General features: G+C 42.6%; 1 pseudogene; it reads right to left on the bottom strand.

Moving 5' to 3' along the window:
- Nucleotides 1-37,096: 37,096 nt before the first annotated feature.
- LOC148148116 (cyclic AMP-responsive element-binding protein 1 pseudogene) lies at nucleotides 37,097-38,043 on the bottom strand (annotated as a pseudogene).
- Between the last annotated feature and the right edge of the window lie 34,046 nt (nucleotides 38,044-72,089).

The raw sequence follows: 72,089 nt of genomic DNA, 5'->3' as shown, positions 1-72,089 counted from the left end.
CCTGAACCAAGGAAGACTTAATGGGTTTCTTTCAGGTTATGAAATGTTTAGACCGAGTAAATAGGTGGAAAATTCCCTCTTTCAAGTAAGTAAACATCTAGATGTCAGGCATTCAATACCTTTGATAAAACCTTTGAAGGACAAAGTAATGATGAGAACAGAATCGCAGTCATTCCGAGAATCTGTTTTTCAAAATATTTGGAAAGTCACATTTGGTGACATACAAGGAATAAATTTCACAAGGAGAGCGACAGCGTGTGGCTAGGTAAAGGTGTAGAGGTGGGGTGAAGTCGGTCGGAAGTTGCAGGGAAACAATGTCTAAGTTGTTTGACTTTAAATGTAAAGAAATTTATTTAATGTGTGCAGCTGAATAAGATTCTGTTCCAAAACTCTGCATTTTGAAAGATTTGGCATACTTTTCCACCTAAAGCATTGTAAATTGAACTGAGTGGATTTTTATTTATTGTGAAGGGAAGATATTACATAATTAATAGGAAGTGACCAGTTGCTTGGAGATCGACTTCCTGCTTTCATCACATGCGTTAAGGATGTGAGAACAAACACCATGATGTTTGGTCCATTTAATACTCAGTGAAATCTGCCAAAGCAACGAGCAACAAAATTGGTGGGTTTTCTTTTGCACTTTAACCCTCTGTTTTTCTAAGCAGTATTTTCCTGAAGCTGAAATAAAGTCGGAGCAAATTTGAATACAACATTAATCGTTCCAATGAGATATATCTAATTCACTTCTGATTATTACAATTAACATTGTTTGGTTTCAGCAAAATTAAAATGAAACAAACAAATCAGCATTTCTTGCGATTTAATCCAATTCAGGTTCAGCCATATGAGAAAGGCCATTGAGTGACAACATCGCCTTTATTTCACTCACCATGGCTGCTTTTTCACGTGAGAGAGAAAGTGACTGAAAGAAGTTATGAGTCAAATGTAGGTGTAAATATGACGGAAAATTCTTGTCCTGTTTCATTCTGACTTAGTTCTGACTCAGAATGTATTACTAACAGCTATTCATTCGGACCAGCATGGCTATTTATTGGAATTTGCTGTTATTATAATTCTAGTGAAAGCAGAAACACAATGGTGTGGATTCGATTCCGCTCTGGAACTTTCTCATCCATGACTTTCACCACATGTAACCTGATGAGGTCACATGTCACCCTACTGCAAAATGTGCTGAAGAGACCGAGCGATTATGGTGGTGGGTTATTATACCGCTGTGCTCCACATTCACGGGTTCGAGTCACACTCTGGTTGCTAACTTTACCCACCACTATAGCAGTTTTTCTGTGCACATCACACTCTGGTATACACTGGATCGAGAATCTTGTTCTTGCCCTTTACTGCACGGGAGATTCACAAATAATCGACACCACATTAAAGTTGAAATGAAGAATGAGAGCAGTCATTCTATTCAATTGTAGATTAAATTGGTGTAATGAGAAAGAACGCATTTTTCTTTCCGCCTTACATTCAATCTTGTCTTTCTATAAATTTACATCGAAAGAAAGAGAAAAAAATAACAAGCGATCGGAAACACAGGTTTATCCAGTGGGGTTGTTCATGAGTATTTTAACCTAATACTTCACACAATGATCTGATTAGTATTTCAAACAGTCATTCGGAATTGGAACAGAAAACCTCTCCAATGAGACGAACCTTTCATTCTTTCACAAATTTCTGCTGTGTGAGAATTATACAACGATCCATCATCCAGCGTGTTCACTGACTTGCCAACTGTATAAGTTCGAGCAACTTCCTTCAGCAACCACAGCTTCTGTACACAGCCACCTGTGCTGAGCTCAGTGTCATTTGTTGCTCCCAGGTCACAGCACATTTCTTCTTGCTGAGTTTATGAGCCTTGTTCCTGATCTGTCTGATCTGTTTAATAAACTTTTTCTGTCACTTCATCCCAGCCCCTCACAATTCTGAACTTATGAATAAAATAAGGCGTTAGACCAAAAGTTAAACCAAGTGGAAGTATGCTATTCAGCTCAAGGAGTCTGCTCAACCATTCAACAAACTCATGGATGATCTAATTTGGAAATGCCAGTTTTGGACTAGGGTGTACAAAGTTAAAAATCACAGAAAACCAGGTTATAGTCCAACAGGTTTAATTGGAAGCGCACTAGCTTTTGGAGCGATGTTCTTTCATCAGGTGATATTCACCTGACTATCACTTGATGAACAAGCGTCGCTCCGAAAGCTAGTGCGCTTCCAATTAAACCTGTTGGACTATAACCTGGTGTTGTGTGATTTTTAACATAGTTAATCTGATAATCTTGAATTCCTTTCTGCTCACTTAGCTCGACAACGTTTCATCATCTTTCTGATTAACTTTCTGGCACAGTTTGAATATACCCAACCACACAGTCTCAACAGCGGTTACTGGAAAATGCCACAGATTCTTTGACCCCTGAGCAAAGAAATTACTCCTCATTTCTGAATTAAATGGGCAATATCTAATTCTGAGATTATGTCATTTGGTGCTCTCCTCAGAGCATAGGGCAAGCCACCTGCCCGTATCTACCCTGTCAAGATCCCACGAATATTGAACGTTTATAATTGTTATTATGTGATTATAATGTTCCCCTCCTCCTCCTTTGTTTCTAGGATAATAATCCCAGCCTAAACAATCATTCCACGAAGTTCTACTGTATACAGAATTAGCAACATGTTTGTACGCCTGCACTGTCCCTTACATGTAATGAAGGCAGGTGGAGAGGCGAGGAAACGGGGTGAAATTTCAGGCGCAGATGGGAATTGGAACTTGAAATCAGAAAGCGATTAGAATCGTATTGACCCACAGAAGAACCAAATACAGCGAAGATAACTCTGACAAATGAGAATCTAATCATATTCTATTGACATTCAATGGCTTCAATGTAACTAAATTACTCCGTGTAATCATCCTGGGAGCTAGTATTTAGGAGAAATTGAACCTGACCACCCATATAAATAAGTTGACGACAAAAACCTGTCCGCGGGTCGACTTTGATTATTAACTCAACTCTTGTCTCCGTGAAGCCTACATCGTCCGCAACTCACAAATTTGATGTGTAACAAATTTGCCTAGGTGGGTGCAGCTTCAATACCACTGAAGGAACTGGGCAGCCTCCACGACAATGCAGTCACTTTACGGTATATTTTTCAACACCTGAATATTTATTCCTTTAACTGCTAAGGCACAATTGCAGCAGAGAGCACCACATAGAAGATTCACTGGAGTAAGTCATCCAGGCTTTGTTGACAGAACGTTCAAAGCTCAAAAACTGTACAGACTATAAGGACAAGGTTGAAGATGCACTGAACCTTCACCATTTGCAAATTACCCTCCAAGACACATACCAGCATGACCTGGAGGGGAATCAGTGATAAATTCATTGAGTGGTGAAGTCGGTTGATGGGCAAAGATTTATACTTCAGCCCTCTATCTTTCATCTTTCAATTTTTAAAAATGTAGATTATTGCATGGACCAGACTTGTGCTCATTCCTTTAGTTGTTTCCTAAACTGGCGGTTGCTAAAGATCGAATATCATCCACAGTCTGTGTTCAACAATAGAAAATACCCAAAAACCTCTCGAACAACTGATCTCCCTGTCCAACAATCTTCAGGGATCTGTGAATGTACACTCCAAGATCTCTTTGTTCCTATACACCACTCAGAATGCTCACTGTTATTGTTACAACACCCCAAATTCACTACCACTCATTGGTCTGGATTCAATTCCATTCACCATTTTTCCTTTCCACCTGATGGATACATCCCTGCGGTCCCTGACATTATTCATTATACTCAACTACACAACTATGTATCGTTAGTAAACTTCTAAATCATGACTCCTAATAAAAAAGTTTAATTTATTGATCTACATCAGCAAACAGTGGTACATCACTGGGACAAATCTTCCAAACATGGTTCCTTGCTGCATGGGATGAACAACTGCCATGTTCCAATCTCCAAGGGTTGCTAGCCCAGTATCTCGCCACTACATTTGCAGATGACACAAAGATTGGTGGAGAAGCCAGAAATCATAGGGGACTGTCAAAGAATGAAGGGGAATATAGATAGACAGAAGGGTTGAGCGGAGAATTGGCAAATGGTGTTCCATTCAAGAAAATGTGAGGTGATGATTTTGGGAAGTCTAATTCCAGAGCCAAGTATACAGTAAACGGAACAGCCTTGGGTAAACTTGATGAGAAGAGAGATCTTGGAGTTCAGGTTCTTTGTACCCTCAAGGTGACTGCACAGGTGGATAGAGTGGCCAAGAAGGCATATGGCATGCTTGTCTTCACCGGATAGGGCATTGAGTATAAGAGCAGGCAAATCCTGCTAAAATTGTACAGGAGTTTGGTTCGGCCGCGTTTAGAATACTCTGTACAGTTCTGGTATCCAAATTACCAAAATTATGTGAACGTTTAGGAGAGAATGCGGAGAAGGTTTACACAGATGTTGCCTGGTATGGAAGATGCAAGCTCTGAAGAGAGGTTGAGTAGGTTACTTCTGCTTTCATTAGAAAAATCGAGATTGCTGGGACCTGATTGAGGTCAACAATATAATGAAGGGTACAGACAGGGTGGCTAAAGATAAGCTTTTTTCCAAGATGAGTAATTCAGTAATGAGAGGTCACGCGTTCAATGAGAGAGATAGACATGGAAGGTATTTTACACAGAGGTTGGCAGGTGCTGGAATGCGTTGCCAGCAGATTAGTAGAGGCAGGCATGGTAGAATCATTTCAGGTGCGCCTGGACAGATGCATGAGTAAGTGAGGAGCAGAGGGATACGGATGCTGAGAAATTGGGCGACATGTTTAGATAGTTGATTTGGACCGGCTGAGGGTTGGCCGTCCAAAGGGCCTGTTCCTGGGCTGCACATTTTCTGTATTCTTTGTTCTTCTTTGTTCACTACACTACCAACTGTGGGTTACAGGTGAAGTAGTGTTACTTCTGCAATCATAATTACTTATGCAAGGTAAATGAACTCACACCTGTGCACAATTATTTCAAGCAAGAGCTGAATCAACAAGAATGAAACCTATGTGAAGGAAATATATAATTATTTTCATATTAGCTAAAATGTGCATAAAGAATGAAAGGTGCCTGCAAACAATGATAGATGGTACAGACAAATAGATAAGGCGCTGTGAGGGTGTAGTTTAAGCCAGATATGCTTGTACAAGCAGTAGTTAAAAGCATTTGTTACCCATTTCTGCAAAAAACAAACAAAAAAGAAACCCAATTAAAAGGTCTCAAGGTTCAATATGGTTGGGTAAAGGAGGAAATGTCACAAGTGGGGGAAATAGCTCGCAGTGAAGGAGGATATACCTAACAGTTGACCACAGCCAGGATATGGTGACAAGGCCAAGTAAAAGCTATACTTTGTTATGCACAAGGCCGGATAAGGCAAGAGATAAACAATAGTAATGGGCAGCGGGTTTGGAGTAGTGAATCCTATGTACTTGCTAAACTATGCGAGTCTATTTCAGGCACTACGCTTGCAAGCATACAATAAACATACTGATTGCTTCATATCTTGTCTCGCATGAAATTATTGAAGTTTGTGGGTTTAGTTTCTCACAATTGCGGGATGGTCCGCGATATTCTTCCATCGCCGGGGGGAGTGTTTGGCCCTGGACACTGGGAAGAGGCCTCCCATTCACAATTGAGGAGCGGTTTCTTGTCCCAGTTTTGTCCGCTCCCTTGGGCGGCTGGTACGAATCCCACAGGAGAGACATCTGAATCAGACAGTGAAAGAAGGTCGATAAAAAATATGGAAAAAAAGGGGCAGGCAACTCTGTGCACAGACCACCGTCAGAAAACTGACTTTTAAGTATTAACTTGGTGGCCGGGAAAAGGGGTATTTAATCGCTAAGGGACTGGTGAGGGGCCCGAGAAATGGGGGGTAGGCAGAGTAAGTCGAACTGTCACGGAGTAAAGGAAGAAAAAGTCCCTGGTAACATTCCTCCTGAAAGTCCGTTGGGGAGGATGTTGAGGGAATGGACAAGTAACACCTGTACAAGGGGAAAAGAAAAAAAGAAAATGATTAAATATTGTTGTTTAGTATGGACCAAAGAACCAATCCTTCATCCAGCTGTCTTCTGGCCAAAGTATGATTCGGATGAGGATTGGGTATGTCAGTATTTAGATTTGTATGTGAATAAAAAAACAAACTTCTAGTCAAGAAGAGGCGGACTATGCGTCCTGCTGGAAGGGCAGTTTGGGAATGATGGTAGTAAAGACAAAGGATTCCCCCTCTGCCCCACCCAGTCCCTGGGATCCTTTTGCCTGTTTGCACTCCCGCCTCCGTGCCATAAAATCAGATTAGGTGAAAGTGGGGGAGGAGGAGAGACAGACAGACAGGGACAGGTAACGGATGACCCACAAGAGGAGAACGAAGGGGCGGTGGACGGGGATGTTATTGTTCCCGACCATCAATCTGCAACAAAAGGAAGGGAAGGTAAAGTAGATGTAGAGGAGGCCTCTGGAGTATCTAAACGAAAGCCTAATGGGGAAAAATAAAAACAAAAAAGGGGAAGAATATAACGACTTATCCCCTCCGGGAGGTACCAATAGGGGACAAAGAGATTGGGTTTGTAAGTGCCCCCTTCACCAGTGGGGGGGGCCAGAACATTTAAAAAAGAGATGAAGATCCTGGTTGAGGATCCGGTGGGGCTGTCTGAACAAATTGATCAATTCTTGGGGCCCAGTTTATATACGTGGAATGTGTTAATGTCTATTTTGAACGTACTATTTACTGGGGAAGAAAGGGGACTTATACCAGGAGCAGCCATTAAAATATGGGACAGGGAACTTCCCTGTCTGGTTGGGTTGTATCTATGTGCTCTAATATTGTTTTAGACACCACACTCGCAGTGGCGATAGCTAGGGGGTACGCCTCAACCCAACCAGACAGATACAACGCATCATCCTCCGCCATTTCCAGCACCTACAATCAGATCCCACCAGATATATCCCACCAGGTGGGCGGCACGGTGGCACAGTGGTTAGCACTGCTGCCTCGCAGCGCCAGAGACCCGGGTTCAATTCCCGACTCAGGCGACTGACTGTGTGGAGTTTGCACGTTCTCCCCGTGTCTGCGTGGGTTTCCTCCGGGTGCTCCGGTTTCCTCCCACAGTCCAAAGATGTGCAGGTTAGGTGAATTGGCCATACTAAATTGCCCGTAGTGTTAGGTAAGGGGTAAATATGGGTGGGTTTCGCTTCGGCGGGTCGGTGTGGACTTGTTGGGCCGAAGGGCCTGTTTCCACACTGTAATCTAATCTAATCTAATCTAATCTAATATTGCCCTCTCCATTCCTTTCAGCATTCCACAGAGAACATTCCCTGTGAATTCCTAGTCAGATCCATCCACCCTCCACTCCCAGCAACTTCACTTGCCAATGCAAGAGGTGTAAAACCTGTGCCCACACCTCCCCCTCACCTCCAAAGGACCCTTCCATATCCAGCAGAGAATTTCCAGCACATCCAAACACCTCACCTATTATGGCCTTTGATTTCGATGTGGTCTCCTCTCCACTGGGGAGTCAGGACACCAACTTGCAGAATGTTTCAGGGAACATTTCTGGGACACATGCACCAACCAACCCCACCATCCTGTGGCCGACCACTTCACCTTCCCCACCCACTCCGCCAAGGACATGCAAGTCCTGGGCCACCGCCACCACCAAATCCCAGCCACCCGACGCCTGGAGGAAGAAAACCTCATCTTCCACATTGGGACCCTTTAACCACAGAATCAAGGCTTCCTCATCTCCCCTCCCCTGCCTTATCCCAGATCTAACCCTCCAACTCGACACCACCCTCTTGAGCTGTCCCACCTGTTCATCTCCCTTTCCAATTATCCACTCCACCCTCTCTCCATTACCCTCCACCTACATTTACCTGTTGCCTTCCTAGCTCCCTTCCCATCAACCCTACATATCCCTCTTATTTATCTCTCAGCCCTCTTACAACTCCCCCCTCCAATCCTGGCATTCCTGATGAAAGACATATGACCAGAACGACGATTCTCTTGCTCCTGGGATGCTACCTGACCTGCTGTGCTTTTCCAGCGCCACACATTAACGCAAGCTGGAAGAACAACACCTCATATTCTACTTGGGGACCCTGCACACCTCTAGCCCCAGTATCAAATTCAATAATTTTAGGTCCTAAACTCTCCAATGTCCTAGCGCCCTAGCCTCTTAACCCACACACCAGGCCTTGTTATCATATAGCCTGCCATTACACACTACATATGGTTAGCGACTAACAGTCCCCATAAACAGTTATTCACCCTCCCCCAGCCAGATCGTTATCCACTCCTTTGTCCAACTGCTCCCATCTCTTTCTTTGGACTTTATCAGCACCTATCATTTACTCCTTAACCCCAACCTTCTGCATATAAACCGACATTTCTTTTCAGTAACATCAGTTCTGAGGAAGGGTCAGCAGATCCAAAATGTCAACTCAGATTTCTCTGCACAGATGCTGCCAGACCTGCTGAGCTTTACAAGTACATTTTGGTTGTTGTGTGAGATTTACAGCATTCGCAGCTCTTTTGGTTCTAATTTACCAGGAATTTCTAATTCAGGTCTAGCCGCCTAAAACCGTGTGTTTATAAACACTCCCAGTCCACACAAACTCCATTTCTCTCCCAGTCTCTGCTGTCTCTCTCACTCCCTTCATACTTACTGAGTACACCTCCACCGAGTACTGCATGAACTACACCTGCACAGTTCATCGTCACGTGTTGGCCCACTGGACCCACCCCTCATTCACTCCCATTGGCTGGAGGATCACAACAACTCTCCTATTGGTCTGAAGCTGCCATCAATCACCCGGGCCCCATTGTGACACGAGTTGTGCGCTCCTCCCAGGAGTATTGGAGGCTGAAGGGTGACCTCATCGAGGATTATAAAATCATGAGTGGCATGGATAGGATAAATAGACAAGGTCTTATCCCTGGAGTGGAGGAGTCCAGAACTAGAGGGCATAGGTTTAATGTGAGAGGGGAAAGATTTAAAAGGGATCAGAGGGTTAACTTTTTTCACAGCAGCTGGTGCGTGTATGGAATCTTCTGTCAGGGGAAGTGGTGGAGGTTGGTACAATTAGACCATTTGGCATCTGGATGGGTATATGTATTGCAAGGGTGTAGTGGGATGTGTGCCATGTGTTGGCAAATGGGACGAGATTAGGTTAGGATATCTGGTTAGCATGGACTAGTTTGACCAAAGGGGTTGTTTTCATGCTGTACATCTCTATGGCTCTGCATTGGAATGAGCTTCAACATTCAGTGAATGGGGGCAGTATCACAGAGTAGAGGGACTGGGGGCTATTCAGCCCATTGGGGCTGTACTCTCTCCCTCTGGAGATGGTGCCAATCTGTCCCAACTCATCTCTCATTTGCCTGTAGTCTTCCAAATCCTTCCTTAAAAGAAGCTAAATTGCATATTTTTTTGACAATAATTACTGAATCTGCATCCAGCTGTCGTTCAAACTGATCCAGATGCTTAGAACTTACGGAATAAAATAATGTTCACATTTTTAACTTGCATTATTTGTCAATTACTTGAAAGTAGTTACTAAAAATTGTGACGTTAATAATTTCTCCCTCTGTCTTTCTTTAAATTAAATATTCCGGAAAGAAACTGCTCCTGGTTGAAATCACTGCTTAACCTTCTGAGCTCCAAGGAGAATTATCTGACCTTCTGCTAACTCTCCACATGGAGAAACCCATCTTAATTTTAATGTTTCAGTGTTATCAGGATGTATAGCGCAGACACCAACCGTTAAGTACACTGGACCGGATGGGTTTTATCTATTTGCACACTCTGCAGGATTTCTAATACCTCTTCCTTAAGAACCTCAATCCCACCTAGGCATAGTAGCCTGTATCTCAGTAATCTCGACAACATTGTCGTTTTCTAAATTGAATACTGTTGAAAAATATTTATTTAGTGCTTCCCCTATCTCCTCTGACTCCACATACAACTTCCCACTCCTATCCTTGATTGGCCTAATCTTATTCGTCATTCTTTTATTCCTTAAGTACCTATAGAAAGCCTTAGGGTTTACTCTGATCCTATCCGCCAACGATTTCTCATGTCTCCTCCTGGCACTTCTGAGCTCTGTCTTTAGGACTTTCCTGGCTACCTTGTAACCCTCAAACGCCCTAACTGAACCTTCACATCTCATCCTAACATAAGCTGCCTTCTTCACTTTGAAGAGAGGTTCCATTTCCATTGTAAACCACAGCTCCCGCACTCTACAGCTTCTTCCCTGCCTGACAGGTATATACATATCTAGGACAAACAGGAGCTTTTCCTTGATCTGTGAGGGTCCCTATTCTCTGCCTGGTTACTCGTTTATCGTTAGTGTATTTCTGGAATCTCTGGATTTCCGGGAACCTATTTCCCAAAGCTCTCTCATGTCCCGTTTTCACTCTCCTGGTTTCTCTCGAGTATACTCCTACATCCCCTATACTCCTCCAGGAATTCACACAAACACAGATGTCTGCACCTGCCATATCCCTCCTTCATTTTCTTGACCAGACCCTCAATTTCTCTGGACAGGCAACATTCCCTACACTACCTGTTAAGGCCTTAACAGGATCATACTGTCTGTGTACTCTCGTTGTCGCAGGCCTATGGACGCAATGACAGATTAGGACAGAGAAGCAATTATTCTCAGTAAAGAGGTCGTGTTGGGAAAGATAACAGCCTAAAGATAGATGGGTCACCTGGTTGTGATGGAATGCATCCCAGGGGACGTTAACAGATGGCAGAGGGTAAATATCAAATGCACTCGTGACAATTCACTAAAGTTTGCTGGAGTCTGGGACAGTTCTGACAGATTGGCAAGCTGCAAATGTGATGCAAATATTTTAAAATGGACCTGCTAGCATAACTTCTTTAGTGGGAAAAATGCCCGGTTGGTTAAGGAAGAAATAGTGAGCTATGTGGATCGAAATTGTCTCATCGAGCAGACACAGCATCAATTCATGAAAGGTAGACTTCACTAAGATAAGTGGTAAAGCAATGTTTTCCGAGGCCACTGTAAGTCTGCAGAGGGATACAAGTAGGTTACGTGAGTGGGTAAGGATCTGGCAGATGGAGGACAATGTTGGGAAAGGTGAAGTCATCCATGTTGGTCAGAACAACAGCAAACTGATGATGAAATGGTGAAAACGTGCAGCATGCAGAGGGAGCTTGGTTTCCTTGTGCATGAATCACAGGAAGCTGGTTTTCAGGTGAAACAGGTAAATAAGACAGTGAAGGGAATATTGTCCTTCATTGCTAGAGGGATGGTTATGCTGCAGCTGTACAGGGTGCTGGTGAGGCCACACCTGGAGCACTATGTACAGGTTTGATCACCTTACTTCAGGAAGGATGTACTGACACTGGAGGGAGTGTAGAGGAGGCTCACTAGTTTCAGTCAGGATTTCAGAGGGTTGGCATATGCTGAGAGATTGAGGAAAGTGGTAGTCTGCTCATTGGAATTTCGAAGTATGGGAGGTTGGATATGAAAAAAATAAAATTATGAACGGAGTAGATAAGATAGAAGCAGGAAGGTGATTTCCGCTGGGGTTGGGTCAAACTAGGGAGCAGAGCATCAAAATAAGGGGGTATCAGATTTAGGACTGAGTTCAGGATGGACTTCTTCAGCTAACTCTGTGAATCTGTGGAATTTGCTGCTGAGTGCAGCAGTTTAGGTTATCGACTTGACTATCTTTAGGTCAAAAGGTAGATTTGTGAATAGGAAAGGAATTAAGGGTTATGGTGAGAGATCAAGAATGTGGACCTGAGGCCACGAAAAGATCAGCCATGACCTTATTGAATGACAGAGCAGGCTTGAGGGGCCAGATAGCCTACTCCTGCTCCTCTTTCTTAATTTCCCACTTTCCAGCCATCCCTCTCCCTGGGAATAGCAAAGGAATATTGAAATTTCTCGCCTTGTACTGTCAAAATTCGCCTTTGTCCAATTTAGAACACTGTTTAGATCTGGTCTATTATTTTCTGTAACTATTTTAAAACTAGTAGAATTTTCAGAGAATCCTGACAGCGTGGAAGTAGGCCATTCAGCCCATCACAACCACACTGACCGTCAGAGACTCCTACCTTACCACTGTAACGCTGCATTTCCGATGGCAAATCCACCTAGCGTGCACAACCCTGAAAACTATGGGCAATTCAGCCTGGAATATCCACACAACCTGCATATCTTTAGATAGTGGGAGGAAACCAGAGCAAACAGACGAAACCCACGCAGATAATAACAACAAGGTGATCATCCCTTTCTTATTTCCCAGTTCCACCAAACTAACTGCACTGGACGTACTCCCAGGAATATCCTCCCTAAGCACAACTGTAATGCTACCCCTAAACAAAAAGGCCACTCCGCCTCCTCTCATGTCCCCCTTTTTATCCTTCCTCTTGCATCGATACCCTGGAACATTAAGCTGCCAGTCCTACTCATCCCTGAGCAACGTTTCTGTAATACTCTTGATATCATAGTCCCATGTTCAATACCATACCCTGAGCCCATCTGCTTTCCCTGTCAGGCCTCTTGCATTGAAGTAAATGCAGTGTAACTTGTCAGTTCTACCTGGTTCAGTGTCTTGCCCTTGCCTTAACTGTTTGACTTCTGAACTGTACCAGCCTCAGACATACATCTTTTCTCACTATCTCTTTGGGTTTACCCTCACTGGATTAATGCCTCCTGAGTAACACTAGCAAATCTCCCTGCCTGGATATTAAACACTTTCCAATTCAGGTACAATCCATCCTTCTTATGCAGGTCAACTTTACTCCAGACGAGATTACAATGATCAAAAGATGTGAATCATTCTGCCCTACACCAGCTCCTTAGCCAATCATTCATCTCCTCCATCCCGCTATTCCTACTCTCACTCGTATGTAGCACCGGGAGTAATGCAGATATTATGACCGAGGACCTACTTTTTTATATTCCAGGCTAATTTGCTATATTCTCTCATCAGGACTTCATCTTTACGCCTTCCTATGTCATTGGTTCCAATGTACAATGACCTCCCACTGGTCATTCTTTCCTTTGAGAATATTCTGCTAACTGTCCGAAACATCCTTGACCCTGGCACCAGGGAGGTGCCATCCCATTCTGATGTCTCACTGTCAACTGCAGAAACAGCAGTCTGTGCCTGACTACAGAGTCCCTTATCATCATTGAGCGTTTGGAATCTGATATACCTCTCATTATAGTAGAGCCAGTCTCAGTACCAGTAACTTGGCTGTCAGTGCAAGATTCCCCCGAGAGTCTATGACCACCTACATTATCCAAAATAGTATACTTGTTTCAGATGGGGATAGCCACAGGAGACTCCTGCTCTACCTATCTCCCTCTCCCACCTTTCCGAGTGGTAACCCATCTACCTGACTGTATCTGCAGATTTCCGGCCTGAAACTGCCACCTATCACAAACCCTGACTCTTGTAAATTCTTCATTACCATTAAGCACCGCCCCATGTGATCCATGTGATCCAAGAGGTTTTGCATCACTTCCTGCAGACTATCATCAGGATCATTCAAACTCTCCCTTGTCTTCTCCATGAAGTGCACATCACTGAACGAGTGGCCATCTCTGCACCTTAATCTGTAGACCCAGAAAAAGGCAGAGTCTTACAGCTATACAAAAGACTACTCTCGAATACATTAGTCCCTGTATTTTATATTTAAAACATTCAACCAAAATATCACAACAGAGGCACTTAAACTAATAAAGCCTCACCCGAATGAATGTTGCAGATTTTACAAAGTAAAACAGAGTAAGATTTACCTTTTAAGAGACTGAAACCCACTGAGCTGATCCCCGGCTGTGGGTCACAGATATCAGCACGGAAACATACCCTTCGGTCAAACTCGTACATGCCGACCAGATATCAGAAACTAATCTCGTCCCATTTGCCAGCACTTGGTCGATATCCCTCTAATTCCTTGCTATTCATATACCCATCCAGGTGCCTAATAAATGTTGCAATTGTACCAGCCTTCACAACTCCCTTTCGCAACCCCTTCCATAAACGTACCACCGTCGCGTGAAAAAGTTGCCCCTTCGGTCCCTTTTATATCTTTCACCTCTCATGCTAAATCTATGCCCTCCAGTTCTGGACTCCCACACTCCAGTGAAAATACCTTGTCTATCTATCCGAAACATGCTCATGATTTTATAAACATCTGAGATCAGTTCTCAGCCTCTTTCGCTCCAGGAAAAACAGCTCGAGCCTATACAGCCTCTCCATATATCTCAAACCCTCCAACCCTGGCAATATCCTTATAAATCTTTTGTGAACCTTTCAAGTTACACAACATCTTTCTGATAGGTGGAGAACAGAATTGCACACAATATTGCAAGATGGCCAAACCAATGTCCTGAACAGCCGCAACATGACCTCCCAACTCTACTACTCAATACTCTGACCAATAAAGGAAATCATACCAAACACCTTGACTGTCCTATCTACCTGCACCTCTACTTTCAAGGAGCTATGAACCTGCACAGCAAGATTTCTTTGTTCATCAACACTCCCCAGGACCTGACCATGATGTGTATCAGTCCTGCTAAGCTTTGCTTTTCCAAAATGCCGCACCTTGCACTTATCTGAATCAAACTCCATCTGCCACTCCTCAGCCCATTTGCCCATCTGATCAAAATCCCATTGAAATCTGAGGTAACCTTCTTCAATGTCCACTACACCTCCAAGTTTGGTGCCATCTACAAACTTACTAACTATACCTCCTGTGTTCACATCCAATTCATTTATATAAATGATCAGAAGTAATGGACCCAGCACCAATCCTTGTGGCACTCCACTATTCACAGGCCTCCAGTCTGAAAAATAATCATCTATCACCACCACCCTCTGTCTTCTGCCTTTGAGCCAGATTTATATCCAAATGGCTAATTCCGTGAGATAGAACATAGAACATAGAAAAATACAGCGCAGTACAGGCCCTTTAAAACCTCGATGTTGCGCCGATCCAAGCCCACCTAACCTACACTAGCTCACTATCCTCCATATGCCTATCTAATGCCCGTTAAAATGCCCATAAAGAGGGAGAGTCCACCACTGCTACTGGCAGGGCATTCCATGAACTCACGACCCCCTGAGTAAAGAATCTATCCCTAACATCTGTCCTATAGCTACCACCCCTTAATTTAAAACTATGCCCCATCATAATAGCTGACTCCATATGTGGAAAAAGATTCTCATGGTCAACCCTATCTAAACCCCTAATCATCTTGTACACCTCTATCAAAGTCACCCCTAAACCTTCTTTTCTCCAATGAAAACAGCCCCAAGTGCCTCAGCCTTTCCTCATACGATCTTCCTACCATACCAGGCAACATCCTGGTGAACCTCCTCTGCACCCGTTCCAGTGCCTCCACATCCCTGCCATAGTATGGCGACCAAAACTGCACACAATACTCCAGATGCGGCCGCACCAGAGTCTTATACAAGATCCAACCTTGCTAACCAGTCTCCCATGGGGAACCTTGTCGAACGCCTTACTGAAGTCCATATAGATAGCATCGACTGCTCTGCTCTCATCAATCCTCTTTGTTACTTCTTAAAAATCAGATCAAGTACGTGACACATAATTTACCATGCAGAAAATTATGCTGACTATCCCTAATCAGTCCGTGCTTTTCCAAATACACGCAAATCCTGTCGTTCAGGGCTCCCTCCAATACCTAGTCTAGCACAGCGTCTGTAGTTCCTGGGCTTGTACAAATCGCCTTCGTTAAATAGTAGCACCATATTAACCAACCCGCAATCTTCTGGCACTTCAGCTGTGACTATTAATAATACAAAAATCTCAGCAAGGTGCCCAGAAATCACTTCCCTCACTTCTTACGGAATTTTAGGGTACACCTGATCAAAGCCTGGGGATTGATCCACATTTATGCGTTTCAAGACATCCAATACTCTGTAGTATGGACATTTTTCAAGATATCACTATTTTATTTCCCCACATTCTACATCTCCTGTGTCCTTCTCCACAGTAAATACTGATGCAAAATATTACATCTTGATAAAACAAACGAGGGTAGGACTTACACTAATTAAAAGTAAGGCTTTGAGTAGTGATATGGAACAAAGAGACCGAGGGGTTCAGATCTTCTTAGTCTGTGTTACATGTAGACAGGGTGGTTAAGAAGGTGGTTTGCACACTTACCTTCATTGCTCAGACCTCTGAGTACCAGAGTTGGGAATTTAGGTTGAGGCTGTACAGGATGTTGGGGAGGCCTCTTCTGGATTATTGTGCCCAGTTCTGGTTGTGTTGTTATAGGAAGGATATTATTAAGTTGGAGCGGATTCGGAAGAGACTAACCGGGATGTTGCCATGAATGGAGGGATTGTGTCACAGGAGAAGCTGGATCGGCTGGAATGATTTTTCACGACAGCGTAGGAGGTTGAGGGATGACCTTAGAGGTTTATAAAACCATGAAGTGTGTAGACAAGGTAATTGGCCGGGGGTAAGGTGGGATTCAAGACCTGGGTGCATACAATTTGAAAATAGATGAGAAAGGTTTAAAAAATAAATTGGGGATTTGTTTTTACCTTTACATGTGTGAAGTGAACTCCCAGAAAAAGAGGCAGCTGTGAATACAATTACAATGTTTAAAAGACATTTAGACAAGTACATAAATAGGAAATATTTGGATGAATGTGGACCAAGCGGAGGCAGGTGCGATTAGATTAGTTGGGAATTATGGTCGACACGGATTGGTTTAACCATAGGGTCTGTTACTGTGCTGTATAACATTATGACTAACTCTCGCTATCACTGAATTCCTCCATGCTCACAACTCCCCAGATCACTGTCACCTCATCCAGACTAAACTCTTCGTTATCTCTAGAAATCCTCTCTCACCTCAGAACCATCACTATCTCGGGTATCACAAACATCTCTGTAATATCCTTCAATCTCCTCCCATCTCATCATCCTCACGATCTCTAATCTTGACAACCTCTACAAATCCGTCCTTCTCCACAGTAAACACTGATGCCACTCGTTTAGTATCCCCCCCCAACAACCACATCTCCTGTGTCTCCACACATAGGCTGCCTTGCTGATCTTTAAGGTAGCCTATTCTCTCTCTAGTGACCCATTTGGTCTTAATGTATTTCTAAAAACCCTTTCCCTATTCCTTACCTTATTTGCCAAAGTGGTGTCCTGTCCCTTTTTTGCCTTACTTATTTTATTCTTAAGTATACTATTCTTGCCTTTATACTCGAAGGATGTTTGTGATTTTTTGGATTGGAATAAATGCAAAATATTACATCTTGGTAAAACAAACAAGGGCAGGACTTACACTGATTAAAGGTTGGGCCTCGGATAGTGATATGGAACAAAGAGACCGAGGGGTTCTGGTCTTTGAAGTATGTGTCACATGCAGACAGGGTGGTTCAGAAGGGGTTTAACACATTTGCCTTCTGGGACAACACTACTATCATAGGGCAAGCCAGACAGAGAACAGCCAGGGAATTCCTAGAGGCATGGCATTCATCCACAAACTCCATCAACAAACACATCGACCTGGACCCAATATACCAACCACTACAGCGGACAGCTGAAACTGACAACCGGAAGCGGCAGGGACAGACCACTATAAACACCAGAGGAAACATCAAAGAAGCGCTTCGCAGGAGGTTCCCAAGCACTGATGATGTCGCCTAGCCAGGGGACGAAACGTTTGTAACAAAAACTTCCAGCTCGGCGAACAGAACCACCACAACAGTTAATGGTAAAGGTTCATTTGGAGTGCAGTTACTAGCGGTGTTCGACAAGGATCTGTTTTGGGACCATTGCTGTTTGTCATTTTTATAAATGACCTGGAGGAGGGGCTAGAAGGTTGGGTGAGCAAGTTTGCGGATGATACGAAAGTCGGAGGAGTTGTTGACAGTGAGGAAGGATGTGGCAGGTTACAGCGGGATATAGATAAGCTGCAGAACTGGGCAGAAAGGTGGCAAATGGAGTTCAATGTAGGTAAGTGTGAGTTGATTCACTTTGGTAAGAGTAACAAAAAGATGGGGTACTGGGCTAATGGTCGGATACTTGGTAGTGTGGATGAGCAGAGGGATCTTGGTGTCCATGTACACAGATCTTTGAAAGTTGCCACCCAGGTAAATAGTGCGGTGAAGAAGGCATATGGCGTATTGGCTTTTATTGGTAGAGGAATTGAGTTCCGGGGTCCTGAGGTCATGTTGCAGTTGTATAAGACTCTGGTGCGGCCGGACCTGGAGTATTGTGTGCAGTTTTGGTCGCCATACTATAGGAAGGATGTGGAGGCACTGGAACGGGTGCAGAGGAGGTTTACCAGGATGTTGCCTGGTATGGTAGGAAGATCGTATGAGGAAAGGCTGAGGCACTTGGTTTTGTTTTCATTGGAGAAAAGAAGGTTTAGGGGTGACTTGATAGAGGTGTACAAGATGATTAGGGGTTTAGATAGGGTTGACCGTGAGAAACGTTTTCCACATATGGAGTCAGCTATTATGAGGGGGCATAGCTTTAAATTAAGTGGTGGTGGTATAGGACAGATGTTAGGGGTAGGTTCTTTACTCAGCGAGTCCTGAGTTCATGGAACGCCCTGCCAGTAGCAGTGGTGGACTCTCCCTCTTTATGGGCATTTAAGCTGGCATTGGATAGGCATATGGAGGATAGTGGGCTAGTGTAGGTTAGATGGGCTTGGATCGGCGCAACATCGCGGCCGAAGGGCCTGTACTGCGCTGTATTCTTCTATGTTCTATGTTCTATGTATATCGATAGTGAATGCTCGGATGGACTTGTACCAAGTGGAGGCAGATGCGATTAGTTCAGTTCGAATTTGTGGTCGACACGGACTGGTTGGACCACAGGGTCTGTGTCGATGCTGTATAACTTTATGACTCGTTACGTCTGTAAATTCCTCTATCCTTGGAACTCTCTCTATCAGTGCCACCTCATCCAGCCTTACAAATCCTCCTCATCTCTATAATTCCTCTCCAGCCTCATAATCCAAAAATCTCTATCACAAATATCTCTATCTCTGTAACATCCTCCATCCTCACAATCCTTTCCAACTTGCATCACCTCCAGTTTCATTATCCTCCCCATGTGTAATCCCCTCCAGTCTCTCAAAGCTCTGCTTTATTTTCTTCCTTCAGGATGACCAATGTTTATTTCTCACTTGATGATGGCCTTTTCCAATTCCTGCGCTGAGCTTCTGAATTTCCTCTTAAACCTCTGCGTCTCACTTTCCTCCCAAAAACATTGACCAATCACGTGTCATCTATTCTAGTATCACCTTTTCTGACCTGATGTCCAATGGAGCCTGTCATATTCGTATAATAAACATCTTAGCGGTCTACAGAACAGAAAGAGGCTTTGGTGGTCCATCGGGTCTGTGAGAAAAAAAACTACCACCGAACTATCCTCATCTATTTTCCAGTACTTGTGGAAAGGTGTCATATATAATGGCATCGCAAGTGCACACTAAATAAATTTCAAATGTTTTCGGGATTTGTGTCTCCTACCCTCACAGACAGTGAGGTTTAGTGCACCTGTTGCTCGATGACGACATCACCCACAGGAACACCGAGCAGCTGGGTCTGTGCAAACCAGAGGTCGCCTACACATTGGGAAGGATCACAGGGTCCCTGAGAGGGGGCACAGGAGAGTTACCAGGATGGTTCAAGGAATGGGGGATTTTAGTTGCAGGGACATGGGTGTTGTTAATACATATCAAGAATATCCATCTATACTCGATGGAGTCTCGTTCACAAACTCTCCCCTTGCCTGGGCTGTGGTAATCTTCAGGTTAAACCACCACCAGACAACTCTCCCTAATAAGAGAGCAGCCCTATGGTCTGGTAGGACAGTGCGGACTTTAACTTTTACACAGTGAGCCACTGTGCACCGGGGGTGGGGAGAGGGAATGCTGAAGGTGTTGGATGGGACACCACTGAGGTACAGTGCTTTGTCCTGAAGGATGTTCACTATCTTTAATATTGTTGAGGGCTGCACTGATGCAGGCAAGTGGAGAATGTTCCAACACAATCCTGATGTCTGCCTTATAGAGAGTAAACAGACATTGGGGAATCAGGGGTTTGGGAAAACTGAGATTGTTCTCCTTGTAGCAAAGGAAATTGAGGGGAGCTGAGAGACAAGTGTTTACAAAACATACATTAGAATGTTAAACCTTACACTCATCAATTCATCATAAAAGGGTTATTGGACACATACTGAAGATTTCGGGGAGATCTATTGACAGGGTGGTTTGATTCAAAGGAACATTTTCAAGGAGAAAATGGAATTGAGCTGGAACAAAATACTCACACATAGTGCAAATATCCAGGTCCTGATGAATGGAGTAATTCAATCAGAGTTTGGCTTTACAATTACTGAGATTCCCATCTGAATATCCACCTGTAGTATCCTGTAATACAAGTTTATATAATCTGTCACTGTCGGGTCAGGTTAGAAACTCACACCATTCCCTCCACTTGTCCCAGGAATACTGTACACATTACCCCTTGTGGAGACTAGCAGTTAGTTCAGGGGGAAATCTATGTGGGTTTCTATGAGTTTCCACCTTGGGACTTCATGTGACTGAACAGGGCAGATTTTTGACACATGGGACAGAATGTTCCAAGAGTCAGTGAGATGCGGAGAGTAGGATTTGCTTCCTTTTCTTTCCTTCCGTGCTGACGCTGTGCCTCATCAATAAGACATGGGGGGGGGGGGGGTGGTGAAAGGCTCATGCAGCTTGATGGGCAAGTTGTCTCCATTCTGACCAATGGGCAGCAAGATCCTCCCAGTCACTCCAAAGAGTCTCTCCAAAAAGACAGCAACTCAGCATGCTTCCCACTGCCAGGTGCTCCCTGGAAAGGTTTAGAAGAATGAGGGGGGAATCTCCTAGAAAATGCAGAACAGCAAACTTCCAAAAAGATTATAAACTGTTTACAGAGAGGGATTCGTTGGCGAAGTGGATAAGTTGGTAAATGGAGCATAAATTGGGATAATGTGAAGTTGTTCATTTTGGAGGAGGTAATAAAAGAACAGAGGACTATTTAAATGGTGGAAACTGTAGAAACCTGCAACACAAAAGGGACCAGGGTGTAACTGTGCAGAAAACACAGAAAGCTAGCACACAGTTACAACAGGTCATCAGGAAGGGAAATTGAATATTGTTCCTGATTTCAGGGGATTTGCAGTTTCAGAGTTTGGAGTATATACCTAAGAGACACTTTATATAGTGCGAGTGAGACCACATCTGGAGTAATGACAGAATGTTTGGTCCCTTTATTTAAGGAAATACATCATTTCATCGGAAGCATTCAGAGAAGATTGACTGGGATGATCCCTGGTTTGCAGGGGCTATCTTTTAAGAAAAGGCTAAAGAAGTTGGGATTCGAGTCATTGGATTTGGGGGAAAATGAGAGGGGATCTCATTGAAACATATAGGCTTATTAAGGGGTATGACAGGGTAAATACGGAGAGGATGTGTCCCATCATGAGGGAACCTAGAACCAGACTCTGGGTCAGTTGCAGAATCAAGGGTTCTGATTTAGATTTGTCAACTTTACTGCAACACCGACATGGGTAAGGGGTTTCAGTAGCAATGGTGCTGGGGTGAGGTGGAGAAAAGCAACATTTTAAGAGATTGGAATTCCTGGTGTTTGCGATTGTGTAGATGTCTGATCAGAAGATCACCTTGGGGTCAGAATATGAGAGCAATATTGTGAAGAGTGTAGTTCTGCCTCAGGCATTTCCCAGGGAGAGGGAGGGGCTCAGCAGTAAGGGAAAGGAATTTGTAATAGCAACTGAAGGCAATGGGTTTACCATTGCAGTGTTTCACTGGAGGAAATTGCAGCCAATCGAGTTGTAGGCGTGTGGTAAGCAGTTTGATGAATGAGTAACAGTGGAGGAATGGAGAGGGATGATAGGGAGAGAGAGCTGGGCATTGTTAGTGTACATGTGAAACCAATACAATGTCACCTCCTGGCAGTATGTAGGTGAGATACAGGAGGGAACAAAGATAGATCCTGGATGGACATCACATATGAGGAATTCAGAAAGGAAAGGGAGAGTGGAGATGGAGCAGGATTTTCCAACAACCTTGAGCTCAAATATTAGTTCTTAGCAGAATTGGAGAGAAGGACATAACCAGAAAAGACAGACAGAACAAGGAAGAATGTTTAGAATTGGTGAGGGGGAGTGATGAGGAGGAGCCAGACTCCAAAACTGCTATTTCTACATCAGTGACATCACCCAACTCCACCCTTGTCTCAGCTCATTTACTGAAATACTCATCCATCCTTGTGTTATCTCCAGACTTCGTTATCCAAACACAGTCCTGGCCATCCTCCCACATTCAATTTACATATAATCTCAAGAATATCTAAAACTCTACTGCCCAAGTGCTCACTTGTACCAAAACTTGTTGATTCATCAAAAGGCTCCTATTTCCAAGCAACAATTTAAAGTTCTTTCTCTTGATGTAATTCCTGGCTGTGAACATCCCTGTCTCCCTGCACCACACAACCTGTGAGACCCCGACAACTCATTTGCTTTCAGACTCCCAAAGATGCATTTATCCATTGCTTCACCGGTCTGGCTGTTTCGACACGGTCAAGGCAACACAGTCTGGAATTCGCACCCTGACCCTCTCAGACCTGCTTTCCTCCTTTATGGTATTCCTGAAAACCTGCTTATTTGGCAATACTTTTGATCACCTGACCTAATATCCCCATCTGTGGCCTTACGTCAGAAATTCTCAATTTCTGTGAAATTATAAAAAAGATTAAAATACAAACTGTTGTTGATTTGCACACACATTGTCAACTCTTCACTGTCGCTGAGTGAATAATCTGTAACATCTCTTACCCAACCACATTGTGGGAGCACCTTCACCACATGAACTGCAGCTGTACAGGGAAGTCAAACATCACCCTTTCCACAGGCAATGGGGCTTTGGCATTAATCACTGGTGTCTGTGGAGGGAAAAACACATCGTTGATATTTCAGGGAGTGCTAAATGCATTACAGGAAGTGAGAATGTTGCAGAATTTGATGGTCAGAAATGGAAGGAAAATGCACTCTTTTGTTGAAAAAAGAATTATTCACTGGCAAAAATACTGTGGAAATTTTAGTCCATTTAGAGAGCAGCACATTGCCAGGGGTTGGGCAGCACAGGAAAATTAACCTACAAAAAGTCTGTGAACGAACAGTAAAACACTAAACAAGCCAAACACCCTGTGTCCAAAGGCTTTAACTCCCCTTCCCGCTCCACCAAGAACATGCAGGTCCTGGGCCACCTCCACCGCCAAATCCCAGGCATCAGATGCCTGGACGAAGAACGCCTCATCTTCTGTGTTCTGATCCTTCAACCACGTGAGATCAATGTGGATTTCACCAGTTTCCTCATTTCCACTCCCCCCACCTTAACCCAGATCCAAACTTCCAACTCAGCACCGCCCTCTTGACCTGTCCTACATGTCCATCTCCCTTCCCACCGATCGGCTGCTGCCTGACCTGCTGTGCTTTTCCAGCATCACACTCTTTGACATTGAAAACATCCTGACTCTGACACTGTGTAAATCCTGCCCTATCACTCCCTGCCAGGGAAGGCTGCGCATGCGTCCCCCTGCAGCTTGCCCCTCACAAAGTCGACGGCCACACCCGTGTCCCGTGGATTACTGCCCCCAATAAAGATGGCGGTGATCACTCACGCCTTTCACCATTTTCCGGTTTGCCACAAAGACGGGCCTGGGATTTTTAAATTTTGTGTTTTCCGATGTGCACTAAGTTCTGTAAAACGTCTCAGCCCATTCCATTAAAATTTCCTTCCCTTCCTGGTCAATATATCTTTCCTTAACCGTGCCCTGCACCTTCACACATTTCCAATGGCTTGGTCCCAACAACACTGTGCTGCCAGTGAAGCTTATCACGTGGTCGAGTATAGCCACGCCTCTCATTCACTCAGATTGGTTGGAGGATCAACCGGCACTGCCTGGTCCTCCAGTTTCATCCCTATCATCTTATTGTTCCTGCTCTGAGATCAATCACTCGAGGCCCATTGTGGGCTGGAGCATGCTCAGTGTTTCCTGCTTTTGCTGCTGTTCATCAGGTATAAGAGAGAGGGTTCATTCCTGTTTCTCCTGATGTCAGACAATAACAACAACTACCTGCATTGTATGGAGCCCTTCACACTGACAAATCTCCTAAAGTGTTTCATGAATGCTTGAAACGTTGATTCAAGGGAACAACTTTAAGATACATCTTTGAGGAGTTCAGAGGGGGTTCGGAAGGATATTGAAGAGGTTTTTTTAAGATTATATTACTTAGACAAACCGTCTAAAGAGCAACACACCCAGACCCATTCCCCTACATCTAATACTACGGCAATTTAGCATGGCCAATGCACCTAACCCGCACATTTTTGGATTGTGGGAGGAAACCGGAGCAAACCCACGCAGATACGGGAAGAATGCGCAAACTCCACACAGACAGTTGCCTGAGGCAGGAATAGAACCCGGGTCTCTAGCGCTGTGCGGCACCAGTACTAACCACTGTGCCACCACGCCGCCAATCTGCCGCGCTGTCCTCTGCAGCTCCAATCATAGAGTGATGTCTTTGGGGAACAGCTTACAACAGAGACAGTTAGTGACTAACCATAGTTTAGCAACCCCATGTCCTAGCCCACGACCCCACACAGCAGGCCTTGTTCTTACAGCCTGTCATTACACACTATCTAAGGTTAGCCACTAACAGTCTCCATTAACAGCTAGTCGCCCTCCCCCAGCCAGATTGTTATCGACTCCTTCATCCAACCCTTCTTCTCGCTCTATCCCCACCTATCCTTTACTCCTTACATCCTCCCCTCAACCCTACCTTCTGCATATAACCCAACATTTTTTCTCTCAGTATCAGTTCTGAGGAAGGGACACTGGGTCTGAAACTTTAACTCTGATTTCTCTTCACAGATGCTGCCAGAGCTGCTGAGCCTTTCCAGAACCTCCTGGTTGTTGTTTCTGATTTACAGCATCTGCAGTTCTTTTGGTTTCAATTTACAGGGAGTTTGTAATTCAGGTCCAACAGCCTCTGTCCCAGTCTCTGCTGTCTCTCCCAGCCCCACCCAGTGACACTGCACCTGCACAGCTCATGGATAGGTGTTGTCGTGCTGGCCACACCCCTCATTCACTTCCATTGGCTGCGGGACCACACAGACTCTCCTCCCATTGGTCTGGATCTGCCGTCAATCAGCCGGGCCCCATTGTGATGAGAGTGGAGGGCTCATCCCTCTCTCTGCCCTGGGATGAGCTTCATCATTCAGAGTGAATGGGGCAGTGTCACAGAGCACAGGGTCTGTACTCTCTCCCTCTGGAGATGCTGCAAATCTGTCCCAATTCCCCTCCTATTTGCCCACAGCCCCCCAAATCTTTCCTTAAAATTTAAAATTCCAAGTCTGTTTCAGAATACCTGCTGAAACTGTGTCTTTCAGACTGTTCCAGATGCTCAGAACTGACTGAGTTCAATAATGTTCACATTTTCACTTTGTATTATTTGCCAATTACTTGAATGTAGTTATTAAAAGTTGTGACAGTGTTAACAATTCCTCTCTCTCCGCAAATTCAATATTTTGGAACCAAATCTGCACCAGGTCAAAATCACTGCTTCACCTTCTCAGCTCCAAGGACAATTATCTGTGCTTCGGCTTGCTCTCCACAAAAGAGGAACGCATCTTAGTTAATTAACGTCATAGACATGTGCAGGACAGAAACAGAACTTCGGTCCAATTCATCCATGCCAACTAGGAATCCTAAACTACTGGAGTCTCATTTGCAAGCTATTGGCCTGTATCCATCAAAACCCTTCGTGTTCACGTACCCAATCGGATGCCTTTTAAATGTTGTGATTTTATCAGCCTCCACTACTTCATCTGGCATCTCATCCCATACACACGCCACACTCAGCTTGAAAACATTGCCCTTAGATTCCTTTTAAATCGTTGCCCTCTCAACCATGTGCTCTAGTTTTGGACCCATCTAACCTCAGGAAAAAGAACCCCGGCTGCTCACCTTATCCATGCCCCTCGCGATTTTATAAATCTCCATGAAGTCACCTCTCAGTCTTGGACTCTCCAGACAAATTAACCTCAGCCTATTAAGCCTCTCCCTGTCGCCCAAATCCTCCAATCCTGGCAACGTTTTTGTAAACCTTGTCCGAACCTTTTCACATTTCACAACATCCTTCCCAGAACAGGGAAATTCAAACTGAAAACATAATTCCAGAAGTGGCTTAATCAATGTCTTTTAAATGTTGTAATTGTACTAGCCTCCACCCCTTCCCTTGGCAGCTCACTCCAAACATGCACTGTCCTCAAACTGTCCAACTCTGGCAAAGTCCTTGCAAACATTTTCTGAAACGTTTCAAGTTTCACAACATCATTCCTGGAAGAGGGAGATTGGAACTGAAAACAGAATTCCAGAAGAGCCTTAATCAATGTCCTGTACAGCCACAATGTGACGGGGAGCATAACAAACGCTGCATTCACTCTCTTGCCTACCTGTGACTCTACTTTCAAGGAACTATGAACCTGCACTCCAAGGTCTCTTTGTTCAGCAACACTCCCCAGGACATTACCAGTTAAGTGTATAAGTCCTGCCCTGATTTGCCTTTCCAAAATCCAACAGCTAACATTTATCTAAATTGAACTCTATCTGCCATTCCATGCTCCACTGGCCCATCTGATCAAGATCCTGTTGTATTCTGAACTAACCTTCTTCGCTGTCCACTACACCTCCAATTTTGGTGTCTTGTGTAAAGCTACTAACCATACCTCATATATTCACTTCCAATCATTTATTTAAGGACCCAATAATCGATCCTTGTAGCACACTGCTGCTCACAGTCCTCCAGTCCACAAAGCAAACCTCCATTATCACCCTCTGTCTCCTACCATCAAGCCAGTCTTGTACCCAAATGGCTTGTTCTCCCTTCATTCCATGTTATGTAACCTTGCTAACCAGTCTGCTTTGTGGAACCTTGTTGAATGTCCATATAAACAACGTTCACAGCCTAGCTTAATCAATTTTCTTTGTCACTTCAAAATATTCAGTCAAGTTAGTGAGACACGATTGTGGACGTACAAAGTCACATTGACAACAGTCAATGAGTATTCCTTACTTTTCCAAATAGATGGATATCCTGTCCCTCAGAATCCCTTTCAACAACTTGCCTGCCACTGAATTCAGGCTCACTGTTCTCTTGTTCCATGGCCTCTCCTTACCACCTTTTTAAAATAATGGCACCTCACCTGTCGCTATCAATTATACAAATACCTCAGGAGAGGCCCAACAATCACTTTCCCCGATTTCCAGAAAGTTCCAGGATACATCTGATCAGGTCCCAGGGCTTTATCCACCTTGATGCGATTCAAGACATCCAGTAACACCTCCTCTGTAACATGGATACTTTTCAAGTCCTCTGTTTATTTCTCCAAACCCTCGAGCTTCCATATCTTTCTCCAGTAATAATGACGTGAAATATTCACATATCTTTCCCACCCCCGGTGGTTCCATAGACAGCCTCGTTAATCTTTAAGGGGTCCTATTCTCTGGTCCAGTCATCTTTTGTCTGTGATATATTTGGTTAATCTCTTTGAATTCTACTTTAAAAATTTCCTGAAGCTATTTCATGTCAAACAGCATCAGCAGCAAGCAAGAGAGCTAAATGATCCCGCAACCAATAGATCAGATCGGAGCTCTGCAGTTCTGCCACACCCAGTTGTGAACGGTGATGGACAATTCAACAACTCCCTGGAGGAAACATCACAGATATTCCCACCTTGACTGATGGAGGGGCCTCACACACCCATGCACCAAATAAGACAACAGCATTTGCAGCAATCTGCAGCCAGAAGAGCAAAGTGGGATGATCCATCTCAGCCTTCTCCAGTGGTTTCCAACATCACAGATGTGAGTTTTCAGCCAGTTTGATTCAGTTTGAATAACATCAAGAAATGGTTAAGTCGTGCAAAGGCTACGGGCCCTGCAAATATTTTGGCAATAATACTGATGGTTTGTGCTCCAGAACTTGCCACCCACCAAGTCTCGTACCGTTCCAGCACTGGCATCTACCGACAATGTGAAACATTGCCCAGGAATGTTCAACACATAAACACAGGGCAATCCAACCCAAGCAATTTCCCTCTATCAGTCCACACTCGATCAGCATAGCCCACAACTGCTCAATATTTCAAAAATCTATCTGCCCTCCTTTAAAATAATTTGAGATAGAATCATAGATTCCCTACTGTGTAGAAACAGGCCCTTCAGCCCAACAAGTCAGAACAACCCTCCGAAGAGTAACCCAACCATTCCCCTCCCACATTTAACTTTCACAATTGTTTGGGTGAGAAAATTCTAGCCATTCACTGAGAGAAAAATTCTTTACTTTTTTCTAAAATGAATGTTCCCGTATGTAATGTCCCCTGGTTTGAGACTTCACTGGTGCTAGAAGATCTAGTCAACATCTACTCTGTCAAGCTCCTCAGAATCTTGTTTCCATAAGATCACCCCTGCTTATCTATTCTTGATAGGTCAACCCTTTCGTCCTCGAAGCACCTAAGTGAATCTTTTTTGAATGGTCTCCGATGTTGGTTTACCCTTTATTAAATATGGGAGCTAACACTGTATACAGTACTGCAAGTGAGGACTCAGCAACAGCTAGTGTGGTTTCCCAATCCTCAATCCATGCTATTACATTACGCCGATACCATGAGCTACTAAATTGTGCAATTAACTTTTATGTAGCACCTTATCATTTGCATTTTTAAAATGCAAATACAGAACATCATTGGATTGCCCTGTATCAGCCCAGCTTGTTATCTCCTCAATGAACTGTCGCAAATTTGTCAAATATAGTTTCTCTTTCACAAAACCCAATCTACCATGTTTAATGATAAGCTTTTCTAAATGTCCTGCAATTTTTTACTTTAATATTCGACTCTGTAGATTTTTTCAGTAGATTTTCTAAGTATGATCCCCCTCTCTTAAATCCATGCGGACTCTGTCCAATCCTGTCACTGTTCAGTAAGAAACTGAACTGTACTCCAATGTAGATAGTAAATGTGTCTGTATTTATTTTTAAAGATCGATTACTTATCAATGCTCGACCCATGCAATATCAATAAATTAGTAACTCTGAATTTGGGTTATAATGTTTTTTCTGTTAATTCCTTTTCGTACTGTGTTATGCAGACAGCACCAAGTGATCACTCTTAATTGTGTGTAACTTTGAAAATTATATATTTTAAAAATGACATCCCAAAATGCTGCCTCATTATTGTGCAAGGAGGAATTTGAATTCATTAGTTTGCAGGTAAAAGTGAACAGATGTTTGCTGCAATTTGGCCAGACTGCAGGTTTCACCAAAGTGGCAACTCTGCTCTCAAATTCTGACTTGACACTGCCCAAGGCGATACTGATGGGACTTCACTTTGCCATTCTTGTTCACCAGCTTTATTTTCAGGATTAATCCTATGATCATTCTACAGCTTGTAATTTTAGACAACTTCTCTTTTCGGTACATATGTAAATATCATACTGAAATGTTTCACTGAATGGTACCAAAACTGAAATTAGTCTCTAATCTGATAGTAACATGCTCTGACCCTTCTACATACGTATTGGCATAAGTCTATGCCAGTTATTTTTCTGAAGCCTGTAATTCCTGATGAAGGGTTTATGCCCGAACCATCAACTCTTCTGCTTCTCGGATGCTGCCTGACTTGCTGTGCTTTTCCAGCATGACACTTTTCGACTCTGATGTCCAGCTTCTTTGGTCGTCACTCTCACCTTTGAGTAGATTAAACCAAGAATAATTTTGTTGATCAAAGTGCAATAGGAACCAATTCATGAAATTCAGATATCTCACATTTACCTTAACTATGTGAAGGCTAAGACATTCCTAAATTATTGTCAGTAATTGAAACTGTGCTGACAAACTTGTGCAGTATCGGTGCCTCACCTTTAGGTGTTCCCAGATATCGCGCAGCTGCATTATTTTGTTTCACACTCAGCTATATGTTGTTCTCACTTGTTTCTTTGTGAAAGATTACAAAATTAACTTCGATGAATGAAGTTATGATTTCTTTAATAAATGTTGGGAGAACAAATGTCAGTATTTCAAGTGCTGATAAAGTAAAATAAACTGATAATCAGTAAAAAGGGTTTAAGATGGATATGGAACAAATGCTGGCAAATGGGATTGGATTAATTTTGGATATCTGGTCAGCATGGGCAAGTTGGAATGAAGGGTCTGATTTTGTGTTGTACAACTGTGACTTCATTCTCTCAATTATTCCAGAAGTTAAATACTTCGAGGAGGAAAAGGAGAATTTATGCAGAGAATGCACTTGGAATGATGATTGAGGTATATCAAACTCACATTATTTCATGACCTTTTCCTCTGGGTTCTTCAATGAACAAACTTGTTTTGTTATCTGAATAACGATGTATCATGTGATTTGTTTTGCACAAAATATTTTGTTCGGATCTAGTGAACTATTAAGAAGTGATCATTTTTAAAATTTAGGCAGCTTGATTGTTATGCAAGAAAATGTTAGCGTTTTACTCTAACCGAATCAGTGCTCTATAAAAGATAACAAGCTTTTCATATTTTCTGGGCACTGAACATATGGAAATCAATTCTGAAGGAAAAAATCCTCATCGGTAATGGAGTAATTGCTTCTAGTCACTCTTCAGTTTATAGAGGCTCGGAAAGAAATGAGTTGGCCAAAGTTAACAACATCATTTGAATGGAGTATGCTCATTGGGGAAACTTGCAGGATCTGTAGAAGGAACACGTGTTTCAGAGTGGATGCGATAAACTTGAACATTGCTGTTTTTTCACAGAGCTTGGGACCCGACTGGAGCAGCAATGAAGCTCATATTGTTTTTTTTTTAAATTTCAGAGCTTGCCAAATTTTTTCTGGTAAATACAGGTGACTTTATCAAAGCACATTTCACACTCCCCAGCTAGGAATTTGGTCCCAATTCTGTCAGTCCATCCGTTCCTATGGATAACAGGTATTTTAAATGTGAGCACTCCATTTAACTGTTTTAATTGAATACTTCGTTGGTTAAGTCCTCTTGGATTCTTAATTTCAAATTACTCAAATGTGATTTTTTTGTCCCCCTTGAATTTGCCAAGCACTGGGCAGTTCTGGAATTTTCCAAATATTTACAATAGATGCATTTACACTATTGAAGGCAACCTGGCAGATTTGAATACCATTCGGGTAGTCAACAACAATACATAAGTAACTTTATGAATTGCTTACTGTACACCAACAACGCAAGCCAAGTATTAGTGAAACCACAGATTGTTTCCCAAGGATTCCCAAATCTAAACAGTGCATTCCAGATATGCTCACGATCACCATCTGGGAGCAGTCTCCAAAAGCGCTCCCAGAATTTAGAAAGCACATATACTGCCCTCCAAAGCTAAATCTGCTGTCACAGACTTCACTCGTATTGCATACAATGACTTTTATTGTCCAGTTCTTTAACGTGACAAATGATTTTACAAACAATTTATAAAATACTTTAAATCCTGAGGAAACGTGATGTCAGCCCTTTGTAGAATGAATGGAAAGTGTGATGTTTGCTTGGCCTTAGGCTCTATGTATCAGACTGAACTGAACCTTCAGCAAGATGTGGGATGTTTCCCACAAACTTTGTTTAAAAAAGCAAAGCTCATGCGCTGAGATTTAAATGTTCAATCAGGTTTAACAAAAACCCTTTGACTTCAGCTCCTTTAAAGAGACATGCTCTTGGCCTTCACTTTTGTGACGTGATCATTCTTTGATAAAGGTGGCTGTCTGCAACACTGCAGGATGTTGTGCTGAAGTGCCTCATTGGGTGGATGAGCTTTATTACTGGTGTAACTTGGCTAATTTTGAGATGGAATGTTACTTTGAGTTAAATCTTGTTTTTAAACTGAGGCGTGCTTGTGTAACTCAAGTGTGGAAACTATGCTCATGTTTGCAATGAACCTATCACTTTTGGAGATTACTATTTTTCCGATCTGTTTTGTCAATAAAGTTCACTATAGAAAGCACAGTGCTGGAGAACCGCAGGTCCAGCAGCATCTCTGAGGGGAATTAAACATTGTAAGTTCCAATTCCAGTGACATTTTGTCCGTTCAGGCGAAGAGTCAGTGAACTTGAAATGTAACATTTTTTTCTCTTCACGGATGCCCTCAGAACTGCTGAGTTTCTCCAGGACTTTGTTTCTGGGGTTCAGATCTCCAGCACCTGCAGTCTATTGGTTTGTTATCGATCCTATGGTTTGACTTGGGGAGCGAGAGGTAGCAACTATGATCAACGAGGATAAAACTCCCCAACCATGAAAAAACACATAGTTCTTTATACTTTGCCAAACACGACTGTAAATAAGAAATGCAATTAAGCTTAGTGCAAGATGGTATACCACCTGCCTTGTCTCAAATTTGCTGCTCATCTTTGAGGACTAATCTGTCAGAATTGTGTTTGCTCCCTTCCTTTGAGATCATAGTCCACAAATGTCCCAGTTCCAATTCCTGGGCCGGGCCCGGTAACCACATTGCAGTGGGGTGGGGAGCTTTGTGTCAGCCTGACGTTTTTGTTAAGAGCAATATTGCGGGTTGAAGCTGACGGTTTTGACTAATATTGTGTCAACAAACTTGGAGGATATCCTTCCGAACGTATTGATTAACTGGACTGAGCCTGTTTACATGCAGCCCTGTTGGGAGTGCTGTAATATTCTAAGTTAAGAATCACACAACACCAGGTTATAGTCCATCAGGTTTATTTGGAAGCAGACTAGCTTTCGGAGCGCCGCTCCTTCATCAGGTGATTGTGGAGGGCACAATTCTAAGGCACAGAATTTATAGCAAACTTTTGTAGTGTGATGTAACTGAAATTATCCAATGAAAAATACCTTGATTGTCTGTTCAGTCTTTCATCTGTTCGAATACCATGATAGTTTCACTTCTTTTATGTGTAAAAATTGCTTATTTCGCAAAGGTTTGGTCACCGGACATAATATTCTCCATCTGTAGTCTTATGTCAAAAGTTCTCAATATTTTGTGAAATTAAAAATGTGTTGATTTATACAGATATCTTCTACTCTTCACTATCTCTGAGTGAATAATCTGTAATGTCTCCTACCCAACCACGTTGTGGGAGCACCTTCACCATACGAACTACAGCAGTACAAGGAAGTCAAACATCACCTTCTCAATAGGGAACAGAGCTTTGGCCTTGATCACTGGTATCTGTAGAAGGAGAAATACACATCATGTTTCAGGGAGTGCAGTATGATTTATAGGGAATGAAAATGGTGCAGAATTTGACTGTTAAAAATGGAAGGAAAATCCACTAACTTATTGGAAAAAAGAACTCTTCACTGTCAAAGATATTGTGGAAAAAATAACCTGATAATGGAGCATATGGTCAGGAGCCAGGCAGCAGTGGACAATCCATTTACAAAGAGGTCTGTGAACGTAATAGTAAAATACTACACATAGCAAAAATACACACGAGAGACTGAAAAAGCTAAATAACAAACAAGTGGACATCAAGGAGCCCAGAGATGAATCAGAGCAATGTTCACTTTTATGATCCCACAGTCAGAGATGTCTAGCACAGAAACAGACTCTTCAGTCCAACCCATCTATGCCAACCAGATATTCTAACCTAATGTATTCCCATTTTCCAGCACTTGGCCAACATCCCTCTGAACCCTTCCTATTCAAATGCCTTTGAAATGTTACAATTTTAGTTGCCCCTTCGGCTCCTTTTGAATTCTCTCCCCACCCCTCACCCCCTTCCCCCGCCACCACCACCCTAAACCTATATCCTCTAGTTCTGGGCTCTAACAACCCTTGTCTATTTACGCTATCCATGTCCCTCACGATTTTTATAAGCCTCTTTAACATCACACCTCAGCCTATGACACTGCAAGGAAAATGGCCCCAGCCTGTTATGCCTCTCCCTGCAACTCAAATCCTCCAACGCTGGCAACATCCTTGAAAATCAATTCTCAAACCTTTCAAGTTTCAGTGCCTCCTTCTGATCGGAGGGAGACCAGAACTGCACACAATATTCCAAAAGTGACCGAACCAATGCCCTGTCCAGCTCCTTTACTCAATGCTCTGACCAAGAAAGGGAAGCATACGAAATGCCTTCTTCACTGTCCTATCGACCTGCGACTCTACTTTCAAGGAACTATGAACCTGCATTCCAAGGTCACTTTGTTCAGCAAGACTCTCCAAGACCTTACAATTCAGTGTGTGAGTCCTGCTCTGATTTTCTTTTCTAAAATGCAGCACCTCACATTTATCTAAATTAAACCCAATCTGCCACTCCCTATCCCATTGTTCCATCCGGTCAATATCCCATGGTACTCTGAGATAACCTTCATCACTGTGCACAATACCTCCAATTTTGGTGTCACCTGCAAACTTACTAACTGTACCGCCTCTATTCACATCCAAATCATTTAAATGAATGACCAAACAAATCCAGAAAAGAAATCCATTTCTCTGGGTGTGAATATGCTCTGTGTAAATCCTGCCCTTTGACTCTCTACCAGAGAAGGCTGAACCTTGCCCCCTACAAAGCTGGCGGCTGCACGTGTCCAGTGAATCGTAGCCCCGAATAAAGATGGTGGTGCTTACTCGAGTCAATCGCTGGATGAGGCATTTTCCCGTTTACTGCAAAAACGGGACTAAGTTTCAAATTTGCATTTTCCGATGTGCATCCAACGTCTATAAACCCTCTCAACCCATACCAACACCATTTCCCTCCCGCTTCCTGCTGTTTATTTCTATCTTTGCCAACAGCTCTCCGTCCACACATCCCGAACCGACTGCGAGGATGATCACGTGGTATAGTCTAGTCCCGCCCCTCATTCACCCTGATTGGTCAGAGGACCAACTGCCCCGCCAGGTCCTCCAGCACTGTCCCTGCCTTTCCATTGGTCCGCCGCTGACATGAATCACACGGGGCCCATTGTTGGCTGGAGCATACGGATTGCTTCGTGGCTTTTGTTGCTGTTCATGAGTTACAAGAGTTAAAAATGACACATCAGCATCTCAAAACCACATGATGAAGAAGCAGCAAACATAGTGCTTCCAAATAATCCTGTTGACCAATAGCCTGGTGTTCTCTGAATTTTACTTTTGTCCATCCCAATCCAACACCAACACCTCCAAGTCACGAATGAGGGAGGGATGTATAACATAAGAAATAGGAACAGGAGAAGGCCGTCCTGCCCTTCGAGCCTGCTCTGCCATTCAATAAGGTCATGGCTGATCATTTCATGGACACAACCATTTACCCACGTTCTCACCGTATTCCTTAATTAATTACGTTTTTAAAAAATCTAACCTAGCTTTAAAAACGTTTTCTGAACTAGCATCAACTACTTCCCTAGGCAATGAATTCCATAGAGGTCAAGAAGTTCATTCTCAATTCAGTCTTAAATTTGCTGCCTCTAGTCTTGCGGTGATGCCCTCTTGTCCTAGCTTCACCTGCCAGTGGAAACACCCTCTCTACTTATATTTTATCCATTCCATTCATTATTTTATATGTTTCCATTCTTCTGAATTCCAATAAACATAATCCCAATCTATTCAGTCTCTGTTAAGTGAACCCCCTCAACTCCGGAATCAACCTGGTTAACCTCCTCTCCACTCCCTCTCGTGCCAGTACATCCTTTCTCAACTAAGGAGATAAAAACTACATTCAGTACTCCAGGTGTGGCCTCACCAGCACCCAATACAGCTGGAACATAACCTCTGCTTTTAAATACAATCCCTTCAGCAATGCAGGACAAAATTCCATTTGCTTTCAGAACTGATTGTTGTACCTGGTGACCAACCTTCATGTAGAAGGATGCTCAGGTCCCTCTGCAGAGCAAATGATGCAACCTTTTAACATTCAAGTATATTTTTTTAAAATGTTACTATAACCAAAGAGTATAAACTTTATATTTACAAACATTCTATTTCATTTGACAAACCATTACCCACTCACTCAATGTATCTATGTTCCACTGCAAAGTTTCACAGTCCTACACTCACTTTGTTCCGCTAATCATCTTAGTGTCACATGCAAACTTTGACACACTACATTTGATTCCAACTCCAAATCATCTGTATCAATTGTAAATACTTGCAGTCCCAACACCGATCCCTGAGGCACACTACTTCTCAATAATACTTATTTATCCCCACACTTTGCTTCCTATTAGTCAACCAATCTTCTACTCCTTACACCATGCACTCTTATATTATGCAACAGCTTCTTACACAGCACCTTGTTGATGGTATTTTGGAAATCCAGCTACACCACATCCACTGAGTCCCCGTTGTCCATCTGGCTTGACATGTCATCATAGAATTCCAAAAAATTGGTCAAGCATGACCTGCCTTTCATGAACCCATGCTGTGTCTGTACAATGGGACAATTTTTATCGAGATTCCCTGCTATTTCTTCCTTGATAATAGACCCAAGCATCTTTCCCACTACAGAGAATAAACTAACTGATATATAATTCCCCACTTTTTGTCCAACTCCTTTTTAAAACAGTGGTATCACTTTTGCTGTTTTCCAATCTGCTGGGACTGCCACAGAGGCCAATGAATTGTGGAATATTACTGCCAGTGCATTTGCTATTTTTCCTGGCATCTCTTTTAGTACCCTGGGATGCATTGCATCAAGGTCAGGAGACTTCTCTATCGTTCGCTCAATTACCTCCAAACAGTCTAAAACTAGCTGTTCCGTCATAACAATAGTTTCCAAATCCTCACCTACCTTTGTCTCTTTTCTAGTTACTGGAAAGATATCAGTATCCTCCACTGTGATATCCCATATCTAAATGCTTCTTTTCATTTCCAAAGGACCAACATTTACTTTAGCCATTCTTTTCTCGTTATATATGTTTATATAAACATTTGCTCTCTGTCTTTATAGTCTGTGCTAGTTTATTTTTTCTCATGTTCGATATTACTTTTCTTTATAGCTCTTTTGTGGCTTTCGGTTGACCTTTAACGTTTTCCCTATTCTAGTTTCATGCTGTTTTTGGCCACTTTGTACGCCTTCTCTTTCAATTTGATTTTCCAGAACGGTAACACAATTCTCCAAGCATTTCCCATACTCTTTCTTCTTGCTACGGCACTCTCGACCTGCTTCTCTGTTTTTCATGAGGCGGATTTCACGTTTACGAGTGGTTTCTTCAGCATTCTGGGGCTGGCTTTGGAGGACTGGTGAAGATGCCCTGGCCAACAGTGGAGTTAGGAGTTGTACGGATCTGATAGGTTCGGACATCTCCAGCAGCACCTTGTACAAGCACCTGGCTGCCAGGCACAAAGATTTGCTGTCCATCAGGGCTCTGTGCATACTGTATAATGGCTGCTCCAACCTTGGCTGTAGCTGCGTTGGTCATTGTTAGTGTCTGAAGTCCTTGCACTTCATCTGTAGCATTGTTCGCCAGCTGAATTGCTCCCCCCTGTGTCATAGCAATGTATTGTCCGCTGCTAGTCTGATAGATGGGTGTCTGCATCTTCATTGTAGTAATGGTTGAGACAGATTCTTCTTCTGATTTCTCTTCATCGGTTTCTTGGCACACTGGTGGGATCAGAAGAAATTTCATTCAGGATTTTTCTGTATGAACGCCGACTCGATAGAATTCCTCTACGTTTCTGAGAGTCAGTCATGCTATCCACAGATTCCTGGGAGTCTTCATTTTCAAGTATAGTAGAAATCTGAACAGTCTGAAATTGGGGGGACTGTATGACTGAGGATTGAGCTGCTTGGATAACTCCTTGGACTTGAACAGCCTGCCCATTCGGCAATTGCACCAAAGTTGGACTTGTTGTTGATTGGATCCGAGGCATGGTTACCTGCATGGTCACATTATATATTAATGATCTGGATGAAGGGACTGGAGGCATTCTATCGAAGTTTGCTGATGATACGAAGTTAGGTGGACAGGCAGGTAGTACTGAGGAAGTGGGGAGGCTGCAGAAGGATCTAGACATTTTGGGAAAGTTGTCTAGGAAATGGCTGATGGAATTCAATGTGAGCAAACGCGAGGTATTGCACTTTGGAAAAAAGAATACAAGCATGGACTACTTTCTAAACGTTGAGAAAATTCATAAAGCCAAAGTATAAATGGATCTGCGAGTGCTAGTCGAGGATTCTCTAAAGGTAAACATGCAGGTTGAATCCGTGATTAAGAAAGCGAATGCGATGTTGTCACTTATCTCAAGACGGTTGGAATATAAAAGCACCGATGTGCTACTGAGACTTTAAAAAGCTCTGGTTCGGCCCCATTTGGAGTACTGTGTCCAGTTTTGGTCCACACACCTCAGGAAGGATATACTGGCACTGGAGCGTGTCCAGCAGAGATTCACACGGATGATCCCTGGAATGTTAGGTCTAACATACGAGGAATGACTGAGGATCCTTTGATTGTATTCATTGGAGTTTGGAAGGTTAAGGAGAGATCTAATAGGCACTTACAAGATAATACATGGCTTGGAAAGGGTGGACTCTAGGAAATTGTTTCCATTAGGTGAAGAGACTAGGACCGGTGGGCACAGACTTAGAATTGGAGGGTATCAATTCAGAACAGAAATGCAGAATCATTTCTTCAGCCAGAGAGTGCTGGGCCTGTGGAATTCATTGCCGTGGAGTGCAGTGGAGGCCGGGACGCTAAATGTCTTCAAGGCAGAGATTGATAACTTCTTGATGTCACAAGGAATTAAGGTCTACGGGGTGAATGCGGGTAAGTGAAGTTGAAATACCCATCAGCCATGATTAAATGGCGGAGTGGACTCGATGGGCCGAATGGCCTTACTTCCACTCCTATGTCTTATAGGCTTATGATCTAATTTGATCACTTTCCTCAGATACACATTGCTGAGTATGCCTTTTCATACAGTTCTTCCTTTTCACTGGAATAGACCTTTGTAAAATGTCTTTGAAAATCTTCCACTGCTCATCAACTTCCCACCATAAAATTTTTGTTTCCAGTCTACTTTATCCAGATTCTCTCTCATTCTATTGTAGTTCCCAGTGTTCCAGCACAGAACCCAGTTATTAGATTTTATCTTCACACTCACCATATGTATTCTAGTTCAACCATACGGTGATCGCTTCTTCCCATGGGATCCCTAACTCTGAAGTCATTAATTATTCCTGCCTCATTGCACAGGGCATGGAATCTTTCACTATGGCAAATCTCCTAAGGTGCTTCATGGATGATCAATACATTGATTAAAGAGAATGATTTTAAAATACATCTTAAAAGGATGATAGAGAAGGTTAGGGAGGATGTTCTACAGACTTCTGCCCTTGACAGCTCCAACTGTGGAGTGATGCAGGTGGGGTGTGTTGGAAAGGGAATGTGCAAAGGCAAAATGGAAGAGCGCAAGCAGTGCATAAAGTCTTAAGGACAGAGGAAGTTCCAAACTCAGTCTGTCTATCATAGAGAGTATGGCTGTCTCATGGACTTTGAAGCACTGCAACAGGTCCATGCATGTCATGACTATAGTGATAAAAGAGATTTCTGCTGTCTTAAACAGAGTGACGGATCTTGTATTGTGGGCTTATGAAACGTCACTGATCTCTACCAAACATGTACGAGGTAGAGTCAGGGCAATAATAAGATGCTGCAACAAGAGGGGAACAGGTAACTCCATACAAAACCCTACTCCTTCTCACCTATTTTCACCTCCAAAACTGAGGGAGTTCCAGAAAAGCAGCTTTATATCCCACCACAACACTTTACCCCACAATCGTGGGATATGGCTGTACACAAGGAAGAGTGGAGCAGACTGTATTAGGACCCTGAAACACTTGGTAAAGACTAAAATCACCTGAGTATTGAGAGCCCCACCACATTGTGTGCGTTTCTATTGTTTTTATTCGGTTCCTGACTTCCCTTGTTTTCCCTCAAGAACCTGTTCAAAGTTGATTTTACACACACCTGCACCATCTGTGAATTGAACGCCGGCCTTTTGGTCTAAGATTCGGGATATTTTCACCGCATCACAAGGCATCGACTCCAACTTCCCTTGTCCCTTAATGTTTCTGTGGCTTCGCTGCTGAGTTGCGCCTCAATCAACACTGCAATTGGGAGGAAGGGGCGGAACTGGAGGACAGAGCAGAATCTGGTCCTCCAACCAGAGTGAGCGAGGAGCGGGGCCAGTGCATTCTCGGGAGTGAACGCTTCAGGATTGGTCAGAAAGTAAACTGTTTTGCAGGATTGATCATTCTCACGACATTGTGGAGCATTAAACTCCTCTCATAAAACAATGTGCGGTTTTAAAGAAATCGTTAAGATGTAAATCTGACAACATAGTTAAGATGTAAATCTGACAACATAGTTAAGATGTAAATCTGACAATGTACACATTTCCAACCGATTTACACAACTCGAGTAACAAACTTATTTTCAAACTCCCAGAACGATTGGTAATTTACATACCTAGCCGGTATGGTTAAGTTGGACCGAAAAATCTATTTGCATATTAGCCATCTCAATGACTGTAACTCGACAGAGCAATTGTTAATGTCTAATATTTCCCCCATGATTCTGTGCAGTTATGGACATTCTCTATAAATGCACTGATAACCTCTGACGCACGCGCAGTTTGGTTTGTATGAAGAGAATGCGCACTGTCACATTAACCAGGACACGGCGAGACATGGAGCAGCTTAGATTACTTCACTCAAGACATGAATGTACCCGGTGGGTTTTTCTTAATATCAGCAATTGTTTAATACTCACTTACAGGTTTTTAATTGCATCTTTTTTGAAGCATTTAATTTACATTCAATCATTTGCAATGGTGGGATTTGAACCTGTGTCCAGAGCACATTTGCTGAGTTTCTGGATAAATTGTTTCACATAATGCCACTAGGCTATCACGTCGTCTGCTCCAGGTTGTGCATCCCAGTGCAACATGAATCAAAACCCTTTCTTCCTGCACAATTGTTTGATCTTGCTCTCTGGTGATATTACTAAGTAACTCTCCATGTGGGATCCCTCACTGTGTGGGTCTAATTGTTGCCTCTGTCAGTGTCCCTCGCTCTTGGAGCTACTCCAGATCCTGAGCAAACAGAATTCTCCATTCCAGATAGACGATGGAGACTGGCAACACTGCAATTGGGAGGAAGGGGCGGAACTGGAGGACAGAGCAGAATCCGGTCCTCCAACCAGAGTGAGCGAGGAGCGGGGCCAGTGCATTCTCGGGAGTGAACGCTTCAGGATTGGTCAGACATTGCACTGCATCAGTCCAATTTTACATTCTGTTTATCTGTCTGTAGGTACTCCGGAAGGTCCTGACCTAATAGACTCCCCAGCTCCTGGGTGTCTCATCCATCCCTCATTGAAGAAGGTTTGTCAGCCAGAGAGACACAGGTCAGATCTGGAGCCTTCAATAAATCCTGCAGTGAGGTAAGATCACACTCAGTGCACAGAGCAGAGAGCAATGCGAGGGCTCCAAACATCAGCTAACAGGACATGACATAGCTATAGTGCTGGAGGGGGAGCACAGTACAGTCACAACCCAGGTTCAGACACCGCCTTTACTGCAAGTTTTGTTGTACTAAGACAACATCGGGAGTGTCACAGTTAACAATCCAAGCCTGAGCTGTCTTAATGAGCATCAGTACAAAAGAGGGGAAAGCGGGCCTTCCACGAGAGGGTGGGAATGCTGTCTGGGAATGTTCTGTTAGGTGTTTCCTCTCCTACACTGTATCTATGGCTTGTCTTGTGGATCAGATCTTCAATCATTCTAATGCCAAAAACAGTTCCTATTTCTGTACTTTCCGCCCCTCTCACCAATCACTTCATACGTTTGAAACCTGCCCCAGTCCAGACGACCATCCATATCTCTCTAACTTATTTCAGTATCGACAACATGCCTTGTCACGATAGTCCACTCATCCAATAACTCAAGACTTCGGCTCTGTTTCTGTGCTGCATGACTCTCTGGCTGAAGTCATCAATGCTGACCAGGTTTCCTGAACTGAATGAGTTGCATTTCCCTGCGTTTGGCCCATGGCCCTTCAAACCTTCTCCTCTCCAAGTTCCTGCCCAAATGTCTTTTCTATGTTGGAATTGTTCTTGATTCTCCATTGCGCCACTGGCAGTCCATTCCATGTATGAACTGTCCTCTGTGGAAAATGTTGCCCCTCAGCTCCCTAAGTATATCTTTGCTCTCGGTCACTCCTCAGGCCTTACCCATTCTGCTGTGGGACACAACCCCTCATCAACATAGACTCCCCTCGGACATTACCCAACCTGCTGTAGGACACAACCCCATCCCCGGTACAGTCTACCCTTGAGCCTTACCCATCCTACTTTGGGACGCATACCCTCCCCGGTACAGATTACCCATTCTGCAGTGGGACACGACCCATCCCCGTTACAGACTCTCCTCGGGCCTTCCCCATCCTGCAATGGGACACAACCCCTCCCAGAACCAGACTCCGCTCGGGCCTTACCCGCCCTGCTGTGGGACACAACCCCTCCCCGGTGCAGACTCCCTCGGGTCTTACCCATCTTGCTGTGGGACACAACCCCTCCCCGGTGCAGACTCCCCTTGGGTCTTACCCATCCTGCTGTGGGAAACAACCCTTCCCCGGTACAATCTACCCTTGAGTCTTACCTGTCCTGCTTTGGGTTGCATACCCTCCTCGGTACAAAGTACCCACGGGCCTCACCCTTCCTGCTGTGGGGCACAATCCCTCTCTGGTGCAATCTGCCCTCCATCCTTACCCATCCTGCTTGTGACACAACCCCTCCACGGTACAACTCACCTCAGGCCTTACCAATCCTGCTTGGGACACAACCCCTCCACGGTACAACTCACCTCAGGCCTTACCAATCCTGCTGTGGGACACAGACCCTCCCCGGTACAGAGTCCCCTCGGGCCATACTCATCCTGCTGTGGGACACAACCCCTGCCCGGTAGAGTCCCCTCGGGCATTACCCATCCTGCTGTGGGACACACACTCTCCCCTGTACAGATTCCCGTGGCCTCACCCACCCTAACGTCTCCCCTGTGCAGATTTCCCTCGGACATTACCAATCCCAGGTCCAGACTTGTCCATAGCCTTGCCCATCCTGCTGTGGGACACGATCATTTCCCAGTACAGACTCCCCTCGGGCCTTTCCCATCCTGCTGTGGGACGCAGCCACTCCCCGGTACACAGTCCCCTCGGGCCTTACCTATCCTGCTGTGGGACACAACCCGTGCCCGGGACAGAGTCCACTCCGGCCTTACCCATCCTGCTGTGGGACAGGTTGACAATTGTGTTGAATAGAATCCTTCCAGTGTGGAAACAGGCCCCTGGTCCAGCAAGTCCACACAGACCCACGTTACATACCCTGCTCAAAATAGCTTCAAAACAGCTAGAAACAGTGATCATTGAATTGGTTAAAAACTCCGAAGTTACATTGGGCAGTTTAAACGTTTCGCTGTATTGGTGATATGTTCCTTTTCTTCAAAGAGGTAACATTTTTATTAAAGCAGCAGATGTTCATTGTGAGAGTGTCTCTGTTAAACTAGAAGCTGTTCTGTTCTCTGTGTAACAGGCTGTTGTTGCGTGCGATGGATTGTCACTAATAGCGTAATTGACCTGTGACTCCTTGATCAGGTTTTCGTTGTCTGTAAATCTAGTGATCAGTGAACTACACATGTGCTCTTCTTAGCGAAAACAAAAAAATTCATTTCTCAACGTAAAAACGGCACATCACAAAGCTATTTCATGTATTTTTGGCACACACCACTGACCAGTGTATCTGTTTCCTAAATAATTTTGAACTCGATCTGTAACTCTAAAAGTATCTGAATTGCTTGTCAGTTGGTTGAGAATTCAGCCTCTTTGTTCTGAACTGTTTTGATGCAGGCGGTGGCTTCATTCTGTCTCTGCCAAGCTTGATTTCTCCTTCTGCTGTGATTCTGGGAAATTCCTTTCTGCAGGTTAGAATATTCAATGACTGAACATTGAATGATTTTGAATCTAACAGAGCCTTGTTTTCAGCTCATTATTCACTTTCCATTTCCTGGTTGTGTTGAATGTTACAGGAACAGGCTCTGAGCAATGTTTCCATTCCCTTGTATTGGAGTCATTGACAGCCACGTGCTCAGTCAGTTTCAGGCCAATGGATCAGTTTCTCTGTCCTATTAGATGATGGCCACTTGCTCAGTTTCCGATGGCTCACCTCAGTGTCAGTCCGTCAGCTGCTGAAACTCTCCATCCAGCATTTGTTCCATCTCACCATGACTACTCCAGCACAGTCCCAGCTTGTCTCCCACATTCTACCTCGATATACTCATGATCACCTCAGATTCTACTGTCAGTATCCTTACAGCAAGTCACGTAGGTCATCCACCTCCATTTCACGCTGGTCTACATTACATTCAGTCCAAATGTAATTTCAGAATTCCATTCATTGCGTTTAAAAACACCCATGCTCTTGTACTAAACAAACATCCAGGTTCCATCAGATAGGTGGGTGTCTGCGTGGTTGGGTTGGAGCAACAGCAGGACACACTGAGGATCGTACAGGGGACAAAGATGCGGGATGTTTAAGAAGAGAGATCTGGTGTATTGTTGGGGATAGCTTCTCAGGGGAGTAGCACAGCGGTAGCCAGGTCTATAACACCACAACTCAATAGCTTGAGTTATCGGGAGAGTTAGACAAGCTGGAACATTTCCCTTCAGAGCACAGGAGACATAAGGGAGATCTTATAGCAATGTATATGATCATGGGAGGCATGAATAGGGTGAATGAATTCAGTCTTTTTCCCAGGGTTGAAGAATTGAGGATTAGAGGGCATCAGTTTAAGGTTAGAGCGGAAAGAATAAAAGGGAACGTTAGCACAACCTTTTTACACAGATGCTGATTCTCATACGGAATGAGCTGTCAGTGGAAGTGGCAGAGGCAGGTACATTAACAACATTTAAAAAATATTTGGACAAATACTTGGATAGGAAAGGATTAGAAGGATATGGGGCATGGGCATGGAAATGGGGGTGCCATGGATGGAAATGATGGTTGCCAGGGATCAGTCTGTCCCCTAGGACCTCTCTGTGTTGTATGACTCTATAACTGACTTTGCTGTAGAACAAGGTCGGACAAAATCCAAGGGAGCAAAAAAAGGAGGCGAGCCACTAGTTGGGGGCATAGACAGGTGTTACTGTGGCTGCGTCCGAGACTCCAGGATGGGGTGTTGTATCCCTGCTGCCTGGGTCAAGGACATATCTGAGCATTTGCTTGAAATTCTGAATTGGGCGAATGGGAGGCCAGAGGTCATGGTGCACATTGCTACCAACGACACGGGTAAGGGGTTCTCTGGGTACACTTAATACATCCTATTTGGACTTACAGGTCCCATCTGGCCTGCAGGGATTGTTGCGGGTCAGCTGCACGTCTGTGACTCAGAGGTGCACCCCGGGTGCAGGAGGCCCAGGGCCAATATGAACACATCTCTCCTGAAATGGCCTGGTTGATAATACCCCGAGCACACTATTCCTGATCCTCTCTGAATCTGACTTCTCACCATATCCTTTAGCGACCCCACCTCCTTGTCCCTGTCCTTGCAAACTTTAGTTCCGCCAATGCTGTCGCTTAATTTTATTTTGCCCTTTGTATGGTACTTCTGGAAAATGTCCCTCCAAAAACATTTCTTATCGGCATGTGGTTTCCTTGCCCTTGCCATGTGGCGTTAGGGTGCTCTCCCAACACAGCATGTAATTCATTACATTACCGTCGATCAACCGATCTGTCACTGGCAACATCGCCTTGCGTTTCTCTCTTTCATTCTTTTTAGGTTCCTTGAGCTGCAGTAGTGAAAAAGTTCTTTGCACTTCCTCCTGTTACTCAGCCAGCTTCTTATTGTCTTTCCAGTATCTCTCGACTGCATGGCCTACATAATCTCTGAAGTCTTGGCGGTTCATCGACGTCAGACCGCTACCTTCTCGAACTGAGATTTGAATTGAGAGGTCCTGGCCTCAACAATAGCAGTCTGGAACATTGTGGTCAGCAGTTGACTACCTTCCGTCACGTGATCCATTTCAAGATGCCACTTTTTCAACTGTTTTTCCAGGTAGGCTCCTGGGTTTTCAGTGTCTCCCAGTGGATTTCTCTCAAAGCTTAGGGATCAATCTTGTGCGGATAACAATCTCTAAGTGCCAGCCACGCATTCTGTCTTACTCGATCAAGTGCAGCACCATCAATCATCGGGTTGTTCACCACATGCTTCAGCCACGCTCAATTCATTATCTCTATTAATTCGTGAGTCCCAACACCTTTATTAACGGTGACTTCAATCCCTCATAGCCAACAACCGCCCTATAGTTTCATCCTGAATGTCTCTAATCCACTTTCCTGCTCTGTCATGAAAATTGGGCAACACGTTTCTCAGCCTTTCTAGATCCTGGGTTCCCAAGGAATGGATTTTATAAGCAATGACAGTATCTTTCCCTGTGACAGCTTCTTTCCCTTATTAAAACTGCTACATTGTGTTTCCTCATCAGATTCCACTTCAGAACCTACTTCGTATCTTGCCATTCTTTTTTCGCTTCCTCTCCTTGTGCCCATTTTCCTGAACACATTACTGCCTCCTCTGTTCCCCCCATTACTGTCAGTATCACCGTCCGCCTGTTTCTGCCCAACATCCATGCAAAGCTTTAAATATGCCTCATAATCCCTCCGTTCTCTAATTTGTATTGCTCCCGAATTTCATCTCTAAGTCTCTCTTTTTCCATGTCAAAAGCACCTAATTGTGCTTGCTTCTTCGTCTGCTCTGCGTCCCGTTTTATTCTTAACATATTCTATTCTGGCACAGCTTCTTCCCAATTAAATTTCCCCTCTAACTGTAATGTCCCCCTTACTGCAGGACAGTGTGTTACATTCTCTCCATCTAAATGGGTGTGTGTGTGTGGATTGGGGGGAGGGGGGCGATGGAGCGAGGGTGAAGTTCCAAGTCTTCCGAACTGGGATATATAGATGTTGTCCCCTGCTGGGCCCCCAGGAATGAAGGCCCTTTAATCTTCATTGGGTACACGGAGATGGTTTCATGGCCACCCTTTGTAAAGAGAAACTGCTTTCTCTGCTCTCTGGCAACCCCATCAGTCGCAAGTGATGCCTGAAAAACGTTCTGCAAATCCACTCCTTCAACTCGAATTACCTTTAAAATTTCCACCTCCTATTCTCTCTTCAACATTCTCTTCTTTGATTTATCCTTACGTCTGTAATTGTCAATTAAACCTTGCATTTCATCACACATATTCATATCAAAGGTACCTTCTTCCATTCATTATGTTAATAAATCCTTAGTTTTTCTTTCCACTTTTTCAGAAATTTATATGATATCGCTTCTTAATATTGGAAATTCCTCCGTCAATATTCCAACTGCAGTCCCTTTTTTCATCGTGACATAGATTTCAATCTCGCTAAACTATTATCTCTGTTTTCACAAATCACACCCTTATGATTTAGAAGTCCAATTGTGCCTCGTCAGTTCGTATATGTTTTTCCCGAATTCCTCAATTTGCAATTGTCCCTTACCAACCAATCAGTCCTTAAACTTCCTTAGTTTCAACTAATGCACATAAAAATCTATCCTCATTGGTTCTGCCAGTACTATTCTCGGAATCTCGCCACAGAATACACGATGGTTCCTTGAAACTTACTCCAGAAAAAAATGTATATCTTAAATTCCGACAGGGCAAATTAAAATCAAAGCACTCCTGGATCTCGAGCTCTGGGGAACAAAACAGAAATGTTTGACCACCAACAAACAATTGTGCATGCAAATCAGATCACAACGGTTAAACTGTCGAGTCTGTCTCTCTCACACACGCACAGACACAAGCTAAACCTTTCTGCAAGCCAGAACTTCTTTCTCTCTCTCACACACGCACACACACAGACACACACACATACACAGCCTTTCTGCAAGCCACAGCTTGTCTCTCTCACACATGCACATGCATAAACAAAGCCTTTCTGCAAGTCAGAGCTTCTCTCTCTCTCTTTCTCTCTCTCTCTCTCTCTCACACACACATACACGTCCTGCAATCAGTCAGAAGCTCAGCACTGAGCCATTATTTTTCTCTCTCTCTATTTCAGAACCTTGCATAAATAGTTCCTTTGTTCATTTCTAAAAGCACTGTTCAGTTACCATACAGACCTGGTCTTAAACATTCAACAGTCCAGTAACAATTTAACACTCTGATAATCTCTATTATTTAACTTTTAATCTGCCAATCTGCCGATTTTGAATTTCATCTAAATCACTATTACTACCATTAAAACATGCCTTATATGTTCCTGATCGCTCACACCCCTTTATTTTCCTTTTCGTTTTGTCTTGCTTTTCTTTATTTTCGTAAAACTTAAAACTTTATTTTATTAAAGCTTCACAGAAACGTAAACACACCACGTGGATATTTGTCTCAATTCCTTTCGTCTCTAACTGCATGCCCCTTGTGTAGTTTTCCTGAACTGTTTTCTGCGTCTCCTGAAAGTTTTCTTTACCACCCCGCCCCCTTCTGGTTCTTTGGATCGGAGCGACCCGCCAGTAGCTTTCTGCGTTCCCGAGAAACTACCGTACTTGACAGAATATTGTCCAAATTAGCAGCAAAACGCTTACCCTTTCTTTTGTGTGTGCCCAGCCATTTTATTCCGTCTGTCTCTGGAGAGCTGTTGGTTCAACTGGGAAGTGCCCTGCGGCTGCAGCCTCTTTTCAGAGGAAATGCTCTTTTCCCGGTCCCATCTGGCATGTCAAATTTATTGTGGAAGAACCACTCAAAATTCCAGAAAAATAATCGGGAAACGCAGAAAATCCGTCATCAAATTAAACTCAAGTCTTAAAAAGCAAAGCTATGTGAGCCAGCAAAATGTATCCACTTAGTGCCCACAAACTGGTTGTTCGTCTGCAGTTTATGGAGTTGTTGTTCCCGCGCCTATTGGAAAACGTTAGCAGAGCAAATCATGCTGGGTTGCTTTGTCTTTCGAAACTTATCTGCGCCTGCCACACTGGTTCCCTACATTGCACTTAACCTACAACACCATCGTCTTCAGCATTAGCTCATCTTCCAGTGATTTAACGAGACGATCACAATGCACTACCATCTTCTATTACTGGAACCCTGTAATATGATCCGGGGCCTGCATTACAACAAGAAGTTAACTACATAACTGCCAGAATAACTTTCATAACACCAGTTCAGCAATGATGCTACGAAATGGCAGACCAACTTGAGAGGCTGAATTTCCTCTTATGTCCTATGTTATTATGCTTGAGTTGGAGGAAATTTAGACTAGCTTAGATACCTCCAACACGAGCCTTCAATACTTTTGTTCGTACATTTTCAAAACCTCAGCCATTTTGTGTCTATTACATTATCTGTTTTGCGATTTCCCTTTGATTGAATAAGCTGCATGTTGATAGATTATTTGTTATTTGCAATTACTCATCAATTTTCGGCAGAGTTTTAAAAAAAGCTGCAACATCTGAGGCCTGGAATAAACTTCTGAGGAAGGCATACTGGACGCGAACTGTTGCTCTGATTTTATCCACAGCCGATGCCAGACATGATGAGCATCTCCCAGCAATTTCTGTTATTGTTTTTGATTTACAGCATGAGTTGCATAGCAACGATCGATAGCATTTTTTTTTCTCCCCGATGGGGGTTGTAACTTACTAGGGGAGAGCGGAAACGATTCGGGGAGATAAGCGTGGGAAGTTCTTTATGTGCAGGGCGATGGGTGTTTGGAATGCATTGCCAGTAAAGGTGGCAGATGTGGGCACGATAAAATCATTTAAGATGTATCAGACAGATTCGTGAAAGGAAAGTGAGTAGAGGGATACAGGCGCTTCGAAAATGAGCTACAGGTATAGGTGGAGTCTCTAGATTCACGCACTTTTCAAGGGCTGGGTGGCCTGCTCTTGTGCTGAAATTTACATTGTTATGTGTTCTTTTCTTCTTGGATGCGTAATGCACTTTCTTCGTAAACGAATGGAAAAGAATTATAACAGCTTGCAGGAGAAGAGAACTGAGTTTTCCACAGAAAATGTCCATTTCTCAGCATGGCGAGGCATTCGACTCTGCTCAGTTCTGTGTCCAATATCCAGGCAGTCTGGTCTGCCAATGATAATGAAATTAACTGGGATGAATCTGGATGTTCTCTTTATCGCATTTTATTACAACAGGACCCAGGCAGTTAATAAAACATTTATGTCCTCCACGACGTTCAAAATCATCTTAGCAGAGGCTGTGCTAATCCATTGTAAACTGTTAATGCACTATCTCAAAACAACCAATTATCTCCCTGGAGCCTGACGTGAGGTATATGAGGTAACATTTTCTTTCAGAAACATTTTCTATCTTCTGATAGAAACACAAAGAGTACCTCCAGGTTTAGTTTGCCATTGACTATCCCATAATTGTCGCATTCAGACTGACAGGTAGAGCAGTGTTGTTACTTTTCTATCACAGAAAACATTTTAAAGATATCTTAATACGTTCGCATTATCACTTTCATTTCTATTTTTTATTTATTACATGGTCATATATCTTTTCTCAATCTCTGGAAGAATGTCGTATTTTCACTTGTTTAATTTCTTATCAGTTGCAAATTCACATTTTGCACATTCGTGGTACTAATACGATTTTAAAGTTGCATTACTTATTCAATTTTAAAATTAATGCAACTCTCTGTTAAAATTGATTTTATAGCGCGAAACCAGTGTATTTAGTTCTTATCAGATGGTGCATATTTTCCACTTGTAAGTCTCTCTATATTCTGTGATCGAAATCAATTTGGTGTTTTCATTTTATGAATTCAGGCAATTTTGACGAACAGCGGCTGATGTCAGGTCCTGTCTGCTGTGTTATTTGAAGGGGAACTGGTGAATGTCCATACTGCTATCAAGGTGCAAATTGAATGCCGTTGTGCTGCGGGAAATGTGTGACTATTCAGAAAATTATATTATGCTTTAGACTGAGATATGACTCTACGTACTGTTGAATTATCAGACTGCTGTCACATTATACATTAATTTGTGAATGGACGACTGGCTAGTGGAAGTATTTCAAAAATGAGATAATGGATGTTCATAGGAATGTTGTTCCTATTAGGGAGAATGCAAGCCAGTCAGTGTGGGGTAAAAGGATAAATAAAGCTATTGATGCTCTGTTCAATAAAAATGAAGACATATTTGAGGTGGAATTTTTCGATCAAGTGAATATTTCGACGTGTACGAGGGGTGTAGAGGCATTCATAAGATAATACCTAGAATGCGTAAGCACTCCATTTGTCCAATCGAGGGTCAAGAGTGTGGTGCTAGAATAACACAGTAGGTCAAGCAGAATGCGAGGAGCAGGAGATTCGACGTTCATTTATCCCACCGAGTCCACATCATCCCTCTGAAGCTAATTATATCCATGCCTATACACATCCCGATACTTACTGGGAAGTTACAGAACAAAGTGTGAGGCCACGAACACATATATTTGTATCATGCACAGACACACGTGAGGGGATGGATGATTGGAAGCTGGTAAATGTTAAGAATTTATTGAAGAACGTTTCCAACGAGAAGCCTGTGAACTAGTGACTGGTGAATTTGACATCAGTAATGGTAAGTTATTGGAAGGGATTCTGAGAGACCAGGTTTACATGCACTGGAACAGCAAGGACTGATTACACATAGTCAGCATGCTTTGTCCGTGGGAACCCGTGTTTGGCAAGCTTGATTGCGGTTGTTTGCGATGTGACCAAGAAGCCAATGAATGCAGAAACGTAGACATTGTCCACATAGACTTCGGTAAAGCGTTTGACAAGTGTCTGCGTGTTAGATTAATGTGCAAAAATCGATCACACAGCATTCAGACAAGCGTTGTCAATTGGATGCAAAACTACATTTATGGTAGGAGACAGAGGGTGGTAGTGACCAATTGTTTTTCGAACTGACGGCCTGTTACCAGCGATGTTCCACAGGGATTTGTATTGGGTTCAATGTAGCTTTTGAATATTATAAACGATTTGGATATGAATTCAGGCAGCATGTTTAATACAGTTTGTGCATTACACCAAAACAGATAGTATAATGGATAATGAAGAAATTTACCTCTCTTTAAAAGGTGTTCTTGTAAACTTTGACCAATTGTGCTGAGGGGCGGCAGAATGAGTTTAATTTGGATAAATTTAAAATTCAATTTGATTTTTTTTTGTAAAACGAGCCAGGACATGACTTGTAAGTTAACTGTAGCGCCCGAGGTAGTTTTGTCAATCAGAGGGACCAAGCGGTTCATGTACGCAGTTCTTTGAAAGTTGGGTTAGGAGTAGGCAGGAATGTTAAAAAGGCATTTCACATGCTTGAGCTATTGCTCAGACGATTGAGAATTGGATTTGATATGTTATGTTGAGTTTGCACATGGTGTCTGTAAGGCTGCTTTTGGAATAACGTATACAGATCTGGTTTTTAGATTAGATTTCATTACAGTGTGGAAACAGGCTCTTCGGCCCAACAAGTCCACAACGACCCGCCGAAGTGCAACCCACCCATACCCCTACATATACCCCTTACCTAACACGACGGGCAATTTAGCATGGTCAATTCACCTGACCTGCACATCTTTGCACTGTGGGAGGAAACCGGAGCACCCAGAGGAAACCCACGCAGACACGGGGCGACCGTGCAAACTCCACACAGTCAGTCGCCTGAGGCGGGAATTGAACCCGCGTCTCTGGCGCTTTGAGGCAGCAGTGCTAACCACTGTGCCTCCGTGCCGCCCATCCACTGTGTCACCGTGTCGCCCATCCACTGTGCCCCCATGCCGCCCATACTGCAGAAAGGATAATAATAAATTGGAGAGATTTCGGAAAAGTTTTGCTATCATGTTGCAGCTACTGGAGTGTTTGTGTTATAAGGAGAGAATGAATAGACTGGGACATTTTCCACTGGAGGGTAGAAGATTGATAAGCACCCTCACGGAGTTTTATGAAGTCTTGAGAGGCATAGATAAGGTGAATAGCAAAGGTCTTTTTGCTTGGGTGTTAGAGACTATGAGAAAGTGAGGAATGCAGATGCTGGAGATCAGAGCTGAAAAATGTGTTGCCGGAAAAGCGCAGCAGGTCAGGCAGCATGAAAGGAGCAGGAGAATCGACGTTTTGGGCATAAGCCCTTCTTCAGGAATGAGGAGGGTGTGCCAAGCAGGCTAAGACAAGAGATAGGGAGGAGGGACTAGGGGGAGGGGCGTTGGGAATGCTATAGGTGGAAGGAGGTTAAGGTGAGGGTGATAGGAGGTTAAGAGACTATGGTTAGAAGTTATATTTTCAGGAGGAGAAGGAAAACATTGAAAAAGTGACCTGAGGGACAGCATCTCACACAGAAGATGGTTTGTATGCTCAATAATCTGCCAGAAGAAGTATGAGATGGAAGTTTAATTTAGTAATTTATCTGACATCTTAAAAGGTGCATGAATGGGAAGGGTTTATGGAACAAATTGAAGTCAATGGGACGAGCTTAATATTTTTGAAACCATTTGGAATGGGGGAGTGGGAACGAAGGTTTGCAAGCTGGAAGACTATCTGAATCTTTGGATCAATGTTATAAAATGTTTTCATGGTATTCTGTTAACAAAGTAATTGATCGTGGACATACGGGTTCGTGACTTTAATAATTCTGCAATTGTTATAAATGGTACATTGATGAAGAGAGTCCTTTAAGTATTTCACCAAATTATGTCGAAATAGAACGTTTTCACCAGAAGTGTTTGTCAGACAGCAATCAATATTAATGACTGCTTTTTAATTTATTTCTTTTTTCCAAAATTCACATACCATTGACAGGACCCTTAAACTACGAAACACACTTTTGCTTCTTGTTTCCACATTCTCTTCGCCTGATGGTTCTGAGTTGACTGATACTAGTTCAGGGTTTCCTCTTACCCTTTGCACCTCGCAATAGAACAGACTGTCTGTTTTCTTTTGTCGATTTCAACAACATGAAGTGAAAAGTTCTGGAAACCCTTATAATTAAAATGCAATTACTTATAATGCCTCTAACTATACTTACAACAGTTAAACAAGTATGAAAGATAGAATGAGAGAGAAAAAGGTATTCTGCAGAACATTCCCATTGATTTCACAAGCAAGGACGATGTTCGAATATATTTATGAAATGCCATCTTAAATAGAGGTGTAATTCAGTTTTCACAGGACGTACCTCTAGTCAGCAATCATTTGTGCAAACAATTAACGAAAGCTTTCATCGAATTTGTGAAGATGTAACATGAGAAATAATAATAATGAAGCGTATTAATCTGGAACAATCGAAACATTTGAAGGTTCTCGTTATTGAGGCCGACTGAAGTTCTCACATTCCAAATGGAAGGGTAGGAACCGGAAGTAGAGCACATGTATATTGGAGCATATTAGACATATGAGCTGTGAGAAATTTGTGAAGAAACCTGAGGGAAACATAGTAGAACAAAATGAGGAGACATGGAAGTAAATGGATTAAAATGTATTAAAAAATGAAGACGTCCAGTTTGATTGAACATCAACAAGTTGTTGGATAATGCAATATGTTGGTAAGCATAAGGCCGCTTCAACGCCTCAAAGATAAGTGAACATATTCGAACATGCAGTAAATGTTTAGGAAGGCAATCAATCGTCCGAACCTTCAGCAAGAGAGTTCAGAACATGTGTAAAGGTTTTTCTGATATGACTGCACAGAGGTCTTGGCAAGACTACATCAGCTTCATTATGTACACTGTACATTTGCACATGTATGAAAGAATGCACTGACAAGAGAGCTGTGCAGTATATATTTGAAACACTGATTCGTTATACGGTGTGATTGTACGATGAGGAGAGACTGAGGAAAATGTGACTGCTTTCACGCAAATGTCAAAGACTGAGAGAAAATCTCTTTGACACAAATAAAAGTTTATTAGGACTGATTTCCATTCTTGTGGAGTCCTGAAAGAAGGGATGTATAATTAGAACACGAGGTAGGCAATTACTAACAGAGACCAGGCTGACCTTATTTCTGCAGATATGTGCAATGTTAAGGCATTTTAAGCCTGAAATAGCTGTGTAAGCATATTCGATTCAAAGCGTCTTTAAGACAAAAATTCTCAGATGACGACGATAACAACAATAACAAATACCAACAGAGACAGCCACAGACCATCCTGGCTTTGAAGTCAATTTCTGACAATAATTTTAGTACATTTTTGAGTCAAGTCAATCGGTTAGCTGGTCTACTATTGTTCAAATGCCCGCCGTTTTACCTCTAGTCCATTTATTCACTATTTTTTAAAATTGCTAATCTATCACAACAATCCAAATCAAAAGAGTAAAATTTTGGATAATGCAAACTCTTGTTCATGGTAACATTTCACCAATTATCGCTATCCACTGTTTGCAGAGAATCAGAATTCCGAGTCATGTATCGAAAACCTAAGTGTTTGAAATGTGTTTTACCGTGCATTTCCCCTTCAACAAAGAATATCGAAACACACAAATTAGGTATTCACTACCGTCTTCTCGGTTTTACACATTGTGCAATTCATTTATCAACTTATTGCAGTAAATCATTCATATTTTTTAATTAAACCATTCCTCGTGTTCGAGTGTAACCCTCTCCAATGACAGTTTCCAATGGTGGAACGGTGGCTCAGATGCAATTCAATTGGTCAAACGTCTCGATATTAAGCAGAGTTTACTCATACAATAGCGTTAAAATATAATATGAAAAAGAATAAAGAAAATAATTGGCTTGGGGTAACTCTATTGGAATACTATATAATTTACTAGATTAGTAAGCTATTAAGTAGTAATTTTTACAATACATTAACAAGTTCAGAAAACAGACTGGCTGTCATTCAACTCCGATAGACCAGTTGGAAAAAAAAACAAGAAGTCCTTGCGAGATATGTCTGAACGCATCATGTTGATAAAACATTTTTAATTGCCCTTACAGTACATTGCCTGACAGAGGTATTCGACACGGAGCAGAGCCATTTGGAGGAGAGTGATAGCTAAATTGCCAAACGACAAAATATTAGATGAGGTTACTAACAGTGTGGAAACAGGGCCTTCGGCCCAACAAGTCCACACCGTCCCGCCGAAGTGCAACCCCTACATTTACCCCTTACCTAACACTACGGGAAATTTAGCATGGTCACTTGACCTGACCTGCACATCTTTGGACTGTGGGAGAAAACCGGACACGGGGAGATCGTGCAAACTCCACACAGTCAGTCGCCTGAGGCGGGAATTGAACCTGGCTCTCTGGCGCTGTGAAGCAGCAGTGCTAACCACTGTGCCACCGTCCCGCCCACAATATGCTTCGACCTGTGGTTGCTCACATACAATAATTCAATGAACTCATAAAAATAGGATTAAAGTTGGCGTTTAACAGGAGGAGCTGCTGGGATTCGAAAAATTAACAACATGAAATGGAAGACTGGTGTTTGGAGAATGCAGATTCGAATTACAATGCTCGTCGTGTTTTAAAACACCACTGAGGACATATCATTGATCATATAGTATAAAAGACAAAATGCAATATCAGGTAACTAGTTACTGATGGTGCCTTGGAATGGGAAGGGGTATTGTGAAGTTCTGCCAGAGATGTACGACATTTGCTCCATGTGAGCCAGGAGGGTCTCCCAAAATAAGTGTTGAATATCAGCCCCAACTCCGAAGCCCTTGGGAACATATCCATAATAAATATATCGTTCACTCCCACATTCAGAGGGAAAGGGTATCACCAAGTTCTCAAAGAGAGATTTGCGAAGTGATGAGAAACATTCCTATGGATGGACTGCTCAGCAGAAGCCATAGCACGAATATGAGGAGATAGAAAAATACGGTGACGTGTCATGCACTCACATGATCACTAAAACACGGGACATAGTTTATTCAGAAAGGAATAAAAATGCATGTGTGCCATTCTCAGGTTTAAGCAAAACTTCAATTTACCAACTCAGCCTCTGAGTTCACGTATAGCAGAGCGTTTGAATCTGATGCTCAAGAATAGTTTTGCAAATGCACTGATGGAAACAGAAGTTGCCTGGACAAGGGTGCTGACCGCAAATTAGATGTATTCTGGGGGAAAGATATAACCCCATTTGAGTTGATGAACGGTAGATATTTGTAACGTCACAGGCAGAGTTTACCAGATTGTGCAAAAATTTGATATGTAACTGCATGGATTGGAGACGGAAGATACGGACAGGGATTAGAAACGGAAGAAAGTTATTTGATGAGGGATAAACAAAACCCAGAAGACCACCTTATGGCTAGACTCTTACGGGACAAAATGGATTGTTGGCCCAGTGGACTGGACCATGTGAGGCCATTATTACAGGTGATATATGCGTGTACGTAGATGTTAAATGGATTCCTAAATAGTAACATTGGTGGCACTTGAAAATCGGTAAAATTGTATGTATTGCCAAAATATGATTAAATGACTAAGCCTCAAGACTTGTTACTATTGTCATTATCGAACCCAAAATAGGACAGGGCAACACAACGACAACCGTTTGGAATAATAGAAGCACTGGATGCATGTATGGCATTATTACAGAAACTATGAATGTGATGTCTGATTTCAGCGCATCACTGGAAATATTCAATTGTCCAGGGATTACCATGTAGTCGGGTGGAGGGCGTTTTCTCATTTTAAAGTATTGTACATGCCCGAAGGGACAATTTAGCATGCTTCAAATATCTAACTAATGGTGATGGATGTTCGACTGATCATAAACCAAGTCACAATATCATGATTTAATGGCCATGTATCCCAACTAAGTGTAATCCATTCAGCCATGACATTAAAAGTACCCAAATGACATAGCACGCGATGGTCATGTTGGGGACGATGGTCTTTTACAATAAGCAAGGGATCTGACCCAACATGTAAGCACTGGCCACACTAATCCTGCAGTACCCAAGTGCAACTAAACAGAACACACGAAAAAGAGCAGGACTAACGTTAGAAAAATCAAGGGAATCCGTAAATTTAATATCTGGATACAGGAATGTACAATTAATGTCTTGCCTGGCTGAGAGAGAATGATGCTGGTCAACCAGCAAGTAATTGTTTACCAAATAACTCTAAAGACAATTAGAACTAAGATAAGCTTTAGACAGCGATAAGCAAGAAATGAAACCAGCCTTGCAAGAATTAGCCAACATCAAATTTGCTTCTGTAACTCTGCAATAACTGCTAAACCCTCCTGCTTAATTTAACCCAGCAATAAAGAAAATATTTATTCTGTTCAGTAATCTGTGAAAACTTGGTAGGCCAATAATTAAAGTAAACAACTTTATTTCCGAAAGTATAATACAGAGTAATTAATTAACAAACATTTAGAACTCTTTCCCTCACATTCGTTTTACCTTTCCTTCTACAATACTCGTCTGATAAAACCTTCCCATTAAGATTTATCACAATTTAACTTTTCAAAAACCAGCCAAATGTCGAATCTTCTTTTATTCTTCTGAGGGATTTGTGCTTCAGAGGTTACTTATCGATAAAGGTATCCTTCAGAGAGAGTGCTTTTGCAGGCAGGCGTTTTACATGGTGGTAGTTTGGCAGTTCTCATCTGAACAGTTCACTTTTCCCCGTTCATACACCCACAAAACATTGGACCGTGTAGTTGCCTTTTAAGATTGTCAAAATACTGAAGTCAAACAGGTTTGGAGTTTGGCATTTTCGGAGAATACGTTAAAGAGATGGGCCTAGTTCTGATCGGTTTTGTCGTTTTCAGGAACCAGCTACCCTAGTTACCCCACTTGCTGGAGCACATGGTATATTATTTCTTTTTTTATTCAGAACATTTGGTGCTGCCAGGGGGGTTTGTTAGCTTTTAACTTTCTTAAAGATACAGCACACCCACATCATGACAACAGTACCAGTTAATAGCATTGACACTGTGGATATCAAATCATAGATCCAGTACAGGCAAGAGGCAAAATACTTTGTTACAAGTAGATGTTACCCTGATCAAGAAAGTCTCAACAGTTAAAAGAGGAATCATCTTACCAGGAGCTAAAAGCTATTAAGAATTTTTAAGAAAGATAGCGCCCACCATATTAGTTATCATAGAGCGATAATCTCAAAGAAACACATTACATTGATGCGGGTATGACTTACACTAGTTGGTTATACAGCCCAGCCAAGTCGCCAACGTGGTAGCTCAGTGGTTCCCACCGCTGTCTCACAGTGTCAGTGATCGTTGTACAGCACCAAAGCCAGGGGCAGTCTGGGAACCTTTTTATTTTAACATTCTCTCTGTTGGTGTTTGGTCTGCCCCACCATTCCAAAAGTGTGTGGTTTTGCCATTCGAAATTGTCGAATTGTGCAGTCAATTATATGTATAGGCTGTGGAAAATGTAGGATTATTAGAGGGGTGTTTCTGGGTCAAAACCTTCCCAGGAGGTAGTGTGGACCTGATAATGCAAATTATCTGCTTCCACAATGTAAGATTCTAATTACCACTAATTGTTGCATGAGGTGCCTGACTGGATGGCCAATTCTGCTGTCATCTAACTTCTGAAGTCTACCTTTAGGCAATATGCTACGAGGTATCTGTGACAGTGACAAAGCAACATAATAAATTGAAGCTACTTCGCCGATTTTCCGACGTTCCCACGGAAATGTTTATTATCAGAGGAAGGTTCAGTATATTGGTAGAGACAATGAGGATGTCACTAAGTTACCCACAGACTTAAGCAATTATTATAAATGGTACGACAAGATGAATTAATTTAACCAAGTATCCACAAGGGGTATCGTCATTGTTCACGATCGAGAAGAAATATTTACAAAAATACTTATGTTCTGTCATTTTGTTATATATGAGTATGCCCTTTTTGAACAGACATAATATCTCGTGACTGCAGCCAGAAAGTACAGTAAGGGCACAAACAATATCCTTAGAGAATCATAGCAGAGTCATCAGCATTATGATTTTGGATGTTATTCTCAATGGGTGAACATTTACCTTTACTATCCGACACACAGTGGTAAAGCAATTTAGAAGTTTATGTTCTAACGTTCAGATAATGATTAAGACCAATTTCCGCTGAATTTCAGCACCAATTCCACACTTGATTTCAGATTGGACATGAATTTTCAGGAAGGTTAAGTGTTAATCCAGCATTAAAATGACAAACTATAATATTTAAGACAGCAATGCTAATTAGGTGTTTCCAGAACAAGGATTTTGTGTTAAAGTGTTGAACTGGAGTCTTAGTGCCCAAATACAAGCATGGATTAAGACTATATCTCGCGTCAGCATTTTTTCTATGTCTTGGATTGTCAACACTCATAAGCGTCGTCAAAGGACAGTTGAAGAAATGGCGGAATGCGGAAAGAATACGTGGAAGTCAAATGTTACTTGCACATTGCGAAAAAAAATCCCGAGTCAGGTTTGGCTTTTTTATGCATGGCTGAGTGTCAATAGCGGTGATAGAGGAATGGTATGGATAAGACGAGAGAGTAAAATGCAAAAATAAAAGGAAAACAATGGAATATAGTAAAACATGGCTGACAGTAGAAAATACATATGGACGAGCAATCGACTGTATGGATAACAGCAAAATTAATCTTCCTAATAAAATAGCAAATGGGCCTTCGATAATTCAACTGTTGGGGAGTGGAACAGGAGCAATTAATAGTGTCCCAGGGCATCAATCTTGACCTGACAAGCAAGTAATTGACATGGCGCTTATTTAATGTCAGCATTGCATGTAATCATTGTGGCACGAAAATGTTAAAGTATGTTCCTTTCAGCTGTATATAGCAGAATGCGTCTGTTTTATTTTAAGCTGGAAAAGATAACCAGAATAGAGATATTTATAGAGTCACCAGAAACAGTTCTTCGTTAGTTTATTTTGGAAATAAATGTCAATTGCATCAAAATCCTATCCTTGCAAAGAAAAAGTGAAAAATAGTTGTTCATTTAATATTGAAGAGACAGAAAATCCCTGTTAATACACTGCGCAGTTAGACTGTTTCTACCCGGTGCGAACGGGGGTAATTGCAACGTTGCTCCAAAACCGATTCCTCTAGATAAGCAATTTCATTTATGTTCTACAATACGAATACTTTCAATACAGCATGATTTAAGAACATCGGTGCAATCATCCAAAGAACAATGTACGTTCATTGGGGTGAGCAAGAGAAATCATAAACCTGTAACTGTAGTTATTTGTGAACGTACTGGTGCCTAAGTGGGTGGGAAGACTGAGTAAATCTCGGTATAGTTTCGCTTGCTAAGCTGGACGGTTCAGTTCCAGAAGTCTCATCACCCTACGAGGTAACATCTTCAGTGGGCCTCAGGCGAACCGCTGCTAATAAGTCCTTCTTTCTATTTATATGTTTGGGTTTGTTTGGGTTGGTGACGGCATTTCCTGCGCTTAATTCACTTCCTATTTTTTTTTCTCGGGGGTGGTATATGGGGTCTAACTCGATGTCTTTGTTGATAGAATTCCAGTTGAAATCCCATGCTTCTAGGAGTTTTCGAGTGTGTCTTTGTTTGTTTTGTCCGAGGATGGATGTGTCGACCCATTATCCGTATGTAAGGATACCAAAGAAAGAGGGTCCTTCCTTATCCGTATGTTAGGATACCAAAGAGAGAGGGTCATATCTTTTTGTGGCCTGTTGGTGTTCATGTATCCTGGTGGCTAGTTTTCTCCCTGTTTGTCCAATGTCGTGTTTGTTACAATCTTTCCACGGTATCTCGTAAGTGACATCAGTTTTGCTTTTGTCTGTCTCGGGTCTTTCAAGTTCATTAGTTGCTACTTTAGTGTCTTGGTGGGTTTGTTTGCTATCATGATGCTCAGGGGTCTGAGTAGTCTGGCAGTCATTTCTGAGATATCGTTGATATCGGGGAGAATGGCTAGGGCCTCTGGACGTGTTTTGTCTGTTTGTTTGAGAAATCGGCGAACTGTGTTCATTGTTACCCATTCTTTTACAATACACAATATCGGCGATTTTCCTCTGCTCTGCATAGTGACTCTGTGCTGCAGTGGATGTTGACTCATATGAAATAATGTTCTGATGCAGCTTCGTTTGTGGATTTTGGGATGATTGCTTCTGTATTTCAATATTTAGTCTGTATGTATTGTTTTTCTGTCAACGCTGGTTTGAAGTTCCCCATTGTCTGTTCGCTTTATTGTGACATTTAGGAATGGCAGTTTGTTGATGTTTTCCTCCTCTTTAGTGCATTTTATCCCAGTAAGGATATTATTGATGGTCTTGAAGGTTTTCTCTAATTTGTTTCATTTAGTGATTACAACCGTGTCATCCACGTAGCGGCACCAAAGTTTTGGTTGGATGATTGGCAGAGCTGTTTGTTGAAGTCTCTGCATTACTGACTCTGCTCAGAACCCTGATGTCGGAGATCCCATGAGTGTTCCCTTTTTTTGCCTGTTGGCGTTGTTATTGAAGCTGAAGTGTGTGGTAAGGTTAATGACACTGTCATTGTCGATGAATTTGGTGGAATTTGCTGTGTGTGTCTTTGGGTCTTCTAATAGAGTCGTCAATGTTTCCTCGGCCAGTTTCATGTTGATTGATGTACACAGCACTGTCACATCAAAGGAGACCATTATTTCATCCTCTTCTATCTTAATGTCTTTGATGGTCTTCAAGAATTCTTAAGTCGTGGGGATGGAGTGCCGTGACCCTTTTACTAAATGTGTTAGTCTTTTGTGTAGCTCATTCTTCAATCTGTAAGTTTGTGCTCCAGGTACCATGACTATGTTTCTGAGGGTTTTTCTGGTTTATGAATTTTGGTAATCCGTCGACGTGTGATGTGTTGGCTCCATCTGGTTTCCTTTTTATGAAAACAGGTCTTATTTATTTCTCCAGATTTTAGAAGTTTTTTGAGTAGGGCGGTGATTCGGATCTCTAGTTGTGGGGTTGAATCTATCGCCACTTGTTGGTAACTTTTGATATCTGCAAGTAGTGCATTTGCTTTTTCGAATCTCTTTCGACACATGGAGCATGTGAATTGTCTTGTTCTGATGTGAACTAACTGTTGTGTTTGGAGTTTGTATTTCTGAAACAGCCCGCTTCCCACAATCAGAACAAGTGAAGGGTCTGTCCCCATATGACTGCGGTGGTGGGTTTCTTGCTTGCATGAGTAAAGAAATAACTTTCCTGAATTCCCACATCTCAATGGTCTCTCCCCAGTGTGATTGCGCTGGAGGTTGGACATTTCAGATGAATTATTCCAAATGCTGCCAGACGCAAATCATATGTTTCTCTCCCAAGTGAGTCTAACTTTCGCCTTCAATGCAAAAAAATCCTGAGTCAGCTTGATTGTGATAAAGAGTGACTGTAAGATTTGGGAATGTGGTTTCGTTTTGAATTCTTTGAAGAGGTAACAAGTCAGTTAGACGAGGAAAACCCAGTGGATGCTATCTATTTGGACTTCCAAAGGGCTCTTAACAGGAGGCTATTCAGTAACGTTAGGGTCAATGGAGTTCGGAGTGAGCTATTGGCATAGATGGAGGATTGGCTGTCAGGATGAAGGTCGAGAGTTGGGATGAAATACTCTATTTCGGAATGGCAGCCAGTGAAAAGTGGCACGCTGCAGGATTCTGTGTTGGGCCGCAGCTGTTCAAATGCTGCAGATACGATCTGGATGAAAGGGCTGGGGATATGCTGGCGAAGTTTGAAGATGATACGAATTTAGATGGACAGGCAGGTGGTACTCTTAAGGTGGGAAGGCTGCCGAAAAACTTAGACAGATTAGGAGAGTGGTCCAGGAAATGCTTGATGAAATTCAACGTGAGCAAATGCGAGGTCTGATACTTTGGGAAACAAAATTATTACAGGCATGGTCCATTTTCTAAATGGTGAGAAAATTCATAAAGCCCAACTGCAAAGGTATCTGGGAGTGCTAGTCCAAGATTCTCTAAATGTTAATTTGCAGGTTGGGTCCGTGATTAATAAAGCGAATGTAATGTTGTCATTTGTTTCAAGAGGGTTAGAATGTAAAAGCAGCGATGCGTTTCTGAGAACTTAAAAGCTTCAGTGAGGACTCATTTTGAATGCTGTATCCAATTTTGAACCCACACCTCAGGAAGGACACACTGGCACTGGAACGTTTCCAGTGGAGAAATGCACGGATGATCCCTGGAGTCGTAGGCCTAACATACGATTAACGGCTGAGGATCCTAGGATTGTATTCATGAGACATTAAAATGTTGAGGGAAGATCAAATACAAACGTACACGATAATGCATGGCTGAGAAAGGGTGGAGTCTGGGAAGTTGTTTCTGTTATGCCTGGAGACTTAGACCCGTACCACTGCCGTAAAAGTAGAGAGGGTCAATTTAGAACGGAAATGAGGAGGCATTTCTTCAGCCAGAGAGAGCTTGACCTGCATAAATCATTCCCATGGAGCAGTGGAGGCCGAGACATAAAATACCTTCAAGGCAGAGATTGATACATTCTTGATCTCACAATGAATTAAGGGCTATGGGTAGAGTGTGAATGAGTGGAATTCAAATGCCCATCAGCCATGATTAAATGGCGGATTGGACACGATGGGCCGAATGGCCTGACTTCCACTCTTATGTCTTATGTTCTTTTTTAACTGACTAATATGCTTGAACAAACTCATTTTAATAAGGACAATGTGATTGAAATAATAAAACACTTGAGAAGAGATGAGCCTGCTGGGACAGAGGGGATACACATAAGGTTAATACTGGAAGCGAGGGAAGAGATGGATGTCCCTTTGGCGATGATCTTTGCCACTGTCCACATTTTAGTACCAAATAAGTGAAGGTTTGTCAAAAGTATTCCAATGTTCAAGCAGGGGAATAGGGATAACCCTGGGAATTATAGACCAGTCAGGCTTACGTTCGTGATGGGCAAAAAATTGGAGAGGATTCTGAGACACAGGAGACTTAGACATGGATACTTACTTGGAAAAACACAGTGGAGTTATAGATAGTCATCATGGCTTTGTAATGTGTAGATCATGCCTGACAAACCTTATTGAATAATTGACAAAACATTTTGATAAATGGAGGGCAGTGGATGTGGTACCTATGTTTAATAGTAAGGCATTTGGTGAGTTAGCTATGGTAGGCTTATTTATAAATTAAGGAGGCAGTCGATACAGGAAAACTGGATGTCTAGATACACAATTAGCAGGCCCATAAAAGATAGAATGGAATAATAGATGGACAGTATTTTGCCTGGAGCTCAGTGACCAGTGGTGTTTTGCAAGGATTCGTTCTGAATTGTCCCTTTTATATTCTTTTTTGTAAATGACTTGGTTGAAAAAGAGAAAGGATGGTCCGTGTGTTTGCTGATAAAGCAAAGTTTGGTCGAGTTGTGTATAGTGTGGAGGGTAGTTGTAGTTTGCAATTAGACCTGGATGCAGCGGCAGATTGCGTTCAACCTGGAATGGTGTGAAAGGTTTCATTTTGGAAAGTCGAATATGAATGCTGATTACCTGGTTACTTGTTTCCTGGCAATGTGGATGAGCAACGGGACCCGTACATAACTCCCTTAGAGTTGTCAGCCAAGTCAATTGGGTTAGAAATAAGGCGTTGGCCGTTTTGATTTTTATTAGCAGCGGGATTGAGCTTAACAGTCACAAAGTAATAATGCAGTTCTGTAAAACCCTGGTTAGACCACATTTGAAATATTGTGTTCAGCTCAGGTCCCCCCATTGTATGAAGAATGTGCAATTTTTGGAGAGGGTGCAGAGGAGATTTACCATGGTGCTAATGTGCTAGAGGGCATGCCTTACGAAGGCTTACGTTAGTCATGGGCAAAATATTAGAGAGGATTCTGAGACACAGGATTTATACTTACTTTGAAAAACACAGTGGAGTAATAGATCGTCATCATGGCTTTGTAATGGGTAGACCATGCCTGACAAACCTTATTGAATTATTGACAAAACATTTTGATGAAGGGAGAGTACCATGGGGAAGCTGGGATTTTTGTTAGTGGAGTGAAGACGGATGGGAGGGGACTTGACATAGAAAGTCCAAGATGATGAAAGGCATAGAGTATATGTCCTGGTACTTTTTTCCCAGGGCCAAAATGACTATCACGACGGGTATAATTTTCAAGTGATCCATGAAAGTAAAGGGATGATGTCAGAGGTAGCTTCTTCACACACGTAGCGCTGCAGTGGTAGCAGTCTCAGATACTTTAGGGACACTTAAGCATGTTTTGGATAGAACCTGCCTGATAGTAAAGTGAAGGGTATTTAGTTTAGTTCACTCATACTGTAGGACAAAAGGTCGACACAACAACAAGGGCCGAAGGGCGTATTCTATGCTATCTTGTGATATATTCCATAGGTCGAAAGGAAGTTCATGAGATTGATCCCAGAAATGAAAGGCTGAACTTATGAGAAAAAGCCTGTGGACTTGTGCTCGATGGGTTTTCGTAAGGTGAAGCAGCTTATGATTGAAACGTAAAGAATACTAAACGGCCTAACCAAATTAGAAATTGGTAAGATGGTGCCATTAGCAGGAGACGAGGACCTGAGGGACCAGACTTAGAGTTAAGCGAAGACCCTTTAGAACTGAGATGGGAACAAACTTCGGAGCCAGAGAGTGGTGAATCTGTGTAATTAATTATCACAGAAGGCCATGGACAACAGGTCATTCAATATTTTTGAAACAAAAATAAATAAGACTTTGTATAAGACTCTGGTGCGGCCGCATCTGGAATATTGTGTGCAGTTTTGGTCGCCATACTATCGGAAGGATGTGGAGGCACTGGAACGGGTGCAGAGGAGGTTTACCAGGATGTTGCCTGGTATGGAAGGAAGATCGTATGAGGAAAGATTGAGACACTTGGGGCTGTTTTCATTAGAGAAAAGAAGGTTTAGGGGTGACTTGTTTGAGGTGTACAAGATGATTAGGGGGTTAGATAGGGTTGACAGTGTGAACCTTTTCCCGCGTATGGAGTCAGGTATTACAAGGGGGCATAGCTTTAAATTAAGGGGGGTAGATATAGGACTGAAGTTAGGGGTAGGTTCTTCACTCAGCGAGTCGTAAGTTCATGGAATGCTCTGCCAGTAGCAGTGGTGGACTCTCCCTCTTTATGGGCATTTAAGCGGGCATTGGATAGGTATATGGAGGATAGTGGGTTAGTATAGGTTAGGTGGGCTTGGATCGGCGCAACATCGAGGGCCAAAGGGCCTGTACTGCGCTGTATTCTTCTATGTTCTATGTTCTATGTTCCAAATCAGTTTTTGATTGCTACGGAGATCAAAAGTTACTGGAATAATGTGGGAAAATGGGATTGAAAAACTTATCAGCCACGACTCGTTTGGCCGATTGGACTAATTGGGTTCCTGTGTCTTATTGCCTTCTCACAATATTCTGCCTTGATTCCCAATGGGAGAAACTTCATCAGGTTGTCGCGACCCATCAATCTTTAAGCACGCTAAAAGCGCAAATATTATTTCCTTTTAGATTGCAAATTCTTCAAGTAATTTTTAATTTCAATGCCTCTTTAACATTGGAGTCAACGGATATATCATCAATGCTGAACTAAAACTGAATGATAGCAAACAAACTGGTCATAAATTGGCGGCTTCTTTGTGCTGGGGGAACTTTCCAGTTATGTTCTCCATGGAGCATTGGAGATTTCAAGGATTGTTTTCTCTCATTCTTATTGAATTATACAGCACTTAGTGTGTCGAAGATAACTCCAATTTTTGCAAATTACTTAAACATTAGAAGCAATGTGAACTCTGAGAAGGGCCGAACACAATTCAGAGTTATAGAATCACAGAGTCATATTGCAAGGAAAGTGATCATTTCGCCTTTTGTGCCGATTCCAGCTCGTTTTCCGAAACTGAACTAATCCTATTTGCCTACGTTAGGTACGTATCTCCCTAAAAACGTTTCTACCCAAATACCTGTTAATTGTTTTCTTTAAATGTTGCAAATGTATCCAGCTGTACTACTTCACTTGTCAGGTTTTTTCGGCTTGCGCACCATCTTTGTTTGAAACGTTTTCTTTTCAGGTCCCTGTTAAGTCTTTCTCCTCTCAACTTAAACTGATGTCATTCGAGATAAGGGCACCCCGACAATGTGGAAAAGACTTTCGCTCTCCACATTATTTATGCCACTCATGCATTTAGAAAACCGTAAAACGTCACATCTGAGCCTTCTAAGCTGCAGAGAGAAGGTTCCAGACAATCCAACCTCTTCTGACAACTGAAATCTTCCACTACTGATAACATGGTAGGAAATACTATTTTCTGTCCTGTCCAGTTGAATGCATCCCACTTATGGCAGGGTAAACAAAATTGCATACAATATTCCGAACGTGGACTGACAAATGTCTTACACACTGCGAGATGACATTTCAACGTCTGTACTCAATGCTCCAATCAATAAAAACAGTGGTGCCAAATTTCTTCTTCAAAAACCTATCTGCCTGTGATGCTTTGTTCAAGTAAATATGCATGTGCATTCGGACTGTGTGTTGAACAATGTTCCCTCGGATTCTGCCATTATTTCGGTAAGCCCTATCTTGGTGTCTCTTTCCGAACTGAAATACCTCCATTTATCCGAATTAAACATCACATTTGTCCATTGCCCCATTTGATCAAGTTGTACTCTTCGGTTGCGTTTTTCACTGTTATTGTATCAGCAATTTTGTAGTCATCCGCAAATCTACAAACTATACCTCGTTGCTTTCGTCTTAACAGTTTTTATAAATGAAGAACAGTGTCCTCACCAACACATGGAAAAATTGCTGACCTGGTTAGATTAGTGATAGGTGAATATATCTGCAGAAGAGTAATGTGATATATTTTGATGAAATGGCTGTTAAGTAGAAGTATAAATAAAGGGTAATTTTGTAATGGTTGTGCAGGAGCACGTGAGTGGTTATGTGCGAATCTCAATAAAAACAGTAGAGCATTTAGGTCAGTTAAAACTATGTATGCTGTTCTGAATCTAAATACTTAACGAAGGGAAAGAAGAGCAAAGAGAATGTATTCAACATTTATAGGATATAAATTAGAAATTAACTAATGTATTCCGTAAAAAAAATCATCAAGTCATCTTAAAGCACCCTTCAAATCTGGGACTACTGACATCCTGGACGAAAGAGCAGCATACAAATGGGTGCACAACCATGTGATGAAAATGTCTCCATATTAGGACTGTTTGTCTTGTGAAGCAAATATATTTGTGTACTCAATACAATTCAACATCACCGTTTCAAGGGCAGAAACGTTTGGGCGACAAAACGTGAACCCGTCAGCGATTCTCACGTCCCATAAATTGAGTATAAAACAGATCGTCGTGTGCGACATCTTACACATGATCCAACATTTATTCGGGAGTGTAGAGAAGAGATTTGCAGTCATGCTTCAAAGCAAGGAAGAGTTCAGTCGAATTGATAAACTGTACAATTTCTGACTGTTTATTCTCGTATCGGAGAGGCTAAGATGACATCTGTCAGAATTTAATGAAATTATCATGGCATTCGATATGGAAGTAAGGAAAACATGTTTCCCCATGGTAACAGAATGGTAACCATAAGACCCAACTTTGTGGTATTTTAGAAATGAAGCAGAATCGAGAAATTAAGATAACTTACTTTTCTTCTGTCCAGCGCATATTTAAGTATGGAATGCACTGACTGGAGTCGTGGTTGAGGTTAGTGAAATCGTAGCGTAGAGCAGGTATAAAAATGATCATTTAATTTTAAGTACAGTGCAGGATGAGTGACAAATATGCCGAGATAAACATCAAACAAAGGTGCCAGAGAACAGTTGTAGTAACAATGGTTTCAAGAGTTTTGCTTTTCTGCATAAGAACAATGTTGTGAGTTTATGTTAATATAATACTAAATTTCAAAATGCTTTTTATTAGATCAGCTTCTTTTATCATCGCAGTGGTTTGGCATTTCACTTGTCATGCTTGTCATGCTTAGCTAAGTTGTGCTAACACCTAAAGTTTGGACAGCATTTTCACTTTGTCAGAACTGCAGTAATTAACTTATGATGAATGTACCTTATAATATACGGAGTGGGAGAAAATGCCACAATATTTTGGAAGCAATTTCAAAGCAATGGAAAAATGCAGATTTATTGATCACACAAACAAATCTGCATGCCATTCTAAAATGATATCATATCAACTTCCAGATAGGAACAATGGTAAACGCAGGGCAGTAGAGAACATTTCAATCGAAACATCGAGGAATTAGAGAACAGAGAGAGCAATCGATTTCCGAGAACAAGAGAAAACTGAGCAGAGATGAAGAATGGAAATGAGGATAGATGGAAGGACACAGAGTATGACAGTGGAGAAAGACAGAGAAAGAGAGTATGTTTGTATGTGTATGAGAGAGAGGAATAAATGAGAACAGAGAGATAGAGACACTGATCATTTGGTGAGAGCAGAAGAAAGCTAAACAGCGAGAGAAATTGCATATGAGCAGAAAGAGGAGGGTGATAGAAAGAGGGAGAATGAGAGTGAGAGAGGGAGGAAGGGTGAGACAGATAGATAGAGAGATAGATAGAGAGAGAGAGAGAGAGAGAGACAGATTGATCAAATCTTGAGAGCAGGAAATGACTGACCAGGGATATCGAGAATAATCGGGGCAGCGAAAGGGAGAGAGAGAAATAGAGACAGAGAGATAAAGAGAGAGATAGGGCACAAAGATGGACCGGGAGGCGCCTGTACTTGTGAAATGATCATCTTTAACATGATGCCACATGCTAGTCTGCGCAAAAAATGAAAGAAAACTCAGGACGAATGAATGAATTGAGGGATGGTGCAGGAGAGTGATGTTCAGATGTTTGGTATAAGGAAACCTGTTCTGAGGCAGGGAGGACTATTACAAATCAGACTGGCACTACAGGAACCAATATCATAGGAGATGCTTTTGCTAACGCTGTTATGGGAGTTTTATGCTCTTCTCGCAGGGGGTGTGAATTAGCTGAAGAGGTTAATGTACAGTAAGGAGGTTGTAACTAATTTGGGGAAGGAGTTCGATAATGAAATCAAAATGACGAAGTGGAAGAGTTGGCAGTGTGCAGATGATAAATGCAAAGGGACAGTTGACCAGAGGTACATTTGTTTTAATGCAAAAAGAGTACTAGACATTAGAGCTTGTATTGACATCTTGGAGCACGATGTTATTCCTATTACTGAGACTTGATTCAGGGAAGGGCAAGATTGGCAACTAAATATATCAGAATGTGGATTTTTCAGCAGCAATAGGGAGGGAGGTAAAACGAGTGGAGGAGTTGCATGCGGTCAGAGAAATATCACAGCTGTGCTGAAGGAGGACACGATGGATTACTCGACCAGTGTAGCAATATGAGCAGATTTCAGAAACAGGAAGGGTGCAGTAACAATGTTGGTGCTGTACTACAGGCCTCCCAATAGTGAACGTGAGATTGAGGTACAAGTGTGTCGACAGATTATTGAAAGATGTAAGGACAATAGGGTAGTGGTGACGGGAGGTTTTAATGGGCTGGCATTTACTCACTGTTAGAGTTTTGCATGAAGCAGCAGTTGAAACGAGAATCCAGCTGCGTTTTACAGAACAAGCTGAAAGTTGCCCGTTTCAGGAGCGGGTCATACCGGAGATTGTCTTGGCGAATTAGCACGACCAACTTGTTAATGTACCAGAAGATGATTACAATTTCCTCAGTTTTAGATAACTCATGGCCAAAGACGAGAGTAGTCCAAAAGTAAGACTACTAAATTTTGGGCAGACCAACAATAGCAAAATTCAACAGACACTGGAGAATGTGGATTGGAAGTAGCTGTTTGAGGTTAAATATACATTTCATATGTGCAAGGGTTTGATGCGTGTGCAGGACAGAAGTGCCGTGCGAACCTGAGGGTTGGACATGGCAAGATAAGAGAACATGGATAACAGTTGAGCTGTGAATCTAGCAAAGAGGTAAAAGG

This window comes from Chiloscyllium plagiosum, unplaced genomic scaffold (genome assembly GCF_037043375.1).
Source record: "Chiloscyllium plagiosum isolate Xiang-an unplaced genomic scaffold, Cpla_swu_hap1 HiC_scaffold_14, whole genome shotgun sequence".
NCBI lineage: Eukaryota > Metazoa > Chordata > Chondrichthyes > Orectolobiformes > Hemiscylliidae > Chiloscyllium > Chiloscyllium plagiosum.
The sequence above is the reverse complement of the archived record's forward strand: the minus strand, read 5'-3'. Positions and strand labels throughout refer to the sequence as shown.